The sequence below is a fragment of the Lynx rufus genome, unplaced genomic scaffold (assembly GCF_022079265.1).
Source record: "Lynx rufus isolate CCGP_SWC_20201006 ecotype Redwood Valley unplaced genomic scaffold, mLynRuf1.p SCAF_6, whole genome shotgun sequence".
Taxonomy (NCBI): Eukaryota; Metazoa; Chordata; class Mammalia; order Carnivora; family Felidae; genus Lynx; species Lynx rufus.
The window spans coordinates 40,747,293-40,819,381 of NW_025814878.1; the positions used below are offsets into that span (position 1 = coordinate 40,747,293).

Consider the following 72,089-nt stretch of genomic DNA (forward strand, 5'->3'; position numbering starts at 1 on the left):
TGAGAGAGAAAGAGAGAGCATGAGCAGGGGAGGGACAGAGAGAGAGGGAGAATCCCAAGCAGGCTCTGCACTGTTAGCATAGAGCACAACATGGGGCTTGAACTAACGGAACTGTGAGAGCATGACCTGAGCCGAAATCAAGAGTCAGACAGTTAACTGATTGAGCCACCCAGGTGCCCCAAATGTTAGCTATTTTAAAACATTCAATATTCTTTTGTGTTTCACTATTTTTAATTTCCACATGTACCAGCTTCTTTTTCCAACTGTGTCCATTAGCAGGCTAAATAAATTATAAACAAAATACGTGGGAGTGCTGACTCTCAGTATCTCAGAATGGGACTATATTTGGAAATAGGGCCTTTCAAGAGCTAATTAAATTAAAATGAGGTTATTCCAGTGGGCCCTAATTTCATATGACTGGTGTCTGTACAAGAAGAAGAGATTAGGACAGAGAAGCACACAGAGAGAAGGGCATGTGAAGACAAATACGAGAAGATGGCCATCCATAAATCCAAAGAGAGAGACCTCGCAAGAAACCAAGACTGCCAACACCTTGATCTTAGACTTCTAACCTCCAGAATTGTGAGAAAATAAATTTCTATTGCTTAAGCCACCAAGTCTGTGGTACTTTGTCATGACAGCCTTAGCAAACTAATGCAATAAATATGTAGGTGGAAGTCATGGATTATTTGGGTTTCAGGCTCCTTGTGTTCATAATCACTGGAATGGTGGGCTTAACAGGATTAATGCAAAAGTACTTGCTGATTTTTTACTCTCTCCTTTGTTAAATCTGTTGGATATAGCATATCACCACCTCTTTTTCTGAACATTCCAGCAGTACTTCTGTTAATCCATTTTTTCTACCTCATATACTGGACCATTTGACATGTCACCATCCCTCCCTCATTCAGGTAACAGAAGACTTGATATCTATCTCTTTGAGGTCTTGGACTCTCAAAATTAGGCCAGTCCACAAATTAACTGTAGATGAACCCTGATTTGTCCACATCTCATAAGATGTTGTACAATGAGATGAAGAGCAGGCCAGGGGAAGAAACTAATGGTGTCTTCATCATTTGAAATTGGGCTCAGAAGGAAATGAGGAACATGTTATTGGAAACAACCTAAGTGTCCATCAGCAGATGAATGGATCTAGAAAATGTGGTATATGTATATTTGCTATGAAATATTATTCAGCCATATAAAAGAAGGAAATCCTACCTTTTTCAGAAACATGGATGAAACTAGAAGGCATTATGCTAAGTGAAATAAGCTAGGCAATGAAAGACAAATACTGTATGGTATCACAAATATGTGGAATGTAAAAAAAAGAAAAGTGTAACTCATAGAGACAAAAAGAATAGTGGTTGCCAGAGGCTGAGGGGTGGGAGAAATGAGTCACTGGTCAAAGGGAACATTTTTTCAGTTATAAGATGAATAAGTTCTGAGGATCTAATATGCATCATGGGTTACTGTAGTTAATAACACTGTATTGCATACTTACAGAAATGCATAGTGCCCAGGTAGCCAAAAGGGTTTCAAAAATAACAACAAAATGGGAAGATTTACCCTTCTTTATTTCAAGACTTAACATAAAGGTACAGTAATGAAGACAGTGTATAGTACTGGTATAAAGGTAGACATATAGGTAAATGGAATAGAATTGAGACTCCAGAAACAAACTTTTTGTTTTGTTTTGTTTTTGTTTTTGTTTTTAATTTTTTTAAATTTACATACAAATTAGCATATAGTGAAACAATGATTTCAGGAGTAGATTCCTTAATGCCCCTTACCCATTGAGCCCATCCCCCCTCCCACAACCCCTCCAGCAACCCTCAGTTTGTTCTCCATATGTATGAGTCTCTTCTGTTTTGTTCCCCTTCCTGTTTTTATATTATTTTTGTTCCCCTTCCCTTATGTTAACCTGTTTTGTCTCTTAAAGTCCTCATATGAATGAAGTCATATGATTTTTGTCTTTCTCTGACTAATTTCACTTAGTATAATATCCTCCCGTTCCATCTGTGTAGTTGCAAATGGCAAGATTTCATTCTTTTTGATTGCCAAGTAATACTCCATTGTATAGATGTACCACATCTTCTTTATCCATTCATCCATCAATAGACATTTGGGCTCTTTGCATACTTTGGCTATTGTTGATAGTGCTGCTATAAACATGGGGGTGCATGTGTCCCTTCGAAACAGCACACCTGTATCCCGTGGATAAATGCCTAATAGTGCAATTGTTGGGTCATAGGGTAGTTCTATTTTTAGTTTTTTAAGGAACCTCCATACTGTTTTCCAGACCAGCTTGCACTGCCACCAACAATGCAAAAGAGATGCTCTTTCTCCGCATCCTCGCCAACATCTGTTGTTGCCTCAGTTGTTAATGTTAGCCATTCTGACAGGTGCAAGGTGGTATCTCATTGTGGTTTAGATTTGTATTTCCTTGATGATGAGTGATGTTGAGCATTTTTTCATGTGTCGGTTGGCCATCTGGATGTCTGCCTTGGACAAAGGGCTAGTATCCAAAATCTATAAAGAGCTCACCAAACTCCACACCTGAAAAACAAATAACCCAGTGAAGAAATGGGCAGAAAACATGAATAGACACTTCTCTAAAGAAGACATCCGGATGGCCAACAGGCACATGAAAACATGCTCAACGTCGCTCCTCATCAGGGAAATACAAATCAAAACCACACTCAGGTATCACCTCATGCCAGTCAGAGTGGCCAAAATGAACAAATCAGGAGACTATAGATGCTGGAGAGGATGTGGAGAAACGGGAACCCTCTTGCACTGTTGGTGGGAATGCAAATTGGTGCAGCCACTCTGGAAAACAGTGTGGAGGTTCCTCAAAAAATTAAAAATAGACCTACCCTATGACCCAGCAGTAGCAGTGCTAGGAATTTACCCAAGGGATACAGGAGTACTGATGCATAGGGGCACTTGTACCCCAATGTTTATAGCAGCACTCTCAACAATAGCCAAATTATGGGAAGAGCCGAAATGTCCATCAACTGATGAATGGATAAAGAAATTGTGGTTTATATACACAATGGAGTACTACGTGGCAATGAGAAAGAATGAAATCTGGCCCTTTGTAGCAACATGGATGGAACTGGAGAGTGTGATGCTAAGTGAAATAAGAGACAGAGAAAGAAATAAGAAAACAGAGAAAGACAGACACCATATGTTTTCACTCTTATGTGGATCCTGAGAAACTTAACAGAAACTCATGGGGGAGGGGAAGGAAAAAAAAAAAAAAGGAGGTTAGAGTGAGAGAGAGCCAAAGCATAAGAGACTCTTAAAAACTGAGAACAAACTGAGGGTTGATGGGGGGTGGGAGGGAGGGGAGGGTGGGTGATGGGTATTGAGGAGGGCACCTTTTTGGATGAGCACTGGGTGTTGTATGGAAACCAATTTGACAATAAACTTCATATATTGGGAAAAAAAAGTGGATGTCTTCCTTGGAGAAGTGTCTATTCATGTCTTTTGCCCATTTCTTCACTGGATTATTTGTTTTTTGGGTGTTGAGTTTGATAAGTTCTTTATAGATTTTGGATACTAACCCTTTATCTGATATGTCATTTGCAAATATCTTCTCCCATTCTGTCGGTTGCCTTTTAGTTTTGCTGATTGTTTCCTTCGCTGTGCAGAAGCTTTTTATTTTGATGAGGTCCCAGTAGTTCATTTTTGCTTTTGTTTCCCTTGCCTCCGGAAATGTGTTGAGTAAGAAGTTGCTGCAGCCAAGATGAAAGAGGTTTTTGCCTGCTTTCTCCTTGAGGATTTTGATGGCTTCCTGTCTTACCTCTTCCTGAGGTCTTTCATCCATTTTGAGTTTATTTTTGTGTATGGTGTAAGAAAGTGGTCCAGGTTCATTCTTCTGCATGTTGCTGTCCAGTTTTCCCAGCACCACTTGCTGAAGAGACTGTGTTTATTCCATTGGATATTCTTTCTTGCTTTGTCAAACATTAGTTGGCCATATGTTTGTGGGTCCATTTCTGGGTTCTCTATTCTGTTCCATTGATCTGAGTGTCTGTTCTTGTGCCTGTACCATAGTGTCTTGATGATTACAGCTTTGTAGTATAGCTTGAAGTCTGGGATTGTGATGTGTCCTGCTTTGGTTTTGTTTTTCAAGATTGCTTTGGCTATTCAGGTTCCATACAAAAAGTCTTTGGCTTTTCTGGTTCCATACAAATTTTAGGATTATTTGTTGTAGCTCTGTGAAGAATGTTGGTATTACTTTGATAGGGATTGCATTGAATATGTAGATTGCTTTGGGTATCGACATTTTAGCAATATTTGTTTTTCCTATCCAGGAGCATGGCATCTTTTTCCATTTTTTTGTCTTCTTCAATTTCTTTCATAAGCTTTCTATAGTTTTCAGTGTATAGATTTTTCACCTCTTTGGTTAGATTTATTCCTAGGTATTTTATGGTTTTTTGTGTACCTGTAAATGGGATAGATTCCTTGATTCCTCTTTCTGTTGCTTCATTGTTGGTGTATAGGAATGCCACCGATTTCTGTGCATTGATTTTATATCCTGCGACTTTGCTGAATTCATGAATCAGTCCTAGCAGTTTTTTGGTGGAATCTTTTGGGTCTTCCATATAGAGTATCATGTCATCTGTGAAGAGTGAAAGTTTGACATCCTCCTGGCTGATTTGGATGCCTTTTATTTCTTTGTGTTGTCTGATTGCAGAGGCTAAGACTTCCAATACTATGTTTGAATAACAGTGGCAAGAGTGGACATCCCTGGCTTGTTCCTGACCTTAGGGGGAAACCTCTCAGTTTTTCCCCATTGAGGATGATATTAGCATTGGGTCACTCATATATGGCTTTTATGATCTTAAGGTATGATCCTTCTATCCCTACTTCCTTGAGGGTTTTTATGAAGAAAGCATGCTGTATTTTGTCAAATGATTTCTCTGCATCTATTGAGAGGATCATATGGTTCTTGCCCTTTCTTTTATTGATGTGATGAATCATGTTAATTGTTTTGCAGATATTGAACCAGCCCTGCATCCCAGGTATAAATCCCACTTGGTCGTGGTGAATAATTTTTTTAATGTATTGTTGGATCCAGTTGGCTAATACCTTGTTGAGGATTTTTGCATCCATGCTCATCAGGGAAATTGGTCTATAGTTCTCCTTTTTAGTGGGTCTCTGTCTGGTTTTGGAATCAAGGTAATGCTGGCTTCATAGAAAGAGTTTGGAAGTTTTCCTTCCATTTCTATTTTTTGGAACAGTTTCAAGAGAATAGGTGTTAATTCTTCCTTAAATGTTTGGTAGAATTCCCCTGGAAAGCCATCTGGCCCTGGACTCTTGTTTTTTGGAAGATTTTTGATTACTAATTTGATTTCCTTACTGGTTATGTGTATGTTCAAATTTTCTATTTCTTCCTGTTTCAGTTTTGGTAGTGTATATGTTTCTAGGAATTTGTCTATTTCTTCCAGATTACCAATTTTATTGGCATATAATTGCTCATAATATTCTCTTATTATTGTTTTTATTTCTGTTGTGTTGGTTGTGATCTCTCCCCTTTCATTCTTCATTTTATTTATTTGGGTCCTTTCCTTTTTCTTCTTGATCAGACTAGCTAGAAGTTTATCAATTTTGTTAATTTTTTCAAAGAACTGGCTCCTGGTTTCATTGATCTGTTCTACTGTTTGTTTTTTTAATTTCAATAGCATTGATTTCTGTGTTTAATCTTTATTATTTCCTGTCTTCTGCTGGTTTTGGGTTTTATTTGCTGTTCTTTTTCCAGCTCCTTAAGGCGTAAGGTTAGGTTGTGTATCTGAGATCTTCCTTCTTTAGGAAGGCCTGGATTGCTATATACTTTCCTCTTATGACCGCCTTTGCTGCATCCCAGAGGTTTTGGGTTGTGGTGTTATCATTTTCATTGACTTCCATATACTTTTTAATTTCCTCTTTAACTGCTTGGTTAGCCCATACATTCCTTAGTAGGATGTTCTTCAGTCTCCAAGTAGTTGTTACCTTTCCAAATTTTTTCTTGTGGTGGATTTCGAGTTTCATAGCATTGTGGTCTGAAAATATGCACGGTATGATCTTGATCTTTTTGTACTTACTTAGGGCTGATTTGTTTCCCAGTATGTGGTCTATTCTGGAGAACGTTCCATGTGCACTGGAGAAGAATGTATATTCTGCTGCTTTAGGATGAAATGTTGTGACTATATCTGTTAAGTCCATCTGGTCCAGTGTGTCATTCAAAGCCAATGTTTTCTTGTTGATTTTTTGATTAGATGATCTGTCCATTGCTGTGAGTGGCGTGTTGAAGTCTCCTACTATTATGGTATTACTATCGATGAGTTTCTTTAAGTTTGTGATTAATTGATTTATATATTTGTGTTCTCCCACATTTGGCACATAAATATTTACAATTGTTAGGTCTTCTTGGTCTATAGACCCCTTAATTATGATATAATGACCTTTTGCATCTCTTGATACAGTCTTTATTTTAAAGTCTAAATTGTCTAATGTAAGTATGGCTACTCCGGCTTTCTTTTGTTGACCATTAGCATGATAGATTGTTCTCCATCTCCTTATTTTCAATCTGAAGGTGTCTTTAGGTCTAAAGTGGATCTCTTGTAAACAGCATATAGATGGATCTTGTTTTCTTATCCATTCTGTTACCCTATGTCTTCTGATTGGAGCATTGAGTCCATTGACGTTTCAAGTGAGTACTGAAAGATATGAATTCATGGCCATTATGATGCTTGTGGAGTTGGAGTTTCTGGTGATGTTCTCTGGTCCTTTCTAATCTTTTGTTGCTTTTGGTATATATATATATATATATATATATATATATATATATACATACATATAAATATGAATCTATTTCATATAAAGATGAAAATATATATATATATGTATGTATATATATACATACATAAATATATATATTATATATATAAAATATATATATGTATGTATATGTATGTATATATATACATATATGTATATACATACATATTCTCCCCTCAGAAAGTTCCCTTTAAAATGTCTTGCAGGGCTGGTTTAGTGGTCACAAACTCCTTTAATTTTTGTTTGTCTGGGAAACTTTTTATATCTCCTTCTATTTTGAATGACAGCCTTGCTGGGTAAAGAGTTCTTGGCTGCATATTATTCTGACTCAGCACATTGAATATATCCTGCCACTCCATTCTGGCCTGCCAAGTTTCTGTGGATAGGTGTACTGCAAACCTGATCTGTCTTCCCTTGTAGGTTAGAGACTTTTTTCCCTTGCTGCTTTCATGATTCTCTCCTTGCCTGAGTATTTTGTGAATTTGACTATGATATGCCTTGTTGATGGTCGGTTTTTGTTGAATCTAATGGGGGTCCTCTGTGCTTCCTGGATTTTGATATCTGTGTCTTTCCCCAGGTTAGGGAAGTTTTCTGCTATGATTTGCTCACATAGCCCTTCTACCCCTATTTCTCTCTCTTCCTCTTCTGGGACCCCTAGGATTCTGATGTTGTTCCTTTTTAATGAGTCACTGATTTCTCTAATTCTTAAATTGTGCTCTTTTGCCTTAATCCCCCTCTTTTTTTCTGCTTCATTATTCTCTATAAGTTTGTCCTCTATATCGCTGATTCTCTGTTCTGTCTCATCCATCCTTGCCACTGCTGCATCCATCTGTGATTGCAGCTCAGTTATAGAATTTTTAATTTCATTATGGCTATTTTTTACTTCTTTTATCTCTGCAGAAAGGGATTCTAATCTATTTTTGACTCCAACTAGTATTCTTATTATCGTGATTCTAAATTCTGGTTCAGACATCTTGCTCGTATCTGTGTTGGTTAAATCCCTGGCTGTTGTTTCTTTGTGCTCTTTCTTTTGGGGTGAATTCCTTCATTTTGTCATTTTGAAGGGAGAAAAGGAATTAATGAGGTAGAAAAATTGAAATTAAAACAATTAAAATTAAAAAAAATTAAAATTAAAAATTAAAAACACACACACACAAATAGAATAGATGATGCTAGATCCTAGGTGTGTTTTGGTCTGGGTGTTGAAAGTGGTTTGACAGATTAAAGAAAAAAAAAGGGGGGGGGAAGGAAATCGTTTGAGAATTTGAAAAAATGAATACACTGAAGTAGACTAAAATGAGATGACTGGGGTAAAATAGAATTTGAAAAAATATACACAAAAGTAAAGAATATAGTAGAAAAAAATTAAAGAAAAATATTTTTAATAAAAATTAAAAATAAATATGATTTTTTAAATTTTCTGTACTTAAGAAAAAAGAAAAGAAATAAAAAAGAGAAAAAAGATAAAAAGAAAAAATAAAGAAAAAAAATCGTTTGAAAATTTGGAAAAGTGAATAGACTGTAGTAGACTAAAATAAAATATGGGAGTAAGATAGAATTTGAAGAAATTTACATAAAAGCAAAAACTATAGTAATAAAAATTAAATAAAAATATTTTTAAAAGAGATTGAAGGTAAAAATGAAGTTTTTCTGCATTCAAGAAAAAGAAAAGAAATGAAAAAGAGACAAAAAGAAAGAGAAAGAAAAAAAGGAAATCGTTTGAAAATTTGAAAAGGTGAGTACACTGAAGTAGACTAAAATAAAATGCTGGAAGTAAAGTAGAATTTGAAAAAATTTACACAAAAGTAAAAAATATGGTAATAAAAATTAGAAATATTTTTAATAAAAATTGAAAATAAAAATGAATTTTTTCCCTTTCTGTATTCAAGAAAAAGAATTATAAAAGAGAAAAAGGAAAAAAAAAACATTGAATAGATGAATCTGCTAACAGATTGAAGTAGGACTGAAATTGCTTTGTTTTCACCTAGAAGTCAGTCTATGTAGTTCTTTATACTCCATAAATTAAGTCAGCAGTGAGGCTTGTGTTCTTGAAGAGCAAAGTTGGCCCAGTTGGGCGGGGCTCAGTGTAACAGCTCCATTCTCCACTAGATGGCGCTGCTAAGCCTACTGGGGTGGATTGTTGCGGTGTTCATAGGTGTGTATGCACAGGCGTGGGAGCGGTCAAAAATGGCGCCACCCAGCCACCCAGTCTGTTCTCCTGGATCAGCAATCGCGTGCCGGTCCTCTGTCTTCAGCTCCTGTCCACTCCCTGCTTTTTCACTCTCCGTGACCAGGCTCCAGGCAGTACCTCTCTCCCAAGTTTTGTCTCAGATGCGGCTGTTTACCCGGCCCCTTACTTCTGAAGGGCTGCAGCTTTGACCCGTTCCGCCCCTCTGCGGGAGGGTCTCACTGAGCAATGGCCGAATGAGCAATGGCCGAATGAGCAATGGCCGAATATCGGAATATCGGCTGCACCCAGGAACGCTTGCTTGACCCTGCTGCTGCCGGTGCCCCGAGACCGAGGCCACGTGCCAGCCCGTCCCAGAAAATGTTCGCGAGACAGTGTAGCAGCAGCGTCTCAGGGATTATGGAAAATCACAAAACACATCTGGCACCAGGCTTCACCCTCAACGATCTTGCCCCAGCACCAGCGAATGTGGACGCCTCTGAGGTCTGCTGGGACCAGGTGGCTTCAACAGTCTCTACCAAATGTCCTTCCAGCAGTGGAACCGCTTTTCCCCGTGTGGCCTGAGGACCTCCCAGACCCCACTCTGTTCCTGGGGATTCGCCCTTCCCACCAGAGCACCGCCAGGTATAGAGCTGCAGGGTTGCAGCCTTTGCGCTCCCCTTGTTTACAGTCTTAATGGAATTTAAACCCTCTCCTTTCTTCCTTCTCCCTTTTTAGTTTAGTCCCTGTGGCTGTTTCCAAGTTTCCACTTTCTCTCCAGCTGCTTTTGGGGAAGCGTGCTTTTCTTGTATTCTCCCCACCCCACCCCCATCTCTGTTCTCTTTCCGCCCGCAGAAGCACCTCCCTTCCCGAGGCTTCTCGCTCCCCAAGTTCAGCTCTCCGCGCCGCGTACCTGCTGAATTCTGTGGTTCAGGTTGTGCAGATTGTTGTGTTAATCCTCCAATCAGTTTTCTAGGTGTGTAGGATGGTTTAGTGTTGGTCTGGCTGTATTTCATGGACGGGAGACACACAAAAAGCTTCCATGCTGTTCCATGATCTTGGCTCCTCCCCCTCCAGAAACAAACTTTAAAAAAATGTTTGTTTATTTGTTTGTTTATGAGAGTGGGGGGGAGAGAGAGAGGAGAGCGAGAACACAAACACGGGAAGGGCAAAAAGGAGAGGGAGACAGAGAATACCAAACAGGCTCTGTGCTGTGACGTGGGGCTTGAACTCACAAACCATGAAATCATGACCTGAGGCAAAATGAAGATTTGCATGCTTGACCAATTGAGCCATCAGGCATCCCTCTAGAAACAAACTTTTTATTTATGGTCAATTTATTTTCCACTAAGGTGCCAAGGTAAGTCAGTGAGAAAAAGGATGGTCTTTTCAATAAATTATCTGGGATATTTAGATATCTACATCAAAAAGATGAATTTCAACCTTTTCCACAAACACAGGAATTACTTCAGAATAGATTGAAGACCCTAATTCAAGAGCTCACATGAGAAAACTAGTAAAAGAAACGTTGGAAATAATTTTCTTGACCTTGTTAGGAAGGCAAGAATTTCTGACGACAGAAAAGGCAAAGTCATAAAATGAAAAAATTGATAATTTGGACTTCATCAAATTTCAAAATTTTACCACTTCAAAAGACATCATTTTAAAATCGAAAGATAAGGTGCAGACTAAGAAAATACTTGTGAATTACCAATAAAAGTATCCAGACTATGTAAAGAACTCTTACACTTGATAGTAAGGAGATAAGCAACACTTTTTTAAAAATGGGAAAAATGGGGCCCCCTGGGTGGCTCAGTGTGTTAAGTATCCAACTTGATTTTGGCTCAGGTCATAATCTCACAGTTGGTCATGACATTGAGCCCTGCCTCAGGCTTCATCTTGGGCATGGAGCCTGCTTAAGATTCTCTTTGTCCCTCACTCTCTGTCCCTTCCCTGCTCAAGCTCTCCAAAACAAACAAACAAACAAACAAACAAATAAAATGGGCAAAATGTTGAATAGATATTTTGGCAAGATATACTTGCCAAGTGACTAATAAGCATATGAGAAGATGATCAACAGCATTTTGTTATTATGGAAATGAAAAGTAAAACAACAATGATATACTACTTCATACCCCCTAGAATAGCTGTAATAAAAAAGCCAGATAACAACAAGCATTAGCAAGAGTATAGAGAAATAGGGATCCTCACAAATGGTGGAGATGTAAAGGTAGTCTCCTTGAAAAGCAGTTTGGCATTTCCACCTCTAGGAATCGACCCAAAAGAAATACAAACATATGTCTTCTCAAAGACTTGTACATAAATGTTCATAGCAGTATTATTCATTACAGCCCAAAATGGAAACAAGTGGGCTGCCCTTCAGAATTGTTTTAACTTGAGGGGCACCTGGATGGCTCAGTTGGTTAAGCTTCCAACCGGCTCAGGTCATGATTTCACCGTTCGTGAGTTTGAGCCCCATGTCAGGTTCTGTGCTGACAGCTCAGAGCCTGGAGCCTGCTCAGATTCTGTGTCTCCCTCTCTCTCTCTGCCTCTCTCCCACTCGTACTCTGTCTCTCTCTCGTAAAAATGAATAAAATCAAAAAATTTTTAAACTTGAAAAAAAAAGAATTGTTTTAACTTGAAGCAATTTTGCTTGCTACAGATGTAAATGCAGGCAACATTTGTGCAGCTGTTGCTGAAGGGGGTCCATCCAAATTGCATCAAGAAGTTCTTTTAGAAAACATTATCCAAAAGGTACAGCTGTCTAGAACATCTGAAAACGTTCCAGGTCCATACTATCTAGACAGTCTGAGTTCCATAAGAATCAACCTATTAAAGATACCACCAATTTGGAGTGTAATTCATTTTATTTTACTGATTATATCACATTTAGACATGTTTGAACTGGTATGGTCCAACCAATAACCTGTTGATTAATATCTTGAACATGTGGAAGTAGCTCACAGTGTAGTAATTTCCAGGTCTCTAATTGTCTGCTTGGGGTAATAATATGGCTTCATTCTGCTTGTCCCCTGAGCACCTTCATTTATGCAAAGAAGCCCCCCCTTATCTTTTCTTTCCAAGTGGTTTGCCCAACAAACATGACTTGAACAAAAGCCTATAAACTTCACAGCATACCTTTTTGGCAGTATTCTGTCTGTTACCTTGACACAGGTCCTAGAGCAGCAAACAAGCTGACATTATACCCATGTACATATTTATATGAACTTGTACTCCTTGTGTCATTTATGAAAAACTTTTCCCATCACTTTAGAACTCATTGGTCTCCCTGAAGTCACTTCCTACTAGAAGTGTGACTCATTTTGATATATCATTATAAAATGCCTACCTTTGCTGCCTAACACGTATATTCTCTGAAAGACAAACACGGTAAGCTACTTGAAGTACTTTACCTACTTCCTGTCTGCACCTCCATAACACAAATAATGTGCTAGCACATAGATATTGAAAGTCCACGATCTCTTTTCTCCTGGAATGCATCCTTTTGCTTCTCGGTACATATATCTTTGGAGTTTGTGACAGTACAATCAAGAACTCATCCTTGTCATTCATAAGAGATATTATTGATTACTGTTGCTGGTTTCCCCTTAACTAGGAAATGTTCATGTAACCTTTTAATTGGATTTGCCTTACATCAGCATTTATACACTTTTTTCTTAAGGCATTATTGGTGGCCCAAAATTATGAAGTAATGCAGACTCTGGAAGCATTATTAAAAGCTCCAGATGGCAAATACCTAATGTTTTGGGGAATGGAGGCCAAGAAACTCTGAAAGCATTATGGAACTCCTAAGGACTATGATAAGGTGATTAAGACACTTACATCTGGTGCAAAATTTAAAGAGGTTCCCTGGGGCAGCTGGGTGGCTCAGTCCATTGAAAATCTGACTCTTGATTTTGGCTCAGGTCATGATTCCAGATTTGTGAGATTGAGCTCTGCATCAGGCTCCCTGCTGAGCATGGAGCCTGCTTAAGATTCTCTCTCTCTCTGTCTCTCTCTCTCCCCCTCTCTCTCCCTCCCTCTCCCTCTCTTGCCCCACCCCCACCCCTCTCCCCTACTCTTGCTCTCTCTTTCTCTAAAAAGAAAAAAGAAAAAAATCCTCCTCCCAATAGCTACAAATACCATCTATACCTGATTAGGATAAACTTTATAAGAAATGAGCAAGGTTTATTTAAGGACCATGTACCTTCACTAAATGACCAGAAAAAAAAATACAAATAAATGGTGAGTGTATAAAATCTCTGAATGGGAAGACTCAATTAGTGTCGATGTCAGTTTTCAAATGATTTTTTTAGGAGTAAAGCAATACTTAACAAAATTCTAACAAAACTCATCATGACAGTTTATGTTAGAAATTATGGCATGGTTATGAAAAAGAAAAGTATATCAACAGAAAATACCTCATTTTATGTAAATCAACTCATGGGCAGAAAATTCTTTAGAACAAGATAATGTCTATTTTAATCAGTAGGAAAATGATGGCTATTCATTAAATGATTTCGTGTCTTACAACACAAGATAAATGTTCAGATTAAATAAAAATAGGATTTATGAATACATGAAAATACTTGTGACAGGAACACTCTGTTAGAAACAAAACATAGAAACCATAAAATGAAATGTTGACTCATCTGATCACCTAAAAATTAAATTCTAAAATATGAAGAAAAACCATAAATAGTTTTTTTATAAGTGACAAGGCTTCTATTTTATGATTTCAAATCAATCATACATTAAGACCTCCTTTGTTGCTCAAGAACTTTGGAATTGCTGAATGTAGAATAAAATCAACTCCATAATTATACACCAAAACAAAGAGAGGAATCCTCTCCTGATCACAAACTGAGGAATTCAGCAAATGGAAAACAGGCCACAGATGGAAAATGATGTAAAGACAACATATTAATATTTATTAATCATTGAGAGTTTTCAGTAATAAGCCCATGACAGTCAAAGATGAAAATGTAAAATTCAATATATTTCCTTCTGAAGGTGATTTCTGAAAATAGTTGTGCATCACCTAGAATTCTATTCCTCATTCATATCCCAGATGAACTTCAAGGGAAAATCTTTCATATTCTTTTGGAAAATCTTGTCAAACCTTTCATTCTGCTCAACAGTCATGTAATTTTTCCAGTCTCCAATGGTACCTGGAGGAAAAGCAAACAAATTGTTTCAACGAAGACTCTGGGATGAGGGGGCATGATGCCCTAGTGTTGGGAGAAACACCATTGTTTACACTTCCATTTTCCTCCCCGCTAAGGCCCCAGTTGCTCCTGCACATGAGCATGCCCTTCCTCTCCCACCTGATGGCAAGAGGGCACACAAACTCATCACAGTAAATATGATGTGATTTAAGATAGCTAGCCCAACTCCTTAGCTGTCAGCCACCTGGAAAAGGAGAAAACTCATGCAACTACTTTACTATTTTGTTCCAGGCTAGCATGGGCTATTAGAGTTCACAGGAGTCCTTTAAAAGTTTCAAAAATCAGATGTCCCTGGGCAAATATTTACTGATAAGAACATGGATGCTCAGAGAATTTTTAAAATATAGCCCAAGTTCTTACAGTTTTGAATGGCTCCCCTGTAACTCTTCCATCTGTACCCACAGAGGCTTATTAAAGTTTTACATTAAACTTATAGACACAGGAGGAGTCAAGATGGCAGAGAAGTAGGGGGACCCGAAGTTCCCTCCTCCCTCAAACATGGCAGTATTGAGGCCAGAAGACTGGGAATCCAGGAATCCAGGCTACAGAGTGACAGAAGCATCTCCAGAGGCCCACGGGGACAACTTGGCAGGCCATAGGTGTGTGATTGCAAATTGGGAGAGATAAAATGGGGGGGGGGAGCGTAGGCACAGAGGGAGGGATCCCCTTCAGTGGAGAGACAAAAGGAAGAGAAAGAGAAACTGTGGAAGTGTAGGAATGAATTTGGACAAGAGAAAAACCACAGACCGGGGGGCCCCTGGGTGGCTCAGTCGGTTAAGCGTCTGACTTCGGCTCAGGTCATGATCTCGCTGTTGTGAATTCGAGCCCCGCGTCGGTCTCTGTGCTGACAGCTCAGAGCCTGGAGCCTGCTTCTAATTCTGTGTCTCCCTCTCTCTCTGCCCTTCCTCCACTCACACTCTGTCTCTCTCTCCTTCAAAAATAAACATTAAAAAATATTTTAAAAACCCCAAAACCACAGACCGGGGAATGGAAAAAAAGGAAAAAGAACCAATTTCTACCTCATTCTAAGGCTGCGGAGCTTTGTTTGGACTGGAGCCTGCTGTCCTGCTCATGCACCTGAGGAGAAGTGGAGCCAGCCCCAGCTCTCGAGCTGACAGGTGCAGTTGGAGAGAGCTATCCTCTCCCTATAGTGCTGTGGGAAGGAGTCATATAGCCTCCAAGGACAAAAGAGCCTGCAGGTGCCTGCTGGTCAGAGACCCTTTGTCAGCTGGCTGGTGGAGTGACCCTACCCTGGGACCGGGATGCAGGAAGTGAGATCCTTTAAGACATGGGGGTTTGAATCCCAGTCTAGCGCCTGGGAGGCACAGGAGACTGGAGCAGGGCAAACCAGTGGCTTGTGCCCATGTGGCAATGTGAGGAGTCAGAAGCCCTTTGTTGGCTGGCTTGACGGAGTGGCACTTCCCCGGAACCAGGCTGTGCAGAGAAGGATCCTTTAAGACATTGAACAAACTGACCCACTTGCACCGGCAGGGCACTGTGAGGATAGCCTGAAAAGAGTGGTTTGGGACTCCCAGTCTGGTGGGGAGAGGCTGGGGTATCCCATTTATCTCCCCATCACCAACAAGGTGGGGCTTCAGGAAACGGACAAGGAGCCCACAGTGGAGGCAGGACCTGCCTATAGGAAACCATGCCCCTCTACACCTGGTAACTATGTATCTACTGGAGCAAGATGGACACCGGAGGGAATCATACCGCCCCTCCTCCAGACCAGCACAGCCACCAGCCCCAAGGCACTGGCAGATATAGGTCCAGCGTTTTTGCATTTTCTGAATTGGTTCTTGGTCAATTCTTATTGTGTGTGTGTGTGTGTGTGTGTGTGTGTGTATAATTTTTTTTCTTATTCCTTTTCTTTCTCTTATTCCTTCCCTTGTCTATTCTGGTTATTCTGGTTGTTGGTTTGTTTAATCAGAAATTCTTTTTAAAAATTTTTAACATTTGTTTATTGTTGAGAGACAGAGAGAGACAGAGCACAAGCAGGGGAGGGGCAAAGAGGGAGGGAGACACAGAATCTGAGGCAGGCTCCAGGCTCTGAGCTGTCGGCACAGAGTTCGACATGGGGCTCGAAACCAAAAACCCCGAGATCATGACTGGAGCCATTGTAGGATGCTTAACTGACTGAGCCACCCAAACGCCTCATGCAGACATTTTTAATCTATTCTTTTTATACATCTTCTGTATCTCCTTCTTCATTATTTTCCTCTCTCTCTGTCTCTCTCTCTGGGTTAGACTGTATAGTTTCTCTGATTCTCTGCCCAGTCAATTTTTTTTTCCTTTCCTTTTTCTCCACCCCTGTCATTTCTCTCTTTGTATGGGATAAGGTTTCTTCTACCACCTCCACCTTTTTAAAATTTTTTCCAGAGTTACTTCAATGAACAAATCAAAGCACACCTGGTGGAGGGTCCAAAACATCACTACAAGTAGGGAGATAAAGCAACCAAAGTGACAACAGAGAGCAAGAAACATACTCCAAAAAACAGCTCCTGAAGGGCCAGGCCCTGGACAGTGTATGACCCCTTTTTAATATAAAAGTGCTCACAAGTGCAGGACATACTATTAAAACACATATGGGACAGAAAACTAGCCAAAATGACAAAACAGAAGAATTCTCCTCAAAAGAAATTCCAGGAAGAAATAACACTAGAGAATTGCTAAATGGATGCAAACAATATATCTGAGCAAGAATTTAGAATAATAGTCATAAGATTATTGCTGGACTTGTAAAAAGCATAAAAGACAGCAGAGAATCTATTGCTGCAGAGATCAAAGAACTAAGGAATAGTCATGATGAATTCAGAAATGCTGTAAATGAAGTGCAAAATAAATTAGATGCAGTGAAATCAAGGAGGGAGGAAGTAGAGGGGAGATTAAGTGAAATAGAAGATAAAATTATGGGAAACAATGAAGCTGGGGAAAGAGAGATAAGAAAATACTAGACCACAAGGGAGAATTAGAGAACTAAGGGATTCAATGAAACATAAAATAATATCCATATCATAAGAGTTCTGGAAGAGGAAAAGAGAGAGAAAGGGACAGAAGGTTTACTTGAACAAATTATAGCTGTGAACTTCCCTCATTTGGGTAAGGAGGCAGACATCCACATTCAGGAAGCACAGAACTCCCTTCAGATTTACCAAGAATTGGTTTTCTGCAAGGCATATCATAGTGAAACTGGCAAAATACAAAGATAAAGAGAGAATTCTGAAAGCAGCTAGGGACAAATGGGCCTTCATCTACAAGGGTAGAAACATAAGGATAGTAGCAGACCTAACCACTGAAACTTGGCAGGCCAGAAGGGAGTGGCAGGAAATATTCAATGTGCTTAATACAAAAAGTATGCAGTCAAGAATGTTTATGCGATAAAGCCTTTCCCATACAAACAAAAACTGAAGGAGCTCATGAACTAAACCAGCCCTGCAAGAAATCCTAAGGGGGACTCTGTGAGTGAAATGCTGTGAAGACTACAAAGGACCAGAGACATCACCACAAGCATGAAACCTACAGACAACACAATGACACTAAATCCATATCTTTCAATAATAAGTCTGAATGAAAATGGACTAAATGCTCCACTCAGAAGACATAAGGTATCAGAATGGACAAAAAACCCAAGATCCATCTGTATGTCACCTACAAGAGACTCATTTTAGAACTGAGGACACTTTCAGATTGAAAGTGAGGGGTTAGAGAACCATCTATCATGCTACTGGAAGTCCAGAGAAAGATGGAGTAGCCATACTTCTATCAGACAAACTAGATTTTAAACTAAAGGTTGTAACGTGAGTTGAAGAAAGACATTATATCATAATTATGGGTCTATCCATCAAGAAGAGCTAACAATTGTAAATGTTTATGCCCCCAACTTGATACACCCAAATACATAAATTAATTAATACCAAACAAAAGCAATCTTATTGGTAAGAATATGGTAATTGCAGAGGACTTTAACACTCCACTTACAACAATAGACAGATCATCTAGGCAGAAAATCAATAAAGATACAATTGCCTTGAATGACACACTGGACTGGATGGACTTGACAGATATATTCAGAACTTTTCATCCAAAAGCAGCAATATACACATTCTTTTCGAGTGCACATGGAATGTTCTTCAAGGTAGATCACATACTGGGTCACAAAAGAGCTCTCAATAAATATATAAGAATTGAGATCATACCATGCATATTTTCAGATCCCAATGCTATTAAACTTGAAATCAACCACAAAAAAATTTAGAAAGCTTCCAAATGCATGGAGGTTAAAGAACATCCTACTAAAGAATGAATGGATCAACCGGGCAATTAGAGAAGAAATTAAAAAATATATGGAAGCAAATTAAAATGAAAACATGACAGTCCAAACCCTTTGGGATGCAGCAAAGGCAGTCCTAAGGGGAAAATACATTGCAACCCAGGCCTATCTCAAGAAGCAAGAAAGGTCCTAAATACATAACCTAATTGCACACTTAAAGGAACTAGAAGCAGAAGAGCAAAGAAACCCCAAAACCAGCATAAGAAGAGAAATAATAAAGATTAGAGCAGAAATAAAAAGTATAGAATCCAAAAAAGGAATAGAACAGATCAATGAATCTAAGAGCTGTTTGTTTTTGAAAAAATGAACAAAATTGATAACCGCCTAGCCAGACTTCTAATTAGAAAAGAGAGAGAACCCAAATAGATAAAATCATGAATGAAAGAAGAGAGATCACAACCAACACCATAGAAATAAAACAATTCGAGAATACTGTGAAAAATTATATGCCAAAAAACTGGACAACCTGGAAGAAATGGACAATTTTCTAGACACCCACACACTACCAACACTCAAATGGGAAGATATAGAAAATTTGAACAGACCCTTAACTAGCAAAGTTAGTTAATTTCTGAGATCAGGAACATGACAGGGCTATCCACTCTCACCACTGTTGTTTAACATAGTGTTGGAAGTCCTAGCCTCAGCAATCAGACAACAAAATGAAATAAAAGGCATCAAAATTGGCAAAGAAGAAGTCAAACTTTCACTTTTTACAGACGATATGATACTGTACATGGAAAACACGAAAGACTCCACCAAAAAGTTGCTAGAACTGATACATGAATTCAGCAAAGTCGCAGGATACAAAATCAATGTATATTAATTGGTTGCGTTTTTATACACCAATAAACAAGTAACAGAAAGAGAAATCAAGAAATTGATCCCATTTACAACTGCACTGAGAACCATAAAATATCTAGGAGTAAACCTAACCAAAGATGTAAAAGAGCTGTATGATGAAAACTATAGAAAACTTATGAAAGAAATTGAAGAAGACACAAAGAAATGGAAAAACATTCCTCGCTTATGGATTAGAAGAACAAATATTGTTAAAATGACAACACTACCCAAAACAATCTACACATTCAATGCAATCCCAATCAAAATTGCACTGGCATTTTTCTGAAATCTAGAACAAACAATCCTGAAATTTATATGGACCCACAAAAGACCCAGAATAACCAAAGGAATGTTGAAAAAGAAAACCAAAGCAAGAAGCATCAAAACCCCTGACTCTACAACAAAGCTGTAATCAACAGGACAGTATGGTACTGGCACAAAAACAGACACGTAGATCAATGGAATAGAATATAGAACCCAGAATTGGACCCACAAATGTATGGCCAACTAATGTTTAACAAAGCAGGAAAGTGTATCCAATGGAAAAAAGATAGTCTCTTTAGCAAATGGTGCCAGGAGAACTGGACAGCAACATGCCAAAGAATGAACTGGACCACTTTCTTACACCATACACAAAAATAAACTCCAAATGGATGAAAGACCTGAATGTGAGACAGGAAAACCATCAAAACCCTGGAGGAGAAAACAGGCAACAACCTCTTTGACCTCACCTGCAGCTATTTCTTGTTTGACACGTCTCCAAAGGCAAGAGAAATAAAAGCAAAAATGAACGATTGGGACCTCATCAAGATAAAAAGCTTCTGCACTGCAAAGGAAACAATCAACAAAACAAAACTAAAAGGCATCTGACGGAATGGAAGAAGATATTTGCAAATGACATATCTGATAAAGGGTTAGTATCCAAAGTCTATAAAGAACTTAGCCAACTCAAAACCTGAAAAACAAATAATCCAGTGAAGAAATGGGCAGAAGACATGAATAGACACTTTTCCAGTGTCTATTCAAAAAATACATCCAGATGGCCAACAGACACATGAAAAGATGCTCCATGTCACTCATCATCAGGGAAATACAAATCAAACCACATTGAGATACCACCTCACACCAGTCAGAGGGGCTACAATTAACAATTCAGGAAACAACATATATTGGTGAGGATGTGGAGAAACAGGAACCCACTTGAACTGTTGGTGGGAATGCAAACTTGTGCAGTTGCTCTGGAAAACAGTGTGGAGGTTCCTCAAAGAATTAAAAATAGAACTACCCTATGACCCAGCAATAGCACTACTAGGTATTTATCCAAGGGATATAAGTATGCTGTTTGAAAGGGTCGATGTTTATAGCAGTGCCTTCAACAATAGCCAAATTATGGAAAGAGCCGAAATGTCCATCAACTGATGATGGATAAAGAAGATGTGGTTTATATATATAATGGAATACTACTTGGCAATGAGAAAGAATGAAATCTGGTCATTTGTAACAACGTGGATGGAACTGGAGGGCATTATGCTAAGTGAAATAAGTCAGTCAGAGAAAGACATATCATATGTTTTCACTCATGTGTGGAACTTGAGAGAAACTTAACAGAAGACCGTGGGGGAAGGCAATGGGAAAAAATAACTTCAAACACAGAGGGAGGCAAACCCATAAGAGACTCTTAAATACAGAGACAAAGGTGAGGGTTGATGGGTGGGTGGGGGGGCGCAGGGGAGAGGGGAAAATAGGTGATGGGCATCTCACCTGTTGGAATGAACACTGGGTGTTGTATGTAAGCGAAGAATCACGGGAATCTATCACCGAAACAAAAAGTACACTGTATACAATGTATGTTAGCTGACTTGATAATAAATTATATTTAAAAAAGTTATAGACACAGAGATGTGATGACAAATGCGGTGATAGAAGGAAAGGCAAGACAAGAAACACTGATTGTAAAAGCACTCTGAAATAAACAAATGACTGAAACAAACTGAAATACTAACAAAACTGAAAACACAAAGGAAAACCATGTAGGAGTGGTAAAGTTAGTGCAAATGATGTTCCTTTAGATAAAATGTAAGAGAAAAGTACATGTCTATGGAGAAGAAACATATGGGAATGTGCTTTACTTCCACAAGGAAAATTGGCTCCTCCTCCTTGTCTTCTTAGCTATTTGAGTCTCTCATTTTCAGGTAAGTTAAAGATGTATAAACACAGAAAAATTTATTTTTTCAAGGGAAAACAAACTTCAAGTGCAATGATGATGGCAGCTGAGAAGGGATGTGGTCTATTACAAGACAGGGTGTTCTGAGCATAACAGGAAGGGAATGTCTCCACTTTAGGTTGGCTCCGAGTTACCAGTGCTTCACATTTTTTAATTGAGCAGGTAAAGATATATGAAGAGACCAGGTGACGGAAATACTGAGAGAAATCAAAGCCAATATTTATTACTACTTGAAAAAGAGGCATGGAACCCTATGATTAAGTGCAAAATTTATGTCTATAGTTCTGTATTATAGATGTTCCATGTACTAAGATAGAAGATCATAAATATAACTTAGAATGATTATACAAGTAACAAAAATATTAAAACATGGTGAAATTTATCAGTTACAGGAAGGAGTCATTCACTTAAAAACTCACTCATCAGAGGTATGAGATATTATAATAAATGAGAGAAACTTACACATTTTTATGAGGTTTACTAGAGGACACATGATAGTCCTGTGCAATAACAAAAGATCAGTGAATGCATGTTGTTAATTCAGCCCTGGGGAGACTCAGGGATAAATCACAGAAATGGAAGGGCAGTCATTGTTGGCCAACAGCCCCAGCATTGCCTCATCATCATGTGCCGATCCCATGCTAATGGAAGGAAACAATCTAACAGTAAATGAACAACCATTTTGTGGCAGACATTGTACTGGCATTGGTAGATTTCCAGGGGCCATGGAGAAGGCCTTTTGATTTTAGGCTATTCATCAGATACATTCACTTACATTATATAGTCTCTTGAAGAGCAACAAGAAGAAATCATGGAAAATCATTTGTCTAGTGACGGGAACTGGGCCATAAGGGTCCATGTTAGAAAAGTGAGCCAGGAAGCTTAGAAGCTACACTTGGTTCATTTGTGACACAGTACAATACAGACATTCACTGTTCAACCTCACCTTTGCGAAGGAAATGACCTTTTTCTTGTATCCCAAATTGGTCCTTTAGTATATTGTCATAATTTGCCCGTGGGTCTAACTTCATGTTCTCAAACATGGCCTGGCTCACCACAGTATCCATGTCCTCATCACTTAATTCTTTCCCCAGAAATTTGCAGACTTTTAACATAGAACCTCTGAGATCCTGAAATAAATCACAGTATGATAAATTATGCATGTTATCACAAAGAAGACTTATACAAGTGTCATAGATAAATATCATTATGGGAGTGAACATCGTAGGTGCTTAGGTTGCTTAGAAAGTGGAGCTGTTCCTTGAGATGTGACTTGCTTATTCCCTCTTGATAAATTAATCCATCACTTTTCCACTGTTTGAGAGCACATTTGGGTTCATTTTGAGAACACTCATATTTTGTTTTATCTGTGTTACCGGCAAGTATTTGGGGAGTAGCTACTAAATGACAGACACTGCCCTGTGTGATGGTGCGAGTGAACAGAGATACAACTGGGGATGAATCCTAGGAATTCAGTACAAGGACCTTTGGGAAAGACTAATTGTGTAACAGAACTCAGAATATTTCAATAAAGACAAGAAATTTGTTCTGGGAATTAAAGCAAAAATGGGAATTTTCTAGGTAGACAAACTAAAGATATGGAGTCTAGAGAAATGAAAGAATATCTGCAACATTGTGGTTGCGTAGAAGTTGTGAGATAACAGGTCACAGGACAGTTAGAAGTTCAATTTCCGTAGAGCTAGTGGAAACTGGCTTTGGATGAGAATATGGGAGATGAGGGTGGAAGCAATAGCGGGATCATATCGTGAGGAAGGTTTCAAGGCGAGCCAGACACTGAATCTCTATTTGGTAGGTGATATGGACTCAACAAGAAAGTCTAGGCTTAGTATCATGCTCTGGGGCAGGTGTAACAGACTAGTGACAAATACTCAGGATGGAGACGTCCTTAGGAGAACTTGCCTCTCAGCTCTTTCTCTTCTTCCCTGCTAAGAGTTCACCTGGTGATGTTCTGGCATTAGTGCCCAGTCCTGATTCAGTAATTATTCTGATTGATCCATGATCCTCAAAGCAATTCTATTGTCTCTACAAGAGATTATTCTCATTGGTCATATGACCCAATTTTGGCATTGAAACAGAAGGAGGAAGTCAAGGGGCTCCTGGGTGGCTCAGTTGGTTATGTGCCTGACTCTTGATTTCAGCTCAAGTCATGATCTCATGGGTCATGGAATTGAGCCCTGCCTCCGGCTCTACACTGATTGATCTGAGCCTGCTTGGGATTCTCTCTCTCTCTTTCCCTCCCTCCCTCCCTCTCTCTATGTCCCTGCACTGTTTATGCTCTCTTACTCTCTTTCTCAAAATAAACTTTTTTAAAAAAGAAAGAGGAAGTCAAAGAGAAGTTACTAAGTATGATTTTCCTCCTAGAGAAAAAGTAGAAATAAAGCAGGGCAAGAAGGCCCCTTTATCCCAGTTCCCTCTCTTTCTGCCTTACATGTTATCATCTGAGGACACAACTACAACTGCCTTGCTACCATGATGGGAGACATCCTTGCCACACCAAATATGATACAAAAGAAAGACAGATAATGCTGGGACATTCTTGACTGCTTAGCGGTAACACTCAGCATAAGGGTAGCCTTCCTCTGGGATTCAGTCAATAAACAACAGAAGTTCCTACATTTTAAGCCAATTAGAGTTGACTGTACTGGGTGCTGAATTATGTCTAATCATATGGAGGCATTTTCATTTAGTTTTTCTGGGAATTTTTAATCATACACAATGCAGACAAGATTAAAGTTTCCCAAGAGATGCACCCAAGAATGATGAACATAACATGTAGAATGTTATTAGAATGAATAGTGCAGAAAATAGATTTCACAATCCATGAAAGAGAGACCAATAGTCTGACTCTAAATAATCAAACATATGCATATCATATACATACACAGATAATTCCTCACACACAGACGATTTTTGAAAAGAAACTTCCAGTATTAGCTGTAAATGAAAACCTGGCAAACAAAGTACAGAAGTGATACTGGAAAAATGTCTCCTGGTCCACTTCATCTGGGATCTCAAATTTGATATCGCCCTTTGGGTGTTCTGGGCATGAGCAATCAATACGTTCAGCCAGGCTACCTTACAGATTCTGTGAAGTCACTAATGTCACTTTTCTCACCTTTTTAAACTCCTCATACATCATGAACTCGATGTTGAAGAGGCTTTTGTGCTCATGCCAACCTTTGATGTGGTCAAACCAAAGGCTTCCCAGCACTGTGAGGAGAATAGATAGTCATTAAGTAAATGTGTTGAACACACTGAAAATGAGTTACAGTCTTAGGAGATGCAGGAGTCTTTAGTAACAAAGAAGGAAAAGGAAGTGTACAGGAAGTGTACTGCTAGAGTCCTGATTTCCCCTAGCACCTGGTTATGGGAGAACCATCAAGCTTCTACCAGAAAACAATTACATGAACTCAAGGAGAAATTAGTCTCTTAAAATAGACACAAAATCAACATAGGATGTGGTTAGAAAAACCAAGGAGGAAAATGGAGGAAAGAATCCTCTCCTTCTCACTCCTCCTGGTCTTCCCAAGCACATAGAACTTTTTCCTGGCTACATGGAACATATGGGCTCCCTGAGGAGTCACTTCTGCTCTGCACAGTACATTTGACACTAAACATAGCTCTCCTGTTCCATATCATCACCTCTACTTCAGAGGACTGGCTCCTGCTCAACCAGCTACAGTGGTGCCTCCTCACAAAAGGAAGTGTGGGGGGTGGGGTCCTGGCTTGCTTAGTGGATAGAGTATACAACTCTTGATTTCAGGGTTGTGAGTTGGAGTCCCATGTTGGGTGTAGAGATTACTTTAAAAATAAATAAAAGTGGCGCCTGAGTGGCTCAGTTGGTTAAGCATCTGACTTTGGTTCAGGTCATGATCTCATGGTTTTTGAGTTGGAGCCCCGCATAGGGCTCTCTGCTGTTAGCACAGAGCAGACTTCAGATCCTCTGTCTCCTTCTCTCCGCCCCTCCCCCACTAGCGTGCACTTCCTTTCTCTCTCACTCTCTCTCTCTCTCAAAAATAAACATTTACAGATAAATAAATATATAAAAATTTAATAAAAAAGAAACAAATATGGAATAGAACTTTATCAAATAGAAGCTCTTGGCAGCAGCCATTTGCAATATGCAGTGCAAAGCTCCAAACCTGTGATCTGAACTGAGATTCTTCTCACTGAGCTAGAACAGAAACCCCTGTGCTTATGAACCACTGTTTTCATAGCTAAATGTAAATATTCCTTTGTGATATGACTTTGTAATCTTGACAGTCTACTGAGAGAAGCCAGGGGCATCATAATTTGTAACAATGGCAGGGCATGGTCATCTAGGACAACCCTACCAATGGCTTAATACATTGATTACTCACCCTCATTCAACTCTACTTCAGCTTCTTTTTTACCCTCTGTCATATTCACTAAGCTAAAACCTCACTGCAGGACAGCAAACTTATTACTTGCTTTATATAAATTTATTTACCTTTTCCTTCTAGAAATAGTTGCATGAATTCCTCAATGGTACTTGTAGTAGGTAATGGCATCTTCTTTGAAAAGTGAAAATATGAGCACATAACGTCCTTAGGGTTTCTGTATACATAAATAATCTGCAAAGAAAGGAAGTCTTCATTATTTCTGTTGCTTTCATTACATCATATTTTTACCCGAATACCTTCCAATTGGGTGAAGTATGTTTTTTTTTTTTTAACTTTATAGTTTCCTAACTATGTCTTGTAGACATTCAGTGTTCTTTGTATTTTGGGTTTCCCCTTCTCTACATTGCGTCTCCCTCCATGATTGGCCTGTGGCTCTCAATTACTCCGCCAGACACACCTCTATCCATGGTACCCAACCAAAATAGGTGGAAGTATGAAAAGGTAGTGGTGAGGCCACTGAGAGCAGTGAAGGAATTGCTAGTATTGTAAGTGCACCTAGTAAGTAAGCTAATTAAAAAAATGAAAGGATATATAATCTAAAATGTGTATTATATTATAATTTACATTATAAAGTTAATTAAATGCACAGATATACACTCTTTCATTTTTAATGGCTGTATTACATATGTGATCAGGAAAAGGGTACAAGGTAAAAATCAGATTCTCCATGATAAGAACAAAATGGCTATTGAAAATAAAAGCATGTCAAATGCCACATTTGCTTCAGCTTGATGAATGCAGTGTCAATGTAATGAAAGGAAATGAAAGAAAAAGAGCAGTTATCTTTCAACAGCCATAGTCTCTTTCTTACTTTGGCTTTTTTGTTCTTCAGGCCACTTGGAACCAAATAGTATGGGAGGTGGGTAGTGAAGAGACGAGGAGATGGTCTTTTAACAAAATCCGTGTTTTGATCAGGGTACTCAAAATAGGGAACTCGAAAAACTGTCTCCAGATTCCCAGTGCTTTTTCGATGTTCATCAAAATAAATCAAGTTTAATATCTGCTGAAACCAGATGGTTCCTGTAAAACAATTATTTTTGTTTTCAATGATGTACAAATGTCTCCAAAATGCAGATAGAAGTGCCATCAGTATTTTAATAAGAGTTTGTTATTATAACATGTATAATGGTAATTTGGTCAGAATGGAATTTTTAATATATTAAAAATGCAGTATGAGTAAAAGAAAACAAACATTTTCTTTATTTTTCCTTTTAAGGAGATGCTACATTTGAAACTCTGTGGGAGTTTGTCGCACTAATTGATTCTTTGAATCCTCTGTGCTTTCTTCTGCTTCATATATGGGACTTTTAAATTACCTTCTATGTCTGCCTCTAGATTTCCTTCCACAAGCCCACTCATAGGACTTTAGGTAATATAAACAAAAAGAAAAAAAAAGGAATTTCACTGAAGGAGTCACTTTCCATTTTTTCCCCCTTCCCCATGTTTCCTACTGTGCACATGATGTCCACCTAAGGATATAGTGTTCATTATAAATCCCTAAGGAAAGCCCTGTGACCCACATGGAGACAGGAAGGGCAGGATGATGCCTAAAGTTGGGCGTTTCACTGTATGTAGGATGTGACACATTTTTCTGATGACTACTTCTCTTAATTCTAATTAAAGAGGACATTTGTCTCAGGATATTTGGGTGTAATTGCCTGCTTTAGATTTCTTACACTTAATTTACATGATTCATATAAAAATTAAGATTAAAGGTATAAGATTAAAACATACCCTCTATAAAGGTCATGGTTCAGATATATCCAGGCAATGTTCTTAAAAAAAAACTTACCCAACTAAAAATCGTAAGTCCCAGAAAGGTTCAAATCAACTTCTGAAATGAGAAAACCCACTGGCCCCTCATCAATTCCCATCCTAGCCTTCCTTCCTAAGACCATCCAATCACCCATGCTAAGCAGCAGCACCTGGTGAGCAAGATCATTTTTGGGTGCAGAAGCCTTGCTAGCAGGTACAGGTGGAGTGCAACTTATCTGGTCATCTCATTATCTTAATATTGGTGGTTTTAGTCCTCCAGTGTTGCACAGGGAAGACCACGACCACGTGTGCCTGCATGTTACCTCAGCTGGTAACTCAATGAGTTCAAATTCATGAAAACTTGTTATAAGGCTCTGGAAGGTTTCTTTCATCCTTTTGCTTTCCCAGATAAAAGATACTGCTTCTGCAGGAGGAATCACAGATTCAGGAGGGCTGACAGGTTTTCAATCATGGCACAGTTCTGCAGGGATTCAAACAATATGATGTAAAAATCTCTGCAGAGATTCAAAAATTCAGATATCTGTTTTCAGTTTCTTCTGCCACTCCCCCTTTTACACTTTTCCCAATCCCCCCCTCTCTCTTTCTCTCTCTCTCCCTCCCTCTCTCTCTGTCTCTCTCTCTCCCCCCACTTCCCTCCTTTCCTTCCTTTCTTTATTTTTCTTGGCCTATTTGATAGTCAGGCGTTAGTGTAATGGGATACGAATTATTTTCTTCAGTTCATGCTATATTAATAACACTGATTCACCAAAGGCCCTCCCTCTCTGTTTGTCCATTTATTTTCATTTGCTGTTTCAATTCCTACTACTACCCCCACCACAGAAAAGCAGGTGTTGGGGTTTAAAGTGCATTCCTCATTGGAAAGTGTTCTTGTGGAACGTGTATTGTTGTATGTGTTTCTATTTCCTATCCATGTGCATCATTTCTTTCTGTTTGCCACTGTGTGCTGTGGTTTAATGTTCATTTACATGCTACATCTGATCCAATGTGCTTAATAGATGCTGTCTATGTTTCTGGGTGTGCATTCCTGCACTGACCTATCCATTTTCCACCAATGGACACCCCAACCCAAACAACACTGCCATGTATATCCTCATTCGTGTTCACTGTGTACCTGTATGAGATTTTCATAGGGACAAATATTCAGGAGAGGAATTGCCTGTTATAGGTGTATTTTAGTTGTCCAGGTAGTGCCATACTGCTTTCCAAAGAATGGCTGCTTTAAACTATTCTCCCAGGGGTAAAATGCTTATGCATATACATCTCTCTGCACTCCTTGCCATGTTCAGATTTACTCATTTTCTAATTTTTGTCAGTCTAGTAGATGTAAAGTAATATATCTTGTCTACCAACTTGGGGTTTTTTTGGTATTGGCGGAGGGTGGTTTTCTTCTGTAAATTTTCAGATTATTTCTTTGACTCTTTTTATTCTCAGATTGCTGCCCCACACTTGATTTGTAGTTCTAATATATGGTAGATAAAAAATATTTTTTTCATTGTAGACATAGCATGTATATTCTTTCTGTCACCTATTAACTTTGCCCAAATGATTCTTAGTGAAGCAAAACCCAAACTGCTTAACTTTGATGTAATTGAATTTATTAAAGTTTAAAGTTTTGCCTGTATTTTATTTTTTGTTTCAAGTTTTTTATTTCAATTCTAATCTTTTAACATAGAGTAATATTGGTTTCAGGAGTAGAAGTTATTGATTTATCAATTACAAATAAGAGCCAGTGTTCATCAACACAAGTGCCCTTTTTAATGCCCATCACCCATCTACCCCATTTCCCACACACCTCCCTCCATAAATCCTCAGTTTGTTCTCTATCATTAAGTGTCTCTTGTGGTTCGTTTCCCTCTCTATTCTCACCCCCGCCATGTGCTCATCTGTTTTATTTACTAAATTCCATGTGTGAATGAAATCATATGGTATTTGTCTCTCTCCGACTGGCTTATTTCACTTAGCATAATACACTCTAGCTCCAACCACATTGTGGCAAATGGCAAGATTTCATTCTTTTTGATGGTTGAGTAATACTCCATTGTATGTATAAAACATATCTTCTTTGTCCGTTCATCAGTCTATGAGCATTTGGCTCTTTCCATAATTTGGCTATTGTTGAAAATGCTAGTATAAACATTGGCATGCATGTGCCCCTTTGAATCAGTATTTTTGTATCCTTTGGGTAAATACTAGGAGTACAATTGCTGGGTCATAGGGTAGTTCTATTTTTAACTTTTTCAGGAAACTCCATATTGTTTCCACAGTGGCTACACCAGTTTGCATACCCACCAACAGTGTAAGAGGGTTCCTCTTTCTCTGCATCTTTGTCCACCATCTATTGTTTCCTGCACTGTGAATTTTAGCCAATCTAGCAGGTGTCAGGTGGTATCTCACTGTGGTTTTGATTTGTATTTCACTGATGATGATTAATATTGAGTATCTTTTCATGTGTCTGTTAGCCATCTGGATGTGTTTGGAAAAAAATATATTCCTGTCTTCTGCTACTTTCCTCACTGGATTGTTTTTTTTTTTAAATGTTGAGTTTGATAAGTTCTTTATAGATTTTGGATACTAACCCTTTATCAGATATGTCATTTGCAAATACCTTCTCCCATTCCACAGGCTGCCTTTTAGTTTTGTTGTTTGTTTCCTTCACTATGCAGAAGTTTTTATTGTGATGAAGTCCCAATAGTTCACATTTGCTTTTGTTTTCCTTGCCTCTGCCGATGTGTGTGGTAGGAAGTTGCTACTGCTGAGGTCAAAGAGGTTGTTGCCTGTGTTGTCCTCTAGGATTTTGATGGTCCTGTCTCATATTTAAGTCTTTGATGCATTTTGAGTTCATTTTTGTGTATGGTATAAGAAAGTGGTCCAGTTTCATTTATCTGCTTGTTTCTTTCCAGTTTTCCCAAAACCATTTGATAAAGAGTCAGTATTTTTTTTTTTTACACTGGATATTCTTTCCTGCTTTGTCAAAGATTGACCATATAGTTGTGGGTCCATTTCTGGGTTTTCTATTCTGCTTCATTGATCTCTCTGTGTGTTCTTCTGCCAGTACCATACTACCTTGATCATTACAGCTTTGTAATATAGCTTGATGTCTGGAACTGTGATGTCTCCAGCTTTGTTTCTCTTTTTCAAAATTGCTTTGACTCTTCAGGAAATTTTGTAGTTCCATACAAATTTTTTGTATGTTTTTAAGTTTGCTGTAGCTCTGTGAAAAATGCTGGTGTTATTTTGAGAGGAATTGAAGTAGTAAAGTAAATTGGGTAGTAAAGACATTTTAACAATATTTGTTCTTTCAATCCATGAGCGTGGAATATTTTTCCATTTCTTTATGTTGTCTTAAATTTCTTTCAGAAGTGTTCTAAAATTTTTAGAATATAGATATTTGGTTAGGTTATTCCTAGGTATCTTATGAGTTTTTATGCCTTTGTAAGTGTAATGCTGATTTCTCTTTCTGCTGATTCATTTTTGTTGTAAAGAAGTGAAACTTATTTCTATGTTGATTTTGTATCTTGCGACTTTCCTGAATTTATGTATCAGTTCTAGAAAATTTTTGGTGAAGAGTTTTGTGTTTTCTACATACAGTATCATGCCATTGGTGAATAGTGAAAGTTTGACCACTCTCTTGGCAAGTTGAATATATTTTATTTCTTTCTGCTGTCTGCTGAGGCTAGGACTTCTAGTACTATGGCACATAACAAGTGTGACAGTGGGCATCCCTGTCTTCTTCTTGACCATAGCAGTAAAGCTCTCAGTTTCTTCCCATTGAGGATGTTGTTAGCTCTGGGTCTTTTATATATGCCCTTTATGATGTTGAGTATGTTCCCTCGATCCCTACTTTGTTGTGGGTTTTTATCATGAATGGATGTTGTACTTGGTAAAATACTTTTTCCTGCATCTACTGAGAGGATCATATTGTTCTTATTTTTTATTTTATTTTGTGTAGTATATCACATTCATTGAATTTCAAATATTTGTTTCTTTCTATATCATATATTTCTACTCTAATCTTTATTATTTCCCCTCTTCTGATAGTTTTAGGCTTTATTTCTTGTCCTTTTTCCAGCTCCATTAGGTATAAACTTAGGTTGAATATTTGAGATTTTTCATGGTTGCTGGATGTATTTATATATTGAGGTTCTTGTTATATATCCCTTCTTATGTATGCTTTTGCTGCACCCCAAATTTAGTCCTTTGTGTTTTCATTTTCATTGGCTTCCATGTATTTTTTTTCCAATTTCTTATTTAATGTACTGGCTGACCCATTAATGCTTTAGTAGGATTACCTTTAACCTCAATGAATTTGAGGTCTTTCCAAATTTTTTCTTGTGGTTGGCCTCAAGTTTCATAGTATTGTCTGATATTATGCATATTATGATCTCAATCTTTTTGTACTTGTTGAAGACTGATTTGTGATCTAGTATGTGATCTATTCTGGAGATTGTCCCACTTGCACTTGAAAAGAATGTGTACTCTACTTCTTTAGGATGAAATGTTCTGAATATATCTGTTAAATCCATCCAGCCCAGTATGTCATTCAAAGCCATTGTTTCCTTCTTGATTTTCTGCATAGATGATATGTCCATTGATATAAGTAGGGTATTAAAACCCCCTACCATTATTGTATTATTATCAATGAGTTCCTTTACGCTTGTTATTCATTGTTTTGTATACTTGGGTGCTCTCAAGTTGGAGGCATCAATATTTAAAATTGTTAGATGTCCTCATTGGATAGACTTCTTAATTGGGACCTAGAACCCTTCTTCATCTCTTGTTATAGTCTTGGTTGAAAATCTAGTTTTTCTGATATAAATATTGCTACTCTGGCTTTCTTTTGACATTGGCTTGCATGATAAATGGTTTTCCTTCCCCCCACTTTCATCTGCAGATGTCTCTAGGTCTTAAATGAGTCTCTTGTAGGCAGCATATAGATAGGTCTTGTTTGTTTTGTTTTGTTTTTACCCATTCGAACACCCTATTTCTTTTGATTGGAGGACTTAGTCAATTTAAATTTAGAGTGATTATTAATAGATATGAATTTCATCCATTTTATTACTTGTTTTTTCTGGAGATTTTCTCTGTTCCTTTCAGTCTTTGTTGTTTTTGGTCTTTCTTAATTACTCAAAGAGTCACCTTTAATATTTCTTGCAGAGCTGGTTTAGTGGTCATGAACTCTTTGAGATTTTGTTGGGAAACTCTTTATCTCTCTTTCTATTCTGAGTGATAACCTTGCTGAATAGAGTATTCTTGGCTGCATATTTTTTCCCATTCAGCACTTTGACTATATCATGCCACTCCCTTCTGGCCTGCCAACTTTCTGTGGATAAGTCTGCTGCTATCCTTATTTATCTTTGTAAGATAGGGATTTCTTTTCCCTTGTTTCTTTTAGGATTGCTTTCTTATCATTGTATTTTGCAAATTTTAGTATGATATGTCTTGGTGTTGGGCTGCTTTTGTTGATTTTTCTGGAAGTTCTCTATGCCTCCTGGATTTGGATGTCTGTTTCCTTGTCTAGATTAGGGAAGTTTCAGCTACAATTTGCTCAAATAAAACTTCTGCCCCCTTTTCTCTCTTCTTCTTCTTCTTCTTCTGAGACTCCTTACACATTGTAGAGTCCCTGGGTTTCTTATTTATTATTGGACTCTTATTGTAGAGTCCCTGGGTCTACATTTATAATCCAATATTTTCCTTTTCCTCTTCTTCTCAGCTTCATTATTTTCCATAATTATCTTCTATATCACATATTAATTCCTCTGCTTCTTCCTTCCTATGGTCATTACATCCAATCAGTTTCACATCTTGGTTATAGCAGTTTATATTTCAGCTTGACCAGTTTGTAGGTCTTTTATCTCTGCAGTAAGGGACTCCCTGGTGCTTTCTATGCTTTTCTCAAGCCCAGTATTCTTATGATTATTGTTTTAAATTCTGGATCAGCCATATTATTTATATCTGTTTCGATTAGATCTTTGGCCGCCATGACTTTCACTTGTTCTTTCTTTTGAGATGAATTCCTCTGTCTTGGCATTTTGTCTAGGTATCTGTCTTCTGTAACTTAGAAAAGCCAGTTATCTTTCTTGCTCCTGAGAGTAATTGTTTTGTAAATAAGAGGTCATATAGTGACCAAGGACTGGCATTTCAAGAAATGTTTCTGCTGTATACTGTGTGCACTCTGCTATTGTATTTTGACTGCTCTTTCCCTCAGGTCATTCTTCTGCAGAATTTCAGTTTACCTGAAGTGTGAGTGTTTCGATCTTGTCCAGTGTGTAGAGAGTTTTAAGTAGATATGTTTTGGTCTGCTTGTTAAAAGAGGCTAGCTCCAATTTCCACTAGATCTGAAGCTTTGCAGCACTCTATAATGGGTAGATTTGGTGCATATGGGGATTTGTGCTGGTCTTCTGGGGAAGAGGTCTGCTGCCACTCTGGCTCTCAGGCACACTTGCCCTCATACAGAAGCACCTGCGGCTTCAGGCAGTTGGTCTTTGTGTAAGCAGCTCAAGCTTCCACTGCAGGTGCTGTGCTGCTCATTGTAGTCTGTCTGTGCTGATGAGTGGGGATAAAAATTGAGTCAGCTAGCTCTATCCTCCCTGGAGAGGGAAATTCATGCCCAAAGCTGTTCCAGAAGTCCTCACAGAAGAGCAAGCTATCTCCCTTCATTGTCCCAGACATCCCTCAAATCTCTGCCTTCATCCTGTCTATGTCTCAGCCATCTGCCCACCCAGCAGTGCAGTGCTCTGTGTTTTATTTCATGCAGGGACTGGGTTTTAAAGCTCTAAATTTTAGGTACCAGGTGCAGTGTGGATCCCTGCTGATCCTCTGGGGGAGGGTCTCACACGGGGCTGGTGCTGGTTTGTTCCAGAAGGGCAGTTTCACAAAGCCACAGGGGCTTGGAGTGTATGGTAAAGCACATCAAAAAGCCATCCTCAACAACTGTCCCTGCTTACATTTTAGTGAAAGAGCAATGCAATCACACATGCAGGCTCTTTTGTCTCCTGAAAGGCAGCACTGCCTCTCAAATGTACTCCATTAAGGGTAACTGTCTCTCCCAGTAAAATCTGGGGGATCCTCACACCAAGCTTTCCCTCTTCTGGGCCTCTGCCTTTCTTCTCCACAGGAGTACTTCTACACCTACCAGGATCCACCCTGGTGATGATGAGGACTTCTGCAACTTTAGACTTTGAGCTTCGCACCTTATGAAAACTTGTGATAATCAGCTCATCTCATTTTGCCTGTCAGTGGCTTTGGGGAAGTGTTTTCTTGTGCAATGCCCTGCACCCTGCCCTTCTCCCTCCACTCTCTCTCTCTCTCCCTCTCTCTCTCCCTGATCAGGGTTCCCTCCCCTTTGCAGTAGCAGCAGTACTTTTCTTGCCCAAATCGTGTCTCCACATCTCCTACCTTACATGATGTGGCCTCTTTTCTCCCCCTTTTGTGCAATTTGTTCACTCAGTCCTCAGAACAATTTCCTGGGTATTCAGAATAATTTGATATTTATCTAGCTGTGTTCAAAAAATGAGGCAACCATGGGTCCTCCTACTATTCCAGGACCTTAACCCCAGAAAGAAACCTGTATTTTCTTCTTTGGACATTTGTTTAATAAGTTTTTTTTACCATTCCGAAGTCACAGTGATTTTCTTCTGTTTTTATAATATAAATCATTATATAGTTTTATCTTTAATATTACTGTCTTAGTACACTTGGGGTTCACTCTTTCATGTGGTGTTAGGGATACAGCTGTATTTTCTGCATATAGTGATCCATATTTCCCAACATTACTTTTTAAAATATTTTTATTTATTTAATTTACATCCAAGTTAGTTAGCTTATAGTGCAACAATGATTTCAGGGGTGGACTCCTTAATGCCCCTTACCCATTTCACCCATCCCCCCTCCAACAACCCCTCCAGCAATCCTCTGTTTGTTCTCCATATTTAAGAGTCTCTTATGGACTCTTAAAAACTGAAAACAAACTGAGGGTTGATGGGGAGGGTGGGAGGGAGGGGAGGGTAGGTGATGGGCATTGAAGAGGGCATCTTTTGGGATGAGCACTGGGTGTTGTATGGAAACCAATTTGACAATAAATTTCATATATTAAAAAAAAAGAAAAAGAAAAAGAAATAAGTGTTTAAAAATTTTTTTAAAAAGTCTCTTATGGTTTGTCCCCCATCCTATTTTTATATTACTTTTGTTTCCCTTCCCTTGTGTTCATCTGTTCTGTGTGTTTAAGTCCTCATATGAGTGAAATCACATGATATTGTCTTTCTCTGACTGACTAATTTCTCTTAACATAATACCCTCTAGTTCCACCCACATAGTTGCAAATGGCAAGATTTCATTCTTTTTAAAACTTTTTTTTAATGTTTATTTATTTTTGAGACAGAGAGAGACAGAGCATGAACGGGGGAGGGGCAGAGAGAGAGGGAGACACAGAATCGGAAGCAGGCTCCAGGCTCTGAGCCATCAGCCCAGAGCCTGACGCGGGGCTCGAACTCACGGACTGCGAGATCGTGACCTGAGCTGAAGTTGGACGCTTAACCGACTGAGCCACCCAGGCGCCCCAAGATTTCATTCTTTTTGATTGCCGAGTAATACTCCATTGTATATATATACCACATCTTCTTTATCCATTTATCCATCAGTGGACATTTGGGCCCTTTCCATACTTTGGCTATTGTTGATAGTGCTGCTATAAACATGGGGGTGCATGTGCCCCTTCGAAACAGCATACCTGTATCCCTTGGATAAATACCTAGTAGTGCTATTGCTGGGTCATAGGGTAGTTCTATTTTCAATTTTTTGAGGATCCTCCATACTGTTTTCCAGAGTGGCTGCACCAGTTTGCATTCCTACCAGCAGTGCAAAAGAGATCCTCTTTCTCCGCATCCTTGCCGTCAACTGTTGTTGTCTGAGTTGTTAATGTTAGCCATTTTGACCGGTGTGAGGTGGTACCTCATTGTGGTTTTGATTTGTATTTCCCTGATGATGAGTGATATTGAGCATCTTATCATGTGTCAGTTGGCCATCTGGATGTCTTCTTTGGAGAAGTGTCTATTCATGTCTTTTGCCCATCTCTTCACTAGGTTATTTGTTTTTTTGGGTGTTGAGTTTGATAAATTCTTTATAGATTTTGGATACTAACCCTTTATCTGATATGTCATTTGCAAATATCTTCTCCCATTCTGTTGGTTGCCTTTTAGTTTTGCTGATTGTTTCCTTCACTGTGCAGAAGTTTTTTTATCTTGATGATGTCTGAAGCAGCTACCTAAATAGTAAATATTCCTGCATTGTTTTCCAGCCCACTTCAGCATTTAGTGTTTGACAGGCCATCTTCAATTTATCTACTTCAACATTTTTTCCATTTCCTTGACAAAAAAAAAAAGTTATAGCTACACTATAAAAGACATTATTTCATAGGATACAAAATTCATTTAACTCTATACTATCTAATAGATTAAGTGTATATGTCTCTATATAATATTGGTAAAAAGACTGAGTTACCATATTATAAAAAGTTATCATTTTATTCTTACATTAGCTATTAGAATACAGAACTCACCAGATTTGGGGTATGTGACTATGAAGACATCATCTTCTCTGATTTCAAAATCATTTAATGTTTCTAGAAAGCCTATATCAAGTCCTGGGCGGAGAAAATAATATCCTTTAAATTTGAATAAAAATGAGTCTATGTCTTCCATATTTCAGTTGCCTGCTAAGACAGAAAAAAAATATTTGAAAGAAATTTAGTAAAATTTTATGTTATCTTCCCTTCTGTATCTTCAGTTGTTGGGCATATACTAAGAGAAGAAATTGATTTCTTGTTTTCTCCACAAACACTGATAACCAGCAGGCTCTCAAAGCTACTATCCTGGATTTGAGATGTGTGGAGTTTGGTCCAATGCCAGGAGCCAGTTGTTCATGGGATGGGTCTTAGTTTTATGTGTGTGTGCTCCATTTTTGTAACCACAGGAAAAATAATTAAAAACTAATTATGTAATTGCAAAAAAAAATGTTCTTAATCAGAAATCATACATAATATATATGTATATCTATATAAACAGTAAAAGTGAATATACAAACTTGACTTGAATAGGCTTTAGAATCATTTGTCTCTTGCCACTCCATATACAGCTGGGTTTTTCATCCCTGGAACTGAAGTACAATATTTTAGCTTTTAGCATGTTTATAGAAGTTTTCTTTATATACTTTCTGGGTATGAGTTATCTATTCATAAGGTTTTTGGTAACTTGTAACTTAAACTTTGTTTTATTTCCTAACTTGCAACTTGTTTAGAGTAATTGAGAAGGTACAAGTATGAGCTAACAGACATGAATGTATTCCAGGATACCTGATAAATTGCATGTGAGCAGTTAAATTGTCAATAATGACCATGTGAACAACGGCACAAAGTATGAAAGAAAACATTCAAATTATGGATCATATGTAGATAGTGAAAATTAAACTTTGTGACTCATCATTGATGGATATATTTTGCCTTTCATTATTATCAGTCAGTAGCCTTATGAGAAAGTCTTATTTTGATACTTATGAACTCTGAGGTTTTAGTTGACTTGGGGGTTCTTCCAGATGACTCTGAAGTGTACTTTTTTTCTATTTCCCATAATAGTTGGTCATTGGAAGGCTGACAAAAGAAGAACTTCAGACTCACACAATTCAAAAGCAATTCCAGGAAGCCTGGGCCAAGTCATTAAAGGAAAAAGGGAAATAAGTGATTGTTTAGAAATATATTTTTATAGTCACACTGTTACTGGAAAAACTGGGATTGATAGTGTCTATTTACAAAGGAGACTTATGAAAGCTGCAAGTTAGTTGCAATCATCAACATGAATTCACATCCAAGGAAGGAAGTCGGGGACCAGACAGGCAAGGATGGAGGAACAGAGAGGAGATGTTATTCTGTCACTAGAGTTATTTAAGGCATCTCTTCTTTGCCCTCTTGTATTTAAAGAAACAACCCAATTTATACCTCCATACCCATTGGTTCTAATATTAACCCCCAGTGTTAAGAAGCAGTGGCTCCCTAAGAGTAGTCAATTCCATATCTTGGGACCAAAACTAGAACTATGAGCCTGTAACATCTTGATCATTTCATAAAATAAATATAATTATATCATCTTATATTCTACTTTTATTAGATCCTAGTATAATTACTATCATGGCGAATTATATCTTTCTTTTAGTATATGTTCCTAAATCTCTAAATAAATATTTAAAATAATATAATGGTTCAGTTTATTGAAAGTCTAAGCAAAGAGTTGCAGTATATTTTTGTTTCATACATAAGAACTGATAGCTTACATACAATTAGCCTAGTGTTTAGAACATTGCCAAATATCTGAAACTGCATAAATAGTACAGTTCAGGGGCGCCTGGGTGGCTCAGTCAGCTAAGCATCCAACTTCAGCCCAGGTCATGATCTGATAGTTCGTGGGTCCGAGCCCCGCATTGGGCTCTGGGTTGACAGCTCAGAGCTTGGAGCCTGCTTCAGATTCTGTGTCTCCCTCTCTCTCTCTGCCCCTCCCCCACTCATGCTCTGTCTCTCTCTCTCTCTCTCTCTCTGTCAAAAATAAATAAACATTAGAAAAATTTTTTTGATTTGTACAGTTCAGACAGGAGAAAGGAAGCATACTATGTCACCTCTAAAAGTACCAATTTTGCATATGAATTTTTTTAGCTGAAGGCAATTAAGAATGAGCAGACACAGAATCTTTTTTATATTTTCCTAAGTTCTTAAAAGAATCTAGATGAGGGTGCCTTTACCATGAAGAGAGCTACTCCCACATATAACTTTTTATTTCTGAAAAACTCCAACCACATGGCAGGACAAACATCTGTTAACCAAAAGTGAGCTCTTCTCAACTTCCTGTGAATTGTCTTCCCCCTTTTTGAATACCCTACCCTTTTACCTCATTCTTCTTAGGATGGTATATAAGCCTCAATTGTCATATTGTTTTGGACTCTGTATGCCTTTGTGGGGCTCCCATACGTATATAATTAAATTTGTCTCCTGTTAATCTGTTTTATGTCATTTTATTTATTAGACCATCCAAAGAACCTAGAATGGAGAAAGGAAAAGATTTTCACTCTCAGTAAAGAATAAATAAATTCACTATACTAGTTCTTCGAAATGAAGAGTTAACTTCTGAAATAAAAGCTAGTGGGAGGAATAATTCTGTTGCTGCTGATGGAGAAGGACACAGATAAAGACTAAATTTTCCAGGAGGAGATTTAATGATTCAACAGTTAGCAGAGCTCCCATAATCAGGAACTCATTGAGAGGGAGGGATTAGGCTGATATTGAGCAGTAGATCATCCAATAATCTAGTAAAAATCATTGATACATTTCCCACAAATAATGGATGGTAAATGGTTCAAGCAGCTGGGTGCTATTCAGAGCTACTGGGCAGGGATCAAAGTCTCTGCTTTTGAATTATACCAGAAAATAGGGATGTATTTATTTGTTGTCCCACTCATGATTCTCTAATGCCCATAGATAAGGAGTATAATTATTAGGTTGTTTCTACATCAATGGCACTACTATTGGTGTCTTAAGTCTTTGTGTTGTTTCTTATCAAACAGAAATGAGAATACGTGTATGTGAACAACTGAGAAGTTGAGAGGAGAAATCCATATCTACAAAGAGTAAATACAAAGCTTTGAAGGATTAGGCACTTTCCCCAATTCTTTTTTTTTTTTTTGATTTTTTAAATATTTATTTTTGGGAAAGAGACAGAGTGTGAGTGGGGGAGGAGCAGAGAGAGAGGGAGACAGAATCTGAAGCAGGCTCCAGGTTCTGAGCTGTCAGCACAGAGGCCAGTGCGGGGCTCAGACTCACGAACCACGAGATCATGACCTGAGCTGAAGTCGGGGGCTTAACCGACTGAGCCACCTACGCGCCCCACACTTTCTCCAATTCTACTATATGCTTGACACAAGTGTAATACTCATGATAAGCACCAATCACCATTTATCTGCCATTATCCCCCTCAGTTTAGTCACTGTTGGCAAGGACTTCATAGCACTGTATCAGGGGGAATGATGGGTTCTGGGGTTCGCTCTTCAAGTACAGTTTTGTGACCTGTTTTTCATGGGCTCCGCACTCTGTCCAGTAAGTTTGTGGTTTAAACAGAATAGACATAAAGGATAAACATTCTAATTCATAAGAATTCACTCTAGTAAATCACTATACAAAATAAATAAATAAATAAATAAATAAATAAATAAATAAATAATAAAACAATGCAAAAAAGCAGAACAACCACTTCTTGAACAAGATCAAAATCCAGAGAATGTATTATCAAAAAATTTCCATTTTCCACAAAAAGTACCATGTTCCAAAAAATAGGAAAGTGTAACACATATTCAGTAAAAAAAAGAGCAATTAATAAAAACTGTCTCTGAATGGACCCACATGCTGGATTAGCAAAGAAAACAGCTATAAAAAAATACATTCATTTGTGAGTCACTAGATCTAAACTACAAGTTTGACCTGACAGATAAAAAAAGAATCATGGAACATGAGGACAGATCAATAGAGAAAAGAATGAAATGAACAGAAAAACAAAGAATGAAGAAAACTGAACATAGCCTCAGGGAACTGTAGAATATATCAAGCATATCAACATATGTAACAGAAGGAGAGAAAAAGAGCAGAAAAAAATCTTCGGAGTAATTGTGGCCAAGAACTTCTCAAGTTTGATGAAAAATAGTAATTTACACATCCATGAAGCTCAACTAATAAGTAAGATAAACATGAATAGGTCTAAACTATACATATCACAGTTAAACATTGAAACATAAATTTTAGGATTGTTTATTTCTGTAACACATGTTTTTGCTATTTTGATGAATATTACGTTGAAAATGTAGCTGCCTGTGGGTAGTATGGACCTTTAATGAAATTAATTCTTATCCAGAAACACAAGATGTCTTTCCATTTGTTTATGTCTTCTTTGATTTCTTTCAGCAAAGTCTTGTACTTTTCATTGTACAGGTCTTTTATTTCCCTGGTTAAATTTACTAAGATTTTATTGTTTTTGATACTATTATGAATGAGATATTTTTCCTTATTTCTTTATTTTTCAAATGTTTTATTTTTACTGTAAAGGAATTAAACTGATTTCTGTATATTGATTTTGTATCCTGTAATTTTACTGATTGTTGATTAGTCTCAACACTTTTATGATTGATTCTTTAGGATGTTCTCTTTATAAAATCCTATCTTCTGCAAAGAGTGACTATTTAACTTCTGCTTTTATGACTTGGATGCCTTTTATTTCTACATCTTGACTAATGACTCTAGTTAAGACTTCTAGTACCACAGGAGAGGTGAGAGTGAGCATCTGTGTGTTGCTTTTTTTTTTTTTTTTTAATTTTTTTTTTTTAACGTTTATTTATTTTTGGGACAGAGAGAGACAGAGCATGAAGGGGCGAGGGGCAGAGAGAGAGGGAGACACAGAATCGGAAACAGGCTCCAGGCTCCGAGCCATCAGCCCAGAGCCCGACGCGGGGCTCGAACTCACGGACCGCGAGATCGTGACCTGGCTGAAGTCGGACGCTCAACCGACTGCGCCACCCAGGCGCCCCTGTGTGTTGCTTTTGATCTTACAGGAAACAGACTGAGATTTGCATGCAGACCAGGAAGTGCCTTCAGGGATAACACATGATGGAGTGAAGGCAAGTGTTCTGGGCAGAGGGAGAAGTTGAACTGGAGTGCAATAGCTTTGGGTAGTATGGATATTTAATGAAATTAATTCTTCGAATCCACAAACATGAGCTGTCTTTCTGTTTGCTTATGTCTTTGATTTCTTTCAGCAAAGTCTTGTAGTTTTCACTGTAAAGGTCTTTCGCTTCCCTAGTGAAAGTTACTAAGATTTTTTGTTTGTTTTTGATGCCTAGTATGAATGAAATACTTTTCTTTATTTCTTTTTCAGATGTTTCATTATTTCTATGAAGAAATGAAATTGATTTCTATATATTGATTTGTATCCTGCAGTTTTACTCAGATTGTTGACTAGTGTCAACAATTTTATAATTGACTCTTTGGGATTTTCTATATATAAAATCATATCTTCTGCAAAGAATGACTATTTTATGCCTTTCTGATTTGGATGCCTTTTATTTCCATGCCTTCCCTAATTACTTGAGGTGGGATGTCTAGTATCACTGGCGAGGTGAAAGTGGGCATTCATGTCTTGCCCCTGATGTTAGAGGAAAAACTTTCAACCTTTCACTATTGAATACGATATTAGCTGTGGCTGTCATGTATATAGTTCTTAGTATTCTAGATACAACCCTTTTCTACTTAATCTATTAAGGGCTTTTATCATGAAAGGATACTGTGTGTTAGCAGTTGCATTTTCTGTGTCTAGTGAGATAATCATGGTGTTATCTTTGATTTTACTGACATATTACCTTTATTGAGTTATGTGTGTTGAAGAAAACTTGCATCCCAGAGATAAATCCCACTTGGTCCAAGTGTATAATATGTTAATGCGTTCTTGAATTTGGTTTGCTTTTTTGTTGAGAATTTTTCCATTAGAGATATTGGTTTATAGTTTTCTCTTCTTGAAGTGTCCTTATCCGGTTTTGGTATGAGGGTGACACGGGCTTCACAAAATTAGACAGGAAGAATGCCCTCTTCTTTGATATTATGCAAGAGTTTATGGCAAATAGCTGTTGTTGCTTAACATGTTTGGTGGAATTTACTTGTATAGCCATCTGCTCCTGTTTTTATTATTATTATTATTATTATTGGGTTGATTACTGATTCAATGTCGTTACTCTTCATTTGTCTGTTCATATTTTTATTTTTTCTTGATTCAGTCTTGGTAGGTGATGTGTGTCTAGAAATGCATCCATTCCTTCTAGGCTTTGTAATTTGCAGGCATACAATTGTTTATGGCAGTCTCTTATACTCCTATCTATTGCTGTAGTGTCAACTGAAATGTCTTCTTCTCATCATTAATTTTATTTGATGCATCTCTCTTTTATTCTCAGCTAGTCTAGCTAAAGTTTTGAAATTTGGTTGATCTTTTAAGAACCAGAGCTTAGTGTTGTTTTTTCTTTTTATTGTTTTCCTTATACACATTTTATTTATCTCTGCTCTGGTCTCTGGTCTTTATTATTTCCTTCCTTCTTCTAACTTTGGGCTTAACTTCTTGTTCTCCAAGCTGTAAAATTTGTCTATTTGATGTCTTACTAATTTTTTGATATGTGTTGTTATTAAATTTCCATTCAGAACAGTTTTTTCTGCATCCCATAAGATTTGATATGTTGTTTAAAAAGAAGTTTCATGTGTTTTATTTCCATTTAATATGTTTTGAGGTAATGTTTTACTTTCCTTTTGGTTTATGTTTGGTTCATTCATTACTCAGAAGTGTGCTGTTCAGTTTCCACATATTTGTGGATCTTTTAACTTTCTTATTGTCAGTTTCATACATAGAGAAGATAGTCTGAAATTTTCTATGATTTTTTTGTCCTATTTTATAACCTACACTGTAGAATAATGAAATGAATGTGTACTTTGCAGATATTGGGTGGAATGTTCCATAGATGTCTCTTAAGTTCATTTCTTCTAAGGTATGGTTCCATTTCAATGTTTCCTTTTGATTTTCTGTCTGGATAAGGTATCTACTGCTGATAGTGGAGTAATGAAGTTTCCTACTACTACTGGATTGCTGTACAATTCTCCCTTGATATCTGTAAGTATTTGCTTATTAGATTCAGTGCTTAAAAGTTGGTAGTACAAATACTTGTGGTTTTTATATCTTCTTGATGTACTGACCTCTTTACCAGTATATAATGACCTTCTTGTCTCTTGTTACTACCACATTTAAAAAATATGTATTTATTTATTTTGAGAGAGAGAGAGAGAGAGAGAGAGTCCCTGGCAGGCTCAGTGCCACAAATGCAGAGCATGGCATGGGCCAAAACCTTGTAAGATTATGATCTGAGCTGAAACTAAGGGTCTGACATTTAACTGACTGAGACACTCAGGCTTCCCTGCTACTACTTTTTTTTTAAATGTTGATTTATTTATTTTGAGAAAGAGAATGAGTGCACTAGTGGGGAAGGGGCAGAGAGAGAGAGAATCCTAAGCAGGTTTCACACTGTCAGTGTCAGCATGGAGCCTGATGAGGGGCTTGATCTCAAGATCAAGAGATCATGACCCGAGCCAACATCAAGAGTGGGACATGTAACTGACTGAGCTACCCAGGTGCCCCAGCCACTTTCAACTTGAAATCCATTTCTTTTGATATATAAGATATAAGATATATGTATTGTACCTACTTTCTTTTTTTTTTGTTTTTTTGTTTTTTGTTTTTGTTTTTGTGTTTTGCTTGGCAAATCATCTTCCATCCTTTCATTTTGAAATTATGTATGTCTTTAGAGCTGATATATAAAGCTCCTTTAGGCAACATGTAGTTGGGTTTGTTTTTCATCCAACTAGCCACTGTGTGCTGTATGATTAGTAAGTTCATCCATTTACATTTAGGGTAATTATTAATATGTAAGGATTAGTAGTGTTCTTTTACCTTTTGCTTTCTGGTTATTTTCTATCTATATTGGTTCTTTTTTATTCTCTTTCTATCTACCTTTGTACCTTGGTGGTTTTTCTCATTACTTGCTTAGTCTTCTTTTTTTCTTTTTAAAATTTCTTTATTTTGAGAGAGGGAGAGAGAGAGAGGGGGAGAGAGAGAGAGAGAGCAAGAGAGAACGAGCACGGGAGGGAGCAGAGAGACAACTAGAGAATCCCAACCAGGCTCCAGTACTATCAGTGCAGAATCTAATGAGGGGCTTGAACTCAAAAACTGTGAGTCAAAACCGAGTCAGATGCTTAACCTGATGAACCACCCAGGCACCCCTTAGCTTTTCTTCCTTTCTTTTTTTTTAATGTTTTCTGCATGCTCTAGATTTTTGCTTCATGATTGTCTTGAGCCTTACATAAAACTTACTAGTTTTTTTTCTTTTGCTAACAATTCATATTTATTTACCTATGATGGTTCCACCCTTTCCCTCCTCCTCTTTAACGTCTTTGATGTCACAAATTGCCTCTTATGATGCAATGAATTCACTAACCAATTGTAGTGTCTATCATTGTTTCTAATGCTCTCTCCTTTTAACTTTTATTCTATAATTGTTTTACAAATTATTCTTAAACAAAGTTAATCTTCCAATTTTTTACTGTCTGTATCACTTTTATCAGAGTTTTGTGTGATTTCATTTTTTGTGTGTCACTAGTGCCTTTGCATTTCAGCTGGAAGAGTTCTTTCTGCATTTCTTGCAAGGTAGGTCTATAGGTGGTGAACTCCCCCAGCTTCTGTTTGTCTGGGAAAGCCCTTATTTTCCTTCATATCTGAACACCTTTGGTGGATAGAGTATTCATGACTGGCTTGTTTATTTTATAATACTTTGAATATGTCACTCCATTATTTCCTGGCTTTCAGACTTCCTGCTGAGAAATCTGCTGATAGCCTGAGGGGGAGATATCCATTGTGGGCTAATTATTTTTTCCCATTGCCCCTAAAGTTCTTTATCTTAATAAAGATATTCATTATAATGTGTCTTTGAGACTGTCATTTTGCACTAAGATAATAAAGTGTTCCATTAGCTCTGTGAACTTGTATATTACTCCCTCCCCAGGATTGGGAAACTCTCAGCAAATTATTTCTTTAAATAAACGCTGCCCCTTTAGTCTCTTCTCCTTCTGATATATGCATTATTCTTCTATTGGCTTTTCTAATACATCACATAGGGTTTCTTCTTTTGTTTGAAATTTTAGTTCTCTCTCCTCTTCCACTTTAATCATTTCTAAATTCATATGCTCCAGATAACTTATTTTCTCTTCCATCTCACCTGTTATATTTCCAGTACTTCCTGATGGATTTTCATCTCATTTACTGAGTCCCTCAACTCCAGAAATTGTTTGGTTCTTTTTTTATAGTTTCAGTCTCTTTGGTAAAGTACCTCAGTTCATTAATTTCATGCCTGAGTTCACTTAACTGCCTTCTAAGTTTTCTTGTAGCTCATTGATTTATTCATTAAAAAAAGTTTCAAATTATATATCAATAAGATCACAATATTCTTTGTTTTTGAATTTGGTTGCTGGAGAATTGTCCTTTTTTTCTGTGTGATACCCTATTAGTATATTTTTCATAGTGGGTGAAATATGCCTTTGCCATCTCACCTGAAGTTTGAACACCATTCTTATGTAGGAAGGGCTTTGTTTACTTTGATTGTAACAGTTAAACAGATTGGCAATGAGAAACTTTACTTCTGTTTCCAAGGGATTGTGGAGCTTAGCAGTTGGGTCTTTGGGTGTGCCCAAGGACACTGGGATGGGTGGAAGGTATCTCAGAGGTCCCAAACTTCTTCCTGAAATACCAAGGCAGACAGCAGAACACACCTTCTGTCAATTCTCTTTCTCTGCCTTCTTCCCTTTCCATCCTTTGTCCCAGTCGCAGAGTTTTCTTCCGGGAAACCCAGGTGCTGCTGAAGAGCAACAGGCCCCTCCAGCTGCACCTGAGCAGTCGGGAGGACTTCACTTACCACCTTTGCTTTCCACCTCCTCTGCCTCCTCTGCTGGTTCCAGCACTGCCGCTCTGGCTGCTGCACCTCCCTTGGCCCTTTGGCCCCGTAGCCTCTCTGGTTCTCAATCCACCCACTTTGGATGCACATGGATGGATCTCTCAGTCTCCTTGTATGCTGGGTAGAGGCACTTTCATTTATTCATGGTTGTCCAATTAGACATATATTGAAGGGGAGAGAAAAAGAACAACTTCCACTGCCAAGATACTGATGCCACCCCTACTACTCTAATTTCAATATGGTTGAATGAAAGATGTTAAACAAGGAGGCTTTTCTTTCTGGAATTTTACCTAAAGGGGGACTGAGATGAGGTTTATTAATTATTTATTTATTCATTTATTTTTAACGTTTATTTATTTTGAGAGAGAAAGCACACCTGGGGGAGAGGCAGACAGATGGGGACAGAGAGAGAGAGAGAGAGGGAGAGAGAGGGAGAGAGAGAATCTCAAGTAGGTTCCACACTGTCAGCTCAGAGCCCCATGCAGGACTTGAACTCACGAACAGTAAGATCATGACCTGAGCCGAAGTCCACTGCTCAACTGACTGAGCCACCCAGGCATCCTTGAGGTAGAGATGAGGTAGGAAAAAGCAGACATAAAGGAAAAAGCAGGCAAAGAACCTAAGAATGGCCAGATTCCAAAGAACAATTATAGGTGCTTATTTATAGCTACAAAAATGTTACTCATACTGGAACAGTGATAACTTTACAGGGAGGCCATGATTTATCTGAGATCAATTCATTCTAGAAGAGCTTAAAGGATATGATAGTTGCCCAAACCCCATTTAATATCCTAGGATCAAAACTCTATCACCCTACTTCTGGTTCCAGGATGATGGCATAAACCCCCTTCAGCCCATCTTTCACACATCTATAAATTTGAGACAAATACAAAAACCCCACAACTGAAGGAACAATGCACCACTCTGTCCCCCTTTCTCTTCCTCTGTCCTTTCTGTGTGAAAATGGCTCCCTCTCTCTACGGCTCTTCTCTCCCCCATTTCAACTCACTGCACCTGGTACCTGCCAAGTTCCATGGCTCAAGTTATGAAGATTGTTGTGTTATTCCTCAGATATATTTCCTAGGTACTCAAAATGGTTTGGTGCTGATCTCGCTGCCTTTCAGGAAGGAGTCAACCTAAGGGTCTCCATACTACTCCACTATCTTAAATCCTTCCTCAGAGTGTTTTAATTGAAATCATTTCATAAAATGTTTTATTTTGAGTTATCTCAGGAAACAGACTGAGATTTGCATGCAGAATGGGAAGTGCCCTCAGGAACACCACCTGTGAGGCAGTGAAGGCAGGTGCTCTGGGCCCAGGTAGAATTTGAACTGCAATGCAATAGCAAGAAAATCCACAAGTGATCAAACAGGGAATAAGGAGCTGGGATGCCCTTCAAAGTGTTTTAACTTGAGGCAGTTTTGCTACTACAGATATAAACGCAAGCAACATTTGTGCAATGGCAGCTGAAAGGGATGTCACCTGCACTGCTAAATGTTTTGTTTTCTCATGGATTCAATGGCACAAGGAAGTGGAGCAGTATTTGTCTTAGTCCATTCAGGCTGCTATCACAAGACAGCACAGACTGAGTGGCTTATAACAAGAGACAATTATTTCTCACAGTTCTGAGGCTGGGAAGTCCAAGATCATGACACCGGCCGATTCGTACCTAGAGAGAATCCCCTTCCTTCGTGGCCTTCTCACTGTGACCTCACATGGCAGAAGCAGCAAGGGAGCTCAAGTCTGCTTTTATAAGAGTCCTAATCCCAATCATCACCTCCCCATAGCTCACCTCCTAGCATCATCACCTTGGGCGTTAGGATTTCATCGTACGAGTTTCCGGGGGACCCATGGCAGTACACTTGTCCTGTATAATTTCATTGTGTGTGTGTGGCGGTGGGGATGTCAAGCAGGAAAGAAGGGGAGATTTGTAGACAAAGCCTTGTGAATAAATTCAGTGGAAACTCACCAATATGACTGTGTTTATTAATTTTCCTTCTGAATAAACTTTTCATGTTCAGGAAGTATTCTGATCCCCACCTTACAGATGAGGAAATTGAGGATCAGAGATTAAGTGAATGATTGAAAGCTCCCAGTTAGTAGGAGAGCCAATTATTTTAGTTCTCACCTTTCCACCAGAACATCTCTTATATTTTCATTTTATGCAAGGCATTAACTTTCAGTGGTGGATCAAAATATTAAGTATGAAATATTAAATCTTTACTTTTTCCCCCTGTGTTCAACCTCTCTGGGGCTGGCTCAATGTGTGTGTCTTTTCATTATCAAAGGAACAGCAATGTCAGAGAAATCACAATCTCCTTTCATAAAAACTACATGGGGATAGGGGTATTTTCTATCTCAAAATAATCCCATAAAGTAGTTACTAATAGCAAGGAAAAGGACAGACACTAATGTATATCTTTGAGAATGTACCTAACACTTTCCTTTAAGGTCATGTTCAGGGCCTTACCATCAATATTTACCTTTTAAAGCAAATACCTCTAGTAACAGATCCTAATATTTTAAGGGCCTTTAGATAAATAGAGATAGATCTGCCTGACCTTTGAAAACAAAGTTTAAATATCAGAAGATACTTCCAAATTCATATCAAGAAGTTCATCACCCTAACTATATAGGTGGAAAATATACAATATCCATACTTTCTGAAAAGATTGACTTCCACAAGAATCAACCTATTAAAGACACCACCCAATCTAGAGTATAAATTATTTTATTTTAATAATTATATCCTGTGTATATATATTTGGATTGGAATGGTCCACAGTGTTGTGCAGAGCACTGGCACATTTTGTGCAAGTGGTAATAGGCTACATTCTAAGTTATTTCTGGGCCTTTAATTGCTTTAAGCTTTACTATCTCTTGGGGCAATAATATGGCTTCCTTCTCATTTCCTTAGCACATTCATTTATACAAAGAATCCCCCCTTAAATAAAGCTCCACATGGTTCCATCTACAGGCTTTTCTTCTTAGTATTCTTAGGATGAAGGCCAGATAACCCTGAAAGCCTTTTGGACCTACTAAGGACTAAGGTAAGGCGAGGGAGGCACTGATCTTGGCTGCAAAATTTAAGGAGGCACCCAATTCAGCTATTAAGATAAATAATATTTTAATGCAGTAGTAACAAAATTTAAACTAAGGTAGAATCTATATTAAATAAAACGTCCAAATTTAACAATATTACCAATTTATCCTTTTTACCCTTTTACCTCTGATTTCAAGATGGCTCTGCGCACCACTGTTATTTAAAATTTTTCTTTCAAATCCCTCTACAATCTTCTTGAAGCTCTCATGAATGCACATCATGCATTCCCAAGCCACCTTACCCTCCCCCCCTTTTTATGAAGTGCTTTGCCCAGAAAAGGTGACATGAAAGAAAAGCCTGTAACTTCACATGTATCTTTTTGGCAGCCCTCTGTATCTCTGCTACCCTGACATAGCACCAAGGTAATGTCATTCCCATTTACATATTTATATAAACACGTACTCCTTGTGTCATTAGTGAAAATTTTTCCTTACCAAGTAAGAACTCAGTGGTCTCTCTAAAATTATTCCCTACATTTCTGGAGGTGTGTGTGTCATTTTGACATTTTGATATACAATCCTATAATGTCTACCTTTGCTGCCTGGTATGTATATTTCTGAAAGACAAACACGGTGATCTACTTGAGGTAGTATACCTACTCTCTGTTGTGACATAAATAATGGGCTAGCACATGACTATTGAAACCCACACACTCCATTCTCCTGGAATCCAAGAATGCATCTCTTTGCTTCTTGGCACATGTAACTTTGGAGTTTGTGGCAGTACAATAAATGAACTAATCCTTTGCATCCGTAAGAGATATTATTGATCACTCTTCCTGATTATACTTTGACTAGGAAATGTTAATGTAACCTTTTAACTGAGTTCGCCTTAGATCAATGTTTATCCACTTTTTTCCTAATGTATACTTATGGCACAAAAATATGAAGGAATGCAAAATCTAGAGGTGTCAGTCGAAGCTGCAGATGGCAAATATATATTGTTTTGGAAAATGGAGGACAAAAACCCCCGAAAGCCTTTTGAAGTAAGTCTCAAGGACTATACAGAGGTGGTTAGGGCACCAACATCTGACACAATAGTTAAAGAGGCACCTTTAAATCTCATCGATCAAGATAAATACATTTTAATGCAATAGTTAAAAAAATAAAAATTAATTAAATAAAATCCATGTTAATTAAAATATCCAAATTTTAACAATGACTGATATTGCTTTTGACTCAGATGACAATATGCTTCTGCACATTGCTATTATTTGAAATTCTGATTTGGTATCCATCTGCAATATTTTTGAACTTTCTCTGGCAAAATGACATATCACTTCATACCCTCCTGAATGGCTATGTCAAACAGACTGAAAATAACTAGCATTAGTGAGGACTTAGAAAAATGGGAATCCTTTCAAATGGTGCTGATGTAAAGGTACAGTCCTTGGAAAGCAATTTTGCATTTCCACTTTTAGGTGTGTACTGAAAAACAATGAAAACCTATGTTCCCTCAAAGACTTATCCATGAATGTTCATAGCAGTATTATTCACAGTAGCCAAAAGTGAAGACAATTCAAATGTCCAACAACTGGTGAATAAGCAAAATGAGGTCTAACCACACGATGAATTACTATTCAGGAATAAAAATGAACCACATTTAATACATGCCACAAAAAAAATTAACCTCTATGTTCAGAAAAAGAAAAATGAGTAAAGGTTGAATATAGCTTAGTGTGTGACTGGGTCTGGAGCATGGGAATAGAAATTAAGTGGCAAAGGGCACAAGGGACCTTAGAAAGCTGATTGACTTGTTCTAAAACTGAATTCTGTTGATGGCTGCAGAACCTTAAATTATTAAGTATTTGTAGGTCATACACCTAAAATGGGTTAATTTTATGGTATATAAATAATCCCTCAACAAAGCTGTCAAAAAAAGAGCGTATGGAAAGCTTATTTGATATGCTATTCAGAACGTTAAAGCCATTGGTTACTGCTCCTATAGTCTCTATATCAGATCATGATATGGAATAAATTACTTTAACTCTTGTCTTTTACCCCAAATCCATGTCAAGTAGAATGATAAAAGACTCTACTTCAGCTCAAGATTCTGACTAATTGAAAAAATTGCATGATAGACTGCAGATCTATTAAAAACATTTGATTTCGTAATAGATGCTCCTTTTCTTATATACGTCCCTCTCATATGCTTCAAAGGAAGTTAAAAATAATTAATTGAAAACAGTGATTGAGAATAAGTAACAATTTCATGAAAAGAAGAAGAAAACTTTAATTGGCTCTATTCTCAAGTGCAATGACCACTTCCATCTAAAAGTTGCCACCGAGTATCAATAGAGAAATCAGAGCCTTTCTTTGTTACAATACAAACGCAAGTGGAGTCAGAGCTGTCCTATTTACTAGATTGAGATGAAGAATGTAAATTTTTCCATGAAAATATCTCTGAATAAACTTGTTTTTTTCATTACACAATCTACGGAATTCAGTTGATGATAATCTACCAAAGAAATCTTTGCAAGAAACTTGGACTTTACAATTCATGGGAAAGCTTAATGTAAACAGGAGAATATTCATTGAGCATATCGCAAGGAAGTTATGGATTTAGATACAAGCAAGACAGAGCTTGTGGAAAGTAGTGCTTGAGCCTGTCATGTATTGACTATGTAGTTAGAAACAGCTAGCTCTTAATTAATATGTCTAAAGAAATCTTAAAGTGAATTTCTGTCACTCTAATTTTTTTAATGATGAGTCAAGGCATTTGTTGAGAAAAAGGTTTTAGCACTGCACACATTAAGAGAGTCAGGGATGCTCGGCTCAAGGCCTGGAGCCTGCTTCAGATTTTGTGTCTCCCTCTCTCTCTGCCCCTCCCCCGCTCATGCTCTGTCTCTCGAAAATAAACAAACATTTAAAAGAAGAAGAAGAAGAAGAAGAGGAAGAAGAAAGAGAGTCAAGGATGCCTGGGTGACTCAGTCGGTTAAGCAACCAATTTTTAATTCAGCTCAGGTCATGATCTTGCTGTTCCTTGAATTGAGCCCTTCATTGGGCTCTGCACTGACAACCTTCATCCTGCTTGGGATTCTCTCTCTCTTTCTCTCTGCCCCTCCCCTGCTTGCTCATTCTCTCTCAAAAGAAATAAACATTTTTAAAAAATTAAGAGAGTTAGTCAACTCTTGGTAAATTAAGAAAAATTCTGTAGGAAACAACTAATTGGCCCTTTACCACAATATCCTCAGATGATCTGACAGTGTCAGAAGGCAAGAGCTGAATCTTTTGTTCATTTATTCTTCCCAATAGGTATGAACATTCTGGGCACTGGTAGGTTCTCTGAATCTTATTAACCCAAAGTGATGCTTGGCTTCCCATCAGAATGTCTCAGGATCCCAATAACAGCTTGTCTCACTTAGGAACTCATGAAAGCAAACACTGGAGAATGGACTTGCTCCGTTTCCTGAAAGGCAGGCAGAAAACCCTGGTGCAGAAATGCCACAGACCCTGGCAGCAGAGATGGACAGAGAGTTTCAGGATTTTACTGCTGAACCTCAAGTATATGAGAAAAATCCACCTTTGTCACTCTACATGTTCTCTCTTGTCTTTAAAATTAATTTGATTATTTTCAAGTGAAATAAATTATCCATGTTCATGAACAATATATGTACATCATAATTAATCTATAAGGCAGTTGCCCTTGAAACCATTAATTTTTAAAAACAATAATTTTTGGCATTTTGGATTTATTTGGCAAATTTTGATTTATTTCACCTAGAGAGTCCCACTGATTTTCTTTTAAAACTGTAAATATTTAGCTGTTTAGATACTAATATACCAATTATATTTCAACACAAATATTTCTTATAGCCAGAAATATAATCACATTCTGGAAATCAGTATCAATATACAGAACACATATGCCATAAAAACAACCATTTTTATTTTTTTTTAAAAATTTTTTCTTCAACGTTTTTATTTATTTTTGGGACAGAGAGAGACAGAGCATGAACGGGGGAGGGGCAGAGAGAGAGGGAGACACAGAATCGGAAACAGGCTCCAGGCTCCGAGCCATCAGCCCAGAGCCCGACACGGGGCTCGAACTCACGGACCGCGAGATCGTGACCTGGCTGAAGTCGGACGCTTAACCGACTGTGCCACCCAGGCGCCCCAAAACAACCATTTTTAAATTAAACTTTCTAAGACTCCTCCATTATCTGGAGCTATCAAAAACTATTTCAGAATATTCAAGATTAAAAGATCAGAATGTTCTAGTGAAGTTAATTTCAGAAACTGTTGACCAGATCATTGGCTACCTTTTTCAAACTGTTAACTGTGAGAATGATTTTATAGGAAGATAGAGACATAGTCACACACACACACACACACACACACACACCCCAATTACTACTAAAATCAATACATAGAAGCCATCAATGAATATAACTTAAAGTTTGGTTACAGACTACCCACAAATTTCAGATCTCTGGATCTTCCTGAAAGCCTACAAAATCTAAATTTCTATGGAGTGGTGCCTGAAATCTAAATTTTCACACACAAACTAGGATATTTGTATATAGTGAAGGTCCAAAAAACGCTGTCACCAGGAATGTGTCTCGTGTTTGAAATACATCCTGTGCCTCACCGCAGGGATGATTATTTGGGTAAGGTAAATCAGATAGATCTATGTAAAAGGCAGTAGAAATACTTTCTTCATGTAGACAGAAGCATTTCTGTATATTGTGAAATAATTAAACCTGTTAATTCACTGAGATACTATGAAAATTGTTTGCAGATTACCTATCAAAGATCTCAGGTTTCCCATTGATGAATTGTAGTTGATAAGTCATAGAACACATGATAGTTCAATAACAAAAAGTATAAAGGAGGTTTTATGTTAATAGGATAAATGGATCGCATCCAGAGTAAGTGTTTCAGAAGAATGAGTTATTATACACCATATGTCCAAGCCATTGGGAATCACTGGTACAACACCTGTGTCATCAACGAAGTCTTTAACAAGGACTGCTTAATTTATTTTGGATTCATATTGACCTGCAGATGTATTTGAGGGTAAAAGTACACAGAGACTATGAAAACATCATTATCTCTAATTTCAAAATCATCTAAAAAGCCAATTTCAAGGTCTACAAGTCCAAAAGAATGGGGAGGAGTTAACATAGCAGAGCAGCATGGAGACCCTGAGCTTGTCTCATCCCTGAAACACAGCTAGATCACCACCAAACCATTTTGAACACCTAGGAAATTTATATGAGAATTAACACAACAATCTGCATAACATGAGCCACAGACGTTGGCAGATACATGGTGCAGAGAGGTGAACTGGGGGAGAGAAAAGTCACGAGGGCAGGGAGCTATTTTTGTGAAGAGGGGACAGAGAAAGAGAAAGGAGGAGAGTGTAGCACATCAGGATCATGCCAGAAAAGCACTCACTCTAAAGTAGCTGGACAGAAAGAGAGAGAAAGAGTGAAAACAGTCGCAGGGGAATGAACAAGAAACCTGTTCCCTAAAACCATTGAAAGGGAGAGAGGGTTTCAATACCACCAGGATTTTTTAAACAGTGGAGCACAGTTTGAAGTGCCAGAGCTCAGTGCCTGATGGTGCTCTGGTGAGGAAGTACAGCAAATCCCCGGGGGCAGGCAGTGCAGTCTGTGGGGTCCAAGTGCCACATGAGAAGTGGTTCCCCTGCTTGGAGTTCATTTGGTAGAGGCCATACAGCCTCCCCACAGGCAAAGGTCCAGCAGACCCTTGAGAGCAGCCACGTTTGCTGGTATTGGGACAAAGATGCCAGAGTGCAGTGAAACCTGGCACTGACTGTGTGTTGTGATTTTCCATAATCTCTGAACCTCTGCCACTGCGTGATTGCATGAGCATTTTCTGGGGCAAGCTGGCACGTGCCATTGCTCAGTGAGACCCTCCTCCAGAGGGTCATTGCAGGTCCAAGCTGCAGGAGTCTCTGAAGTGTGAGGTTCTGAAACACAACCACATCTGGGATAAAACTCTGGAGGGAGGTGCCACCTGGCAGGTGGACAGATTGGACACAGACAGGAAAGAGGTGGAGAGTGGATGCAGGCCTGAGACAAAGGAGGGGTCCTTGATCACAGGCCAGTGAGAGCGTGAAGATCCTGTGCCAGAGACTAGAGAGCTGGGTGAAGTCATTTCCACCTCTCCTATGCACATGCATGTGCACACGTTCATTGAGCCACACTGATCTACCCCAATAAGCTAAATAGCACCACCTACTGGAGAATGGAGCCATTACACCAGGCCCCGTCCAGCTGTGTTTAAAATCACATCCCCTAGAAGACCAGCAGAAGTCACTCCACCTGCTTAGCGTAAGGACAATAGAGTGCTTCATAGTTTCCATTCTAGGGGAAACTGGATGTAACTTCATTTGGGTTTCATCTGTTAACTGGTTCATTTATTTGTACATTCTCTTTGCTACTGTTTTGCTTAAATTATTTTCTTTCTTTTTTTCTTTTCTTCCTCTTTCTCAGATACAGAAAAAGAAAATTTTATTTTCATTTTTATTTTATTTTTTATTTTTAAAAATTTTTTATCCTATATTTTCGTTATTTCATTTTATTCTATTTTATTATATAAATATTTTTTAATTTTTAAATTTTTTCTTAGCTTTTTGTCTTTCTTTTCTTTTTTTTTTCTTTATTTTATCAAGCTTCTTTCAACATTCAGACCAAAACACACTTAGGATCTACCTTCCTTTATTTGAATTTTGTTTGTTTTTAATTTTTAATGTTTATTTTATTAATTTTTTTCTTCCTCCAAAATGGCAAGAATTCTCCCCAAAAGAAAGAACAGGAAGAAATGATGGCTAGAGATGAAATCAACACATATATAAGTAAGATATCTGAACTAGAATTTAAAACCATGATTATAAGGATACTAGCTGGAGTTGAAAAAACCATAAAATCCTTTTATGCAGAGAAAAAAAGAAATAAAATCTAGTCAGGATGAAATTACAAAGGTATAACAGAGATTCAGTCTTGAATGGTTGCCACAACAGCAGGGATGGATGAATCAGAGCAGTGAATCAGTGATATAGAAGACAAAATTATGGAGAATAATGAAGTAGAAAAAAGGAGGGAAACAAAGGCAAAAAAATCACAATACAAGACTTAGAGAACTCAGTGATTTATTAAAAAGAACAATAGGAGTCCCAAAAGATAAAGTGAGAAAAAGGGGCTGAAGGTTATGTGAGCAAATTATATCAGAAAACTTTACTAATCTAGGGAAGGACACAGACTTCAAAATCCAAGAAACATGAAGAACTCTCATTAGATTCAACAAAAAATGACCATCACCAAGGCATATCATAGTCAAATTCACAAAATACAGAGACAAGGAAAGATTTATGAAAGCAGAAAGGGGGAAAAAAAAGTCCTTAACCAATAATGGAAGACAGATTGGGTTCACAGCATATCTAACCAGAGAAACTTTATAGGCTATAAAGGAGTGGCAGAATATATTCAACGTGTTAAATCAGAAAAATATGCAGACAAGAATTCTTCATTCAGAAGGCTGTTATTCAAAAGAGAGGGAGAGAGAAAGAATGTCCCAGACAAACAAAAACTAAAGGAGTTTGTTACTACTAAACCAGCCCAGCAAGAAATTTTAAAGGGGAGTCTTTGAGTAAAGAAAAGACAAAACAAAACAAAAAAGAACAAAAGGAACATAGACTAGAAAGAACCAGAAAACATCACCAGAAACACCAACACTACAGGCAACACAATGGCACTAAATCATATCTTTCAGCACTCACTCTAAATGTCAATGGACTAAACGCTCCAATCAAAAGACATAGGGTATCAGAATGGATAAGAAAACAAGACCCATATATATGCTGTTTACAAGAGACTCATTTTAGGTTTAAAGACACCTACAGATTGAAGGTTAGGGGATGCAGAGCCACCTATCATGCTAATGGTCATCAAAAGAAATCTGAAGTGGTCATACTTATATCAGGCAAACTAGATTTTAAAATAAAGACTATAAAAAGAGATGAGCAAAGGCATTATATTGTAATTAAGAGATCTATCAATGAAGAAAATCTAACAATTGTACATATTTATGTGCCCAACATGAAACCACCCAAATATATAAGTCAATTATCACAAGCACAAAGAAACTCATTGATAATAATACCATAATAGTAGGAGACTTTAACACCCCTTATAGCAATGGACAGATCATCCAAGCAGAAACTCAACAAGGAAACAATGACTTTGAATGACACACTGGACCGGATGGACTTAACATATATTCAGAACATTTCCTACTAAAGCAGAAGAATACATATTCCTCTTGAGTACACATGGAACATTCTCCAGAATCACATACTGAGACACAAATAAGCCCTCAAAAAGTAAAAAACGATTGAGATGATACCTTGAATATTTTCAGACCATAACGCTATGAAACTTGAAATGAACCACAAGACAACATATGGAAAGACCATGAATACTTTGAGATTAAAGAATATCCTACTGAAGAATGAGTAGGTTAACAAAGAAATTAAAACAGTACATGTATGTCAATGAAAAGGAAAAACTGACAGCGCAAAACCTTTGGGAAGTAGAAGAGGTAGTCATAAGAGGGAAGTATATAGCAATCTAAGCCTTCCTAAGGAAGGAAGAAAGGTCCCAAATACACAACCTAACTTCACACCTAAAGAGCTGGAAAAAGAATAGCAAATTAAGCCCCAAACCAGCAGAAGAAGGGAAAAAATAAAGATTAGAACAGAAATAAACAATACCAAACAACAACAACAACAGCAACCACAACAACAGCAATAGAATAGATGAACAAAATCAGGAGCTAGTTCTTTGAAAGAATTCACAAAATTGATAAACCCTTAGTAAGATCAATCAAAAAGAAAAGGAAAATACCCAAATAAATAAAATCACAAAAGACAGAGGAGAGATGACAACCAACACTACAGAAGTAGAAACAATAATAAGAGAATATTATGAGCAATTATATGCCAACAAATTGGGCAATCTGAAAGAAATGGAGATATTCCTAGAAACATATAAACTAAAAAACTGAAATAGGAAGAAATAAGAGAACATGAAAAGACCCATAACCAATAAAGAAATTGAATCAGTAATCAAAAATCTCCCAAAAACAAGAGTCCAGGGCAGGATGACTTTCCAGGGGAATTCTATGAAATAAGTAAAGAACAGTTAACACTATTCTTTGAAGCTGTTCCAAAAATAGAAATGGAAGAAAAACTTCCAAACTCATTCTATGAGGCCAGCATTACCTTGATTCCAAAACCAGACAAAGACCCCACTAAAAAAGAGAACTATAGACCAATTTCCCTCGTGATCATAGATGCAAAAAGTCTCAACAAGATACTAGCAAAGCAGATCCAACGATACTTTAGAAGAATTAATCACCATGACCACCTGGGATTTATTCCTGTGATGCAGGGCTGGCTCACTATCCACAAATCAATCAATGTAATACATCACATTAATAAAAAAAAAAGATAAGGACAGCGTGATCTTCTCAATAGATGCAGAAAAAGCATTTAATAAAACACAGCAACCTCTCCTGATAAAAACACTCAAGAAACTAGGGATAGGATAATAATACCTGAAAATCATAAAAACCATATATGAAATACCCACCACTAATATCATCCTCAACCAGAAAAAACTGAGAGCTTTCTGCCTAACATCAGCAACACGACAAGGATGCCTACTCTCACCCCTGTTTGTCAACGTAGAGTTGGAAGTCCTAGATTCAGCAATAAGACAACACAAAGAAATAAAAGACATCAAAATTGACAAGGAGGAAGTCAAACTTTCACTCTTTGCAGACACCATGATACTCAATGTGGAAAACCCAAAGACTCCACCAAAAAACTGCTAGAATTGATACATGAATTCTGCAAAGTCGCAGGATATAAAATCAATGTACAGAAGTGGATTGAATTTCTATACACCAATAATGAAGCAGCAGAAAGAGAAATAAAGGAATCAATCTCATTTACAAGTGCACCAAAAACCATAAAGTACCTAGGAATAAAATTGGCAAAGAGATGAAAAATTTATACATTGAAAAGTATAGAAAGTTTATGAAAGAAATTGAAGAAGACACAAAAGATGGAAAAATGTTCCATACTCATGGATTGGAAGAACAAATATTGTTGAAATGTCAATACTACCCAAAGCAATCTACATATTCAATGAAACCTCTATCAAAATATCACCACTGTTCTTCACAGAGCCAGCAAAAACAATTCTAAGATTTGTATGGAACCAGAAAAGATCCTGAATAGCCAAAGTAATGTTGAAAAAGAAAACCAAAGCTGGAGGCATCACAATTCCAGACTTGAAGCTGTATTACAAAGCTGTAGTCATCAAAACAGTATGGTAATGGCACAAAAACAGACACATAGATCAATGGAACAGAAGAGAGAAATGTATCCAAAAATGTATGGCCAACTAATGTTTGACTAGCAGGAAAGAATATCTAATGGAAAAAATACAGCCTTTTCAGCTAATGGTGTTGAGAAAACTGGACAGCAACATGAATAAGAACCAACCTGGACACTTTCTTACACCATACACATAAATAAACTCAAAACGGGTGAAAGACCTAAACATTAGACAGGAAGCCATCAAAATCCTACAGGAGAAAACAGGCAACAACCTCTTTAACTTTGGCCACAGAAACTTCTTACTTGATGTGTCTCCAGAGGCAAGGGACACAAAAGCAAAAATGAATGACTGGAACCTCATCAAGGTAAAAAAGCTTCTGCAGAGCAAAGGAAACAATCAGCAAAACTAAAAGGCAAGAATAGGAGAAGGCATTTTCAAATGACATATCAGATAAAGGGTTAGTATCCAAAATCTATAAAGAACTCATCAAACTCAAGACCCCTAAAAAATAAAACCAGTGAAGAAATGGGCAGAAGACATGAATAAACACTTTTCCAAGGAAGACATCCAGATGGCTAACAGACACATGAGAAGATGCTCAACATCATTCACCATCATGGTACTACATATCAAAACCATAATGGCACCAGTCAGAACGGCTAAAATTCACTACTCTGGAAACAACAGATGTTGGTGAGGATGTGGAGAAAGGGTTTTCCCTTTCATACTGCCAGTGACTATGCAAACTGGTGCAGCCACTCTGGAAAACAGCGTGGAGTTTCCTCAAACAATTAAAAATAGAACTACCCTTTGACCCAGCAATTGCACTACAAGGTATTTATCCAAAAGATAAAGTGATTCGAAGGGGCACATGCACCTGATAGGCACAGTACTATCAATAGCTAAATTATGGAAAGAGCCCAATGTCAATTTACCGATGAATGGATAAAGAAGAAGTGGTATGGGGATCATCGGAAGATGGTGGCATAGGAGGACGCAGGGCTCACTGCGCGTCCTGCTGATCATTTAGATTCCACCTACACCTGCCTAAATAACCCAGAAAACTGCCAGAGGATTAGCAGAATGGAGTCTCCGGAGCCAAGCGCAGACGAGAGGCCCACAGAAGAGGGTAGGAAGGGTGGCGAGGCGGTGCGTGCTCCACGGACTGGCGGGAGGGAGCTGGGGTGGAGGGGCGGCCCGCCGGCCAAGCAGAGCCCCCCAGTTTGGCTTGCAAAAGTGGAGGGGACGGATGGAGTGTGTTCTGACAGCAAGCAGGACTCAGCATCTGGGAGGTCATAAGTTAGCAGCTCTGCTCAGAAAGCGGGAAGGCTGGAGGACGAAGGGAGGGAGAGTTGCTGAGTTGCGGGACGACAGAGCTCAGTTTGGCAGGGAACAAAGGCGCTCGCCAGCGCCATCTCCCTCGCCCATCCCCCAGCCAAAATCCCAAAGGGAACCAGTTCCTGCCAGGGAACTTGCTTGCTCCGTGCAAACACCCAACTCTGTGCTTCTGTGGAGCCACCCCTCTGGCAGCGGGTCTGACTCCCTCCCGCTGCCACAGGGCCCCTCTGAAAGGGTGGGCCTACGCCGGCCAACTCCATCTTGTTCTGTGTCCTCCACCTTGAGTGACTATGTCCCCAACATGACCCCTTTTCCGGGAAAATCGCAGAAACCTCAGACCGCGCCTCCTCCCCCTTGAGTAACCTCCCGCTCACCCGTTCAAACTTCCTGATCAAAACACGCCCAGCGACCTGCGTAACAGGACTCCGACCCTTCCCCAGCCAATCGGCCGAGGCCACGACCCTTCCCCAGCCAATCGGCTGAGGCCACAGCCGTTACCTCACCAACTGCCCCTAGACCCCTATAAAACCTTTGTGCTTTTGAAACTCGCTCTCTCTCCCTGGTATCTCACTGCTGCGTCTGTGCAGGTAGGGGATTGAGCTCGAGCTAGCTCGAATAAAGGCTCTTTTGCTTTTGCATCGGACTCGGCTCCCTAGTGGTCTTTGGGGATCACGAATTCTGGGCATAACATTTGGGGGCTCGTCCGGGATCCCCAAGACCCCTGAGGGACCCCCGACCCGGAGAGCCTGACTGGCCACAGTTAGTGTCTGTTTGTTCTGTCTTTTCTGTGTGAGTTCATTTCTGGAATTCTGGTAGTGCCCGACGCGGTCTAAGTGGATGCACAGGAGGACCACGGGCCGGGAGTTTCGGAAGACGTTCTGATTCTCCCTTCTGGAGGGACGTGGAATCCCCTCAAAGGTCTGAGACGAGGCGGGTCGCTCCCACTGGTCGGCGTGAGGCCGTCGTCTTTGGAGGGACGTGGAATCCCCTCAAAGGTCTAAGCTAGCTTTCAGTTTTGCTTCCATGGAGTTGGAAGACTTTCTAGGGGCCCTCTGTTTGTCTGTTTCTGTGTTTCTCTGTTTTGTTCGGTGGACTTACTGGACGGACGTTATGGGACAGACTCAGACTACCCCTCTACCCACCCTCTTGGCTTAAGCCCTTCCTAGCCCGGCTCCCTCCGGACCAAACCCATTCTTGCTTTGCGGGGGACAAAGAAGGAAAACAAGAAAAGTCTTACCCAGCCTTTGGCACCCCTCTACCCTGTCCTACAGGGGGGTACTGAAGAAGAATTAATTTTTCCTCCCCCGTATAACCCCTCTAGGATGCCGGAAGAACACCATCCTCCCCCTCCGAGGGAGGCAGACACTGTTCCGAGAGCGGGAGGTGGAAATGTTCCAGTGGGAAGCCGCCCTTTACCAGACAAAGGGCTCAGAGGGAGCAATCCGCCTCTGCCACCAACTCCACTATTCTGCCCCTGCGAGCCACCGGACCCCCAGACGCGGAGGGGAATCAGCCCCATCACTATTGGCCTTTCGCCACTAGTGACCTCTACAATTGGAAAGCTCAGAATTAAGTTTTCCAAGAAACTGGCAGGGCTTATTGATTTATTAGACTCTGTTCTTTTTACCCATCAGCCTACGTGGGACGATTGCCAGCAGCTTTTGCAGGTCCTGTTCACGAATGAAGAAAGAGAAAGAATCCTCAATGGGGCCTGAAGACTAGTTCCGGGCACAGACAGGAATCCCACCACCAACCAGGCTCAGATAGATGCCTCCTTCCCCTTAACTCGGCCCCAGTGGGATTTCAACACGGCAGAAGGTAAGGAGAGGCTCCGGGTCTACCGCCAGGCTCTAATGGGGGGTCTCCAAATGGCTGCTAGAAAGCCAACCAATTTGGCCAAGGTAAGTAATGTACAACAGGGAAAAGATGAATCTCTGGCTGCCTTTTTAGAACGGATCATGGAGGCATTCTGTACCTATACCCCCATGGATCCAGAGGCTCTGGAAAGCAAGGCAGCTGTTATCGTGGCCTTTGTAAACCAATCGGCCATAGACATTAGGAGAAAATTACAGAAAATAGATAGACTAGGAGAAAAAAGTCTGCAGGACTTACTGGTGGTAGCCGAAAAGGTATATAACAACCGGGAGCCTCCTGAGGACAAGCAGGCTCGCGCCATGGCAGCTGCCAACAGTAAGCAGACTCGAGACCTGGCCAGAATACTACTAGCTACCACTGCTGACTTCCCCGAGGAACGAGACCGCCGTCTCCGGCAGCTGGCAGACGATGCAAGAAAAGGTAAAGGAACCACCGGGGGGGGGGGGAGGGAAGCAGAGACTGCAGAAGGATCAGTGCGCATACTGCAAGGAGATAGGGCATTGGGCCCAAGATTTTCCAAAAAGGGCCGGCGGGAAGGGAAGCAAGACTGATCGAGTAAAAGTCCTAGAGCTAGATGAACTAAGTGATTAGGGGAGTCGGGGTTCGGACCCTCTCCCTGAACCCAGGGTAACTCTTAAAGTGGAGGGGACCCCTGTTGACTTCCTTGTCGACACCAGAGCACAACATTCGGTCCTCCGCACCCCACAAGGAAAACTAGCCAGCAAGAAGTCCTGGGTACAAGGGGCAACTGGTATGAGCCAGTATTCATGGACTACCCGAAGAACAGTAGATTTGGGAATGGGCCAGGTATCCCACTCCTTTATGGTAATACCAGAATGCCCCTACCTGCTGTTAGGACGGGACTTACTGACCAAGATTGGAGCTCAGATAACTTTCAGACAAGGGGGGCCTCAGGTCACCGATGGCAAGGGCCACCCCATCCAGGTCCTGACCATGAAACTAGAGGATGAATACCGCCTCCACCAGGAGGCACTCCCGAGAGAGGATAATATAGACAGATGGCTACAAGAATTCCCCTCGGTTTGGGCAGAGACGGGGGAGATGGGACTAGCCACTCACAGGACCCCAGTCCTGGTAGAGCTCAAGCCAGGAGAGAGTCCGGTAAGGATCAAACAATACCCCATGTCTCAGGAGGCCCGGAAGGGGATCCAGCCACACATCCAGAGACTACGAAGCCTAGGGGTACTAGTTCCTTGCCAGTCTGCCTGGAACACCCCCCTACTGCCGGTCAAAAAGCCTCACACAAATGACTACCGACCGGTACAAGACCTCCGGGAAGTAAATAAGAGGGTCGCGGACATACACCCAACTGTTCCCAACCCATATACTCTCTTGAGCTCCTTGGCGCCCTCCAGGGTCTGGTATACTGTACTAGATTTAAAGGATGCCTTCTTCAGTCTGCCGCTGGCACCCCAGAGCCAACCCTTGTTCGCCTTCGAGTGGCATGATCCAGAGGAGGGCTACAGTGGGCAACTCACCTGGACACGGCTACCTCAGGGATTCAAAAATTCACCCACCATCTTCGACGAGGCATTACATGAGGACCTGGGTGAGTACAGAAGGGAGCACCCTGGCCTCACCCTTCTACAGTACGTAGATGACATCCTGATTGCTGCCGACACGGCCAAAGACTGTGAGTGAGGGACCCAGGACCTGCTGGCTACCCTGGGGGCCTTAGGCTACCGGGCATCCGCGAAGAAGGCTCAGATATTCAGGGAGAGGGTAAGTTACCTGGGATATATCCTGGAGGGCGGACAGCGGTGGTTATCAGATGCCAGAAAAGAAACTGTCCTAAAGATCCCTATTCCCACCTCCCGAAGAGAAGTGAGGGAATTCCTAGGATCAGCCGGCTACTGCCGCCTCTGGGTTCCAGGTTTTGCTGAGATCGCCAGGCCCCTATATGAAGCTACCAAAGAGGGGAAAACATTTAAATGGGCTGAAAAAGAAGAAACTGCCTTTAATCAGTTAAAAAAGGCCCTCCTAAGTGCCCCAGCCCTGGGCCTAACAGACATTACGAAGCCCTTCCACCTCTTTGTAGACGAACATAAGGGAATAGCAAAAGGGGTTCTAACTCAAGCCTTAGGCCCCTGGAACCGCCCAGTGGCATACCTGTCTAAGAAACTAGACCCAGTGGCTGCTGGCTGGCCGCCATGCCTAAGAATTATTGTGGCGACAGCACTCCTAGTCAAGGATGCAGACAAACTGACCCTAGGACAGATCTGAATCACGACCCCACACGCCATTGAAGGGGTCCTGAAACAGCCTCCTGATAGATGGATGAGCAACACACGTGTGACTCATTACCAGAGCCTCCTACTCAACCCTCCACGAGTGCAGTTCCACCCCAGTGCAGCCCTCAATCCTGCAACCCTGCTGCCCGACCCTTACCTAGGTGCTCCAGTACATGACTGTGTGGGAATCCTGGAACAAGTACATGGATTCTGGACGGACCTGACCGACCGGCCCCTCCCCAATGCCAAGGCTACTTGGTTCATTGATGGCAGCAGCTTTGTGTCAGATGGACACAGGTATGTGGGTGCAGCGGTGGTCACCGAAACAGACACCGTATGGGCAGAGGCTCTACCCTCCGGAACATCAGCCCAGCGAGCAGAGCTCATAGCCCTCACCAAGGCTCTGATGCTGGGAGCTGGAAAATGGCTTAACATCTACACAGACAGCCGTTATGCATTTGCCACAGCTCATATTCATGGGGCAATTTATCAGGAGAGGGGGTTACTGACGGCAGAAGGACGGACTATAAAAAATAAGCAGGAGATACTTAACCTGCTTACGGCCTTATGGCTTCCTGCCAAGCTAGCCATTATCCGCTGCCAAGGGCACCAAAAAGCTGATAACCCAGTAGCTAGAGGTAATTGAAAGGCTGACCAGGCAGCCAAGGCAGTAGCCCTTACTTCATTCCCCACCATGACCATACAACTACTGGACCCAGGAGACCCAGTTTTACCAGACCAGCCCAAATACTCCCAGGAGAAGTTACAGCGAATCAAGAAACTCCCCATGGCCCAGGAGATAAAGGGATGGTGGTATACACCTAACAAGGAGCTCATGCTGCCAGACCGGCTCGGAGTCTCAATATTAGAGCACATGCATTGGTCTACTCATATGGGGGCCCAAAAATTAAGACTTAATCCGACATGCCGGAATCAAGATTCACCAACAGGACACCAAAATAGAGCAAGTTGTATCTGCCTGCAAGACCTGCCAACTCACCAACGCGAGAGCCACATCAAATAAAAAAGAAACCAAGCTCAGAGGCACCAGACCGGGAGCCCAATGGGAAGTCGACTTCACTGAAGTCAAACCAGGAAAGTATTTACAGACACCTTCTCTGGCTGGGTGGAGGCATACCCAACCAAGCATGAAACGGCTCAGACGGTGGCTAAGAAGCTACTAGAAGACATCTTACCCAGGTATGGTTTTCCTGCCATGGTAGGATCAGACAGTGGACCAGCTTTTATCTCACAGGTAACACAGGCAGTAGCCAAGGAGGTGGGGGCAAACTGGAACTTACATTGTGCTTATAGGCCCCAGAGCTCAGGACAGGTAGAAAGAATGAATAGAACCCTAAAAGAGACCCTTACCAAATTAACCATGGAGACTGGCGGGGACTGGGTGACTCTCCTATCGTACGCCATTTACCGGGTTAGAAACACTCCTTACACTCTGGGTTTTACTCCCTACGAGATCATGTTTGGCAGCCCACCCCCTGTTATTCCCAGCCTTTGAGCTGAACTTATTGCTGCGTTTAAAGATCAAGAACTTTTTCTTTCCTTGAGAGGGCTCCAGAGGGCGCACGAGGACATTTGGCCACTCTTCCGTGCCATCTATGAGGCTGGCCCAACCCCGACACCTCATCAGTACAGGCCGGGAGACTGGGTCTATGTCAAGAGGCACCACTGAGAGACCCTCGAGCCATGCTGGAAAGGACACTACATCGTGGTGTTGACAACCCCCACCGCTCTCAAAGTAGACGGCATCGCGACCTGGGTCCATCACACCCACATTCGGCCAGCGGACCCCTCCTCGATCCGGAAGGACTTCGTCACGCGCTGGGCCATCAGTCGGGACCAACACAACCCGCTCAAGCTCAAGCTACAGTGCATTTGACCCACCCAATATTGGTAACTCTGTTAACTCTGCTTGTCATTGCTCATGCTGCCGGGAGTTCCCACGACCCCCAAAACATGACCTGGCAGATCATAGACACCAGCTCGGGGACAATACTTAATCAGACCTCCCAGAGCCACCCCAGGGACACTTGCTTCCCAGAACTTTGCATAAACCTCCAAACTCTGTTCCCCTTGTCACCATAAATGCAGCCGGTCCCATGATTGGGTCCCTAAGCTACATGACAAGGGGGGAATGAAAGGGCGGGCCTACGCCGGCCAACTCCATCTTGTTCTGTGTCCTCCACCTTGAGTGACTATGTCCCCGACATGACCCCTTTTCTGGGAAAATCGCAGAAACCTCAGACCGCGCCTCCTCCCCCTTGAGTAACCTCCCACTCACCCGTTCAAACTTCCTGATCAAAACATGCCCAGCGACCTGCGTAACAGGACTCCGACCCTTCCCCAGCCAATCGGCCGAGGCCACGACCCTTCCCCAGCCAATCGGCTGAGGCCACAGCCGTTACCTCACCAACTGCCCCTAGACCCCTATAAAACCTTTGTGCTTTTGAAACTCGCTCTCTCTCCCTGGTATCTCACCGCTGCATCGGTGCAGGTAGGGGATTGAGCTCGAGCTAGCTCGAATAAAGGCTCTTTTGCTTTTGCATCGGACTCGGCTCCCTAGTGGTCTTTGGGGATCACGAATTCTGGGCATAACACCTCCTGAAGTGGATCACCTAAGGAGAAGCGAGCTAAGCCTGCCCCTCCTGCCCCCATGCACCTTGCCTACCCACCCCAGCTAATACACCAGATCCCTAGCACCACAAGCCTGGCAGTGTACAAGTAGCCCAGACGGGCCATGCCACCCCACAGTGAATCCCGCCCCTAGGAGAGGGGAAGAGAAGGCACACACCAGTCTGACTGTGGCCCCAGCGGTGGCCTGGGGGCAGACATCAGGTCTGATTGCGGCCTCGCCCAACTCCAGTTGTACACCACAGCACAGGGGAAGTGCCCTGCAGGTCTGCACCACTCCAGGGAATATCCAAAATGACCAAACGGAAGAATTCCCCTCAAAAGAATCTCCAGGAAATAACAACAGCTAATGAACTGATCAAAAAGGATTTAAATGATATAACAGAAAGTGAATTTAGAATAATAGTCATAAAATTAATCGCTGGGCTTGAAAACAGTATAGAAGACAGCAGAGAATCTCTTGCTACAGAGATCAAGCAACTAAGGAACAGTCAGGAGGAGCTGAAGAAACGCTTTAAACGACATGAAAAATAAAATGGAAACGACCATGGCTCGGAATGAAGAGGCAGAGGAGAGAATAGGTGAACTAGAAGATAAAATTATGGAAAAAGAGGAAGCTGAGAAAAAGGGAGATAAAAAAATCCAGGAGTACGAGGGGAAATTAGAGAACTAAGTGATACACTAAAAAAAAATAATAATATATGCATAATTGGTATCCCAGAGGAGGAAGAGAGAGGGAAAGGTGCTGAAGGTGTACTTGAAGAAATAATAGCTGAGAACTTCCCTGAACTGGGGAAGGAAAAAGGCATTGAAATCCAAGAGGCACAGAGAACTCCCTTCAGACGTAACTTGAATCGATCTTCTGCACGACATATCATAGTGAAACTGGCAAAATACAAGGATAAAGAGAAAATTCTGAAAGCAGCAAGGGATAAACATGCCCTCACATATAAAGGGAGACCTATAAGACTTGTGACTGATCTCTCTTTTGAAACTTGGCAGGCCAGAAAGGCATGGCAGGAGATCTTTAATGTGATGAACAGAAAAAATATGCAGTCGAGAATCCTTTATCCAGCAAGTCTGTCATTTAGAATAGAAGGAGAGATAAAGGTCTTCCCAAACAAACAAAAACTGAAGGAATTTGTCACCACTAAACCAGCCCTACAAGACATCCTAAGGGGAATCCTGTGAGACAAAGTACCAGAGACATTGCTACAAGCATAAAACATACGTGGCAATGAGAAAAAATGAAATATGGCCTTTTGTAGCAACGTGGATGGAACTGGAGAGTGTGATGCTAAGTGAAATAAGCCATACAGAGAAAGACAGATACCATATGGTTTCACTCTTATGTGGATCCTGAGAAACTCAACAGGAACCCATGGGGGAGGGGAAGGAAAAAAAAAAAAAGAGGTTAGAGTGGGAGAGAGCCAAAGCATAAGAGACTGTTAAAAACTGAGAACAAACTGAGGGTTGATGGGGGGTGGGAGGGAGGGGAGGGTGGGTGATGGGTATTGAGGAGGGCACCTTTTGGGATGAGCACTGGGTGTTGTATGGAAACCAATTTGTCAATAAATTTCATATATATATATAAAAAAAACAAAAAAACATACAGACATCACAATGACTCTAAACCCGTATCTTTCTATAGTAACACTGAATGTAAATGGACTAAATGCGCCAACCAAAAGACATAGGGTATCAGAATGGATAAAAAAAAACAAGACCCATCTATTTGCTGTCTACAAGAGACTCATTTTAGACCTGAGGACACCTTTAGATTGAGAGTGAGGGGATGGAGAACTATTTATCATGCTACTGGAAGCCAAAGAAAGCTGGAGTAGCCATACTTCTATCAGACAAACTAGACATTAAATTAAAGGCTGTAACAAGAGATGAAGAAGGGCATTATATAATAATTACAGGGTCTATCCATCAGGAAGAGCTCACAGTTATAAATGTCCATGCACTGAATACGGGAGCCCCCAAATATATAAAACAATTACTCATAAACATAAGCAACATTATTGATAAGAATGTGGTAATTGCAGGGGAATTTAACACTCCACTTACAGAAATGGATAGATCATCTAGACACACGGTCAATAAAGAAACAAGGGCCCTGAATGAGACATTGGATCAGATGGACTTGACGGATATATTTAGAACTCTGCATCCCAAAACAACAGAATATACTTTCTTCTCGAGTGCACATGGAACATTCTCCAAGATAGATCACATAGTGGGTCACAAAACAGCCCTTCATAAGTATACAAGAATTGAAATTATACCATACATACTTTCAGACCACAATGCTATGAAGCTTGAAGTCAACCACAGGAAAAAGTCTGGAAAACCTCCAAAAGCATGGAGGTTAAAGAACACCCTACTAAAGAATGAGTGGGTCAACCAGGCAATTAGAGAAGACATCAAAAAATATATGAAACAAACGAAAATGAAAATACAACAATCCAAATGCTTTGGGATGCAGAGAAGGCAGTCCTGAGAGGAAAATACATTGCAATCCAGGCCTATCTCAAGAAACAAGAAAAATCCCAAATACAAAATCTAACAGCACACCTAAAGGAAATAGAAGCAGAACATCAAAGGCAGCCTAAACCCAGCAGAAGAAGAGAAATAATAAAGATCAGAGCAGAAATAAACAATATAGAATCTAAAAAAACTGTAGAGCAGATCAACGAAACCAAGAGTTGTTTTTTTGAAAAAATAAACAAAATTGACAAACCTCTAGCCAGGCTTCTCAAAAAGAAAAGGGAGATGACCCAAATAGATAAAATCATGAATGAAAATGGAATTATTACAACCAATCCCTCAGAGATACAAACAATTATCAGGGAATACTATGAAAAATTATATGCCAACAAATTGGACAACCTGGAAGAAATGGACAAATTTCTAAACGCCCACACCCTTCCAAAACTCAATCAGGAGGAAAGAGAAAGCTTAAACAGACCCATAACCAGCGAAGAAATTGAATCGGTTATCAAAAATCTCCCAACAAATAAGAGTCCAGGACCAGATGGCTTC

At 39.6% G+C, this 72,089-nt stretch overlaps 1 protein-coding gene across 1 annotated transcript; it reads right to left on the reverse strand.

Moving 5' to 3' along the window:
• Nucleotides 1-14,044: 14,044 nt before the first annotated feature.
• On the reverse strand, nt 14,045-37,542 carry LOC124528065 (amine sulfotransferase-like). The gene is made up of 6 exons (XM_047101399.1): nt 37,395-37,542; nt 26,877-27,085; nt 26,113-26,236; nt 24,757-24,851; nt 22,567-22,750; nt 14,045-14,166 (listed from the first exon to the last, which is right to left on the reverse strand). Exons 1-6 carry the CDS (start codon nt 37,534-37,536, stop codon nt 14,045-14,047), a joined length of 876 nt encoding a protein of 291 aa, XP_046957355.1. The 5' UTR covers nt 37,537-37,542.
• Between the last annotated feature and the right edge of the window lie 34,547 nt (nt 37,543-72,089).

Bases quoted from the DNA above. Each gene is read 5' to 3' on its own strand.
- LOC124528065 (XM_047101399.1), bottom strand. From the start codon at position 37,536: ATGGAAGACATAGACTCATTTTTATTCAAATTTAAAGGATATTATTTT. The intron at 27,086-37,394 runs GTGAGTTCTGTA...ATTGTTTTACAG, and splicing joins AGTCACATACCCCAAATCTG to GAACCATCTGGTTTCAGCAG. The intron at 24,852-26,112 runs GTAAATAAATTT...TTCTCCTCACAG, and splicing joins ACTATTTCTAGAAGGAAAAG to TGCTGGGAAGCCTTTGGTTT.